This window comes from Sebastes umbrosus, chromosome 4 (genome assembly GCF_015220745.1).
Source record: "Sebastes umbrosus isolate fSebUmb1 chromosome 4, fSebUmb1.pri, whole genome shotgun sequence".
NCBI classification, from domain to species: domain Eukaryota; kingdom Metazoa; phylum Chordata; class Actinopteri; order Perciformes; family Sebastidae; genus Sebastes; species Sebastes umbrosus.
Window position 1 is genome coordinate 12,657,858 of NC_051272.1, and position 58,949 is coordinate 12,716,806.

At 41.3% G+C, this 58,949-nt stretch overlaps 4 protein-coding genes across 8 annotated transcripts in view; 2 read left to right on the forward strand and 2 right to left on the reverse strand.

Annotated features, from left to right (window-relative positions):
• Positions 1–1,846: 1,846 nt before the first annotated feature.
• nup160 (nucleoporin 160) lies at positions 1,847–23,774 on the reverse strand. 2 transcript variants are annotated; one of them, XM_037767404.1, is made up of 34 exons: positions 23,619–23,774; positions 21,146–21,254; positions 20,191–20,401; positions 19,730–19,952; positions 19,449–19,639; positions 18,651–18,887; positions 17,758–17,855; positions 16,575–16,659; positions 15,969–16,037; positions 15,658–15,741; positions 15,145–15,315; positions 14,955–15,054; positions 14,694–14,859; positions 13,498–13,631; positions 13,166–13,326; positions 11,803–11,939; positions 10,859–10,929; positions 10,334–10,484; positions 10,105–10,174; positions 9,452–9,550; positions 9,186–9,305; positions 8,914–9,009; positions 8,089–8,183; positions 7,735–7,831; positions 7,320–7,425; positions 7,036–7,196; positions 6,176–6,236; positions 5,118–5,228; positions 4,354–4,477; positions 3,940–4,041; positions 3,660–3,801; positions 3,368–3,493; positions 2,299–2,394; positions 1,847–2,093 (listed from the first exon to the last, which is right to left on the reverse strand). In XM_037767404.1, the coding sequence occupies exons 1-34, from the start codon at positions 23,713–23,715 to the stop codon at positions 2,010–2,012; spliced, it is 4,185 nt and encodes a 1,394-aa protein (XP_037623332.1). In that variant the 5' UTR covers positions 23,716–23,774; the 3' UTR covers positions 1,847–2,009. The 2 variants fall into 2 exon arrangements, with proteins under 2 accessions (XP_037623332.1, XP_037623333.1); XM_037767405.1 differs by lacking the exons at positions 21,146–21,254; positions 23,619–23,774 and adding an exon at positions 20,989–21,024.
• On the forward strand, positions 23,259–28,223 carry LOC119486899 (gamma-crystallin M2-like). 2 transcript variants are annotated; one of them, XM_037767407.1, is made up of 5 exons: positions 23,259–23,466; positions 23,584–23,795; positions 26,369–26,546; positions 27,099–27,341; positions 27,945–28,223. In XM_037767407.1, exons 3-5 carry the CDS (start codon positions 26,376–26,378, stop codon positions 28,221–28,223), a joined length of 693 nt encoding a protein of 230 aa, XP_037623335.1. In that variant the 5' UTR covers positions 23,259–23,466; positions 23,584–23,795; positions 26,369–26,375. The 2 variants fall into 2 exon arrangements, with proteins under 2 accessions (XP_037623335.1, XP_037623336.1); XM_037767408.1 differs by having other exon boundaries at positions 23,600–23,795.
• A 4,447-nt stretch (positions 28,224–32,670) lies between these two features.
• On the forward strand, positions 32,671–35,114 carry LOC119486157 (gamma-crystallin M3-like). Its single transcript, XM_037766045.1, has 3 exons — positions 32,671–32,929; positions 33,991–34,233; positions 34,836–35,114. Exons 1-3 carry the CDS (start codon positions 32,900–32,902, stop codon positions 35,112–35,114), a joined length of 552 nt encoding a protein of 183 aa, XP_037621973.1. The 5' UTR covers positions 32,671–32,899.
• Positions 35,115–40,794: 5,680 nt separating this feature from the next.
• The window catches only part of LOC119486565 (sodium channel protein type 4 subunit alpha B-like), a 33,297-nt gene continuing 15,142 nt past the window's right edge, over positions 40,795–58,949 (reverse strand). For 2 of the 3 annotated variants that reach the window (XM_037766741.1, XM_037766740.1), the window contains exons 14-31: positions 58,830–58,901; positions 58,637–58,726; positions 58,006–58,362; positions 57,165–57,330; positions 56,883–57,019; positions 55,606–55,681; positions 55,064–55,218; positions 54,614–54,787; positions 52,976–53,089; positions 52,307–52,594; positions 49,600–49,650; positions 49,313–49,444; positions 48,887–48,988; positions 45,399–45,669; positions 44,230–44,809; positions 43,143–43,287; positions 42,972–43,037; positions 40,795–41,607 (exon numbers count right to left, since the gene is read on the reverse strand). In XM_037766741.1, the coding sequence (XP_037622669.1) occupies positions 41,458–41,607; positions 42,972–43,037; positions 43,143–43,287; positions 44,230–44,809; positions 45,399–45,669; positions 48,887–48,988; positions 49,313–49,444; positions 49,600–49,650; positions 52,307–52,594; positions 52,976–53,089; positions 54,614–54,787; positions 55,064–55,218; positions 55,606–55,681; positions 56,883–57,019; positions 57,165–57,330; positions 58,006–58,362; positions 58,637–58,726; positions 58,830–58,901 (3,126 nt within the window). In that variant the 3' untranslated portion in view covers positions 40,795–41,457. Of the gene's footprint in view, positions 41,608–42,225; positions 42,267–42,971; positions 43,038–43,142; positions 43,288–44,229; positions 44,810–45,398; positions 45,670–48,886; positions 48,989–49,312; positions 49,445–49,599; positions 49,651–52,306; positions 52,595–52,975; positions 53,090–54,613; positions 54,788–55,063; positions 55,219–55,605; positions 55,682–56,882; positions 57,020–57,164; positions 57,331–58,005; positions 58,363–58,636; positions 58,727–58,829; positions 58,902–58,949 lie in introns of those variants that run through there. The other variant, XM_037766742.1, reaches the window with a different exon arrangement.

The window sequence follows — 58,949 nt, forward strand, 5'->3', positions numbered from 1 at the left end:
AACTATACTGACTTTTTTCATGAAATTTTTCGATATACTGTGCTATGACTTTTTTTCATTAATCTTTTTGACATACTACACTATGACCTTGATTTCATACATTTTAGACATACTATACTACAACTTTTTTTTCATGAATTTTTTAGACATACTATACTATGACTTTTTTTCATGACATTTTTCGACATACCATGCTATGACTTTTTTTATGAATTTTTTTGACATACTATACGATGACCTTGATTTCATACATTTTCGACATACTACAACTTTTTTTTCATGAAATTTTCGACATAACATACTATGACTTTTTTTCATGAAATTTCTACATACTATACTATGACCTTGATTTCATACATTTTCGACATACTATATAACAAATTTTTTTCATGAAATTTTTCGAAATAATATACTATGACTTTTTTCGGGAAATTTTTCAACATACTATACGATGACTTTTTTCATGAAATTTTCTACATACCATTTTATGACTTTTTTGATGACATTTTTCTACATACTATACTATGAATTGTTTTGGTGAAATTTTTTCTACTTACGATACTATGACTTTTTTTTCATAACATTTTTTGACATACTATACTATGACTTTTTTCATGAAATTTTTTGACATACTATACTATGATTTTTTTCATGAAATTTTTCGACATACTATACTATGACTTTTTTCATGGAATTTTTCGATATACTGTGCTATGACTTTTTTTCATGAATCTTTTTGACATACTACACTATGACCTTGATTTCATACATTTTAGACATACTATACTACAACTTTTTTTTCATGAATTTTTTAGACATACTATACTATGACTTCTTTTCATGAAATGTTTTGCCATGCTATGACTTTTTTTATGAATTTTTTTGACATACTATACGATGACCTTGATTTCATACATTTTCGACATACTATACTACAACTTTTTTTTCATGAAATTTTCGACATAACATACTATGACTTTTTTTCATGAAATTTCTACATACTATATCATGACATTTTTTGGTGAAATCTTTTCGACATACTGTACTATGACTTTTTTTACATGAAATTTTCGACATGCTATACTATGACCTTTATTTCATACATTTTAGACATACTATACTATAACTTTTTTTCCTGAAATTTTTCGACAAGCTATACTATCACCTTTATTTCATAAATTTTCGACATACTATACTGACTTTTTTTCATGAAATTTTTCAACATGCTATAATATAACCTTTTTTACATTAAATTGTCGACATAATATACGATGACCTTTTTTTCATGAAATTTTTCAACATGCTATAATATAACCTTTTTTACATTAAATTGTCGACATAATATACGATGACCTTTTTTTCATGAAATTTTTCGACATTAAGATTTTTTTTGGTGAAATGTTTTGACATAATATACCAAGACTTTTTTTGATGAAATTTTTCGACATAGTATACAAAGACTTTTTTTGATGACATTTTGCGACAAACTATACCATGTCTTTTTTTGGTGAAATTTTTCGTCATATTTACCAGAGTTCAGTCTACTATGGTCCGGTCCACTTGGGTCCGGTCCACCAGGGTCCCGTCCAGTAGGCTCCGATCCACTAAGGTCCGGTCCACCAGGGTACCGTTAGGGACCCCTGGAGGAGAAAACTCAAATCACACCTCTTATTCTTTTTTTTTTTTTTTATTCTTTATTTTTCTCATTTCAATGTTTTTCTCTCTTTATTAAACTAGTTTTCTGACGTCTGACCTGTGACGTATAATCAAGTGTCATTGATTAATTGATTTCATTCAACACTCGTATCCATAATTTAGTAAATATTAATTGACGACAGACTCGATGAAATGCAAGAAAACACTTTAATTTCATCATAATTTACATTCTGATGGAAAAACATAACAAGTACAAAAGAGACGATTATTATAAAAAACTAAAGACATCTTTAATCAGGTTTAATGTGTGAGCCTGTGATTGGTCGCAGTGGTTCAGCTGACATGATGAGTCTCTAACGAGTGACGAGTCTTCGTTTAGTCGTCTGCGCCACCAGTTTGTGATAATCGTCCAGTTTGTCTTGAACTTTATTATAAATCTGAAAACAGACGACGGCAAACAGATCGCTCATTAAACTGATTCACAGTGTAAACAGGAAGTGATGTAATGAGAAGTAAACAGGAAGTGACGCAGTGAGACGTAAACAGGACGTGATGCAATGAGACATAAACACTAAGTGATGCAGTGAAGCGTAAACACGAAGTGATGCAGTGAGACGAAAACAGGAAGTGATGATGACTCACGCTGCTGTTGGTCTGTGTCTCTTTCAGAGTCTGCAACAGCTGATCGATGGACGTGTACGGCAGCCAGACGGAAGACGACGTCGCCGACAGCGGCCTCTGAGACAATAAATACAATAAAAGTAATTCATCATTCTGTTAAAACAAGTCATTAAATATCTTTGTGGTTCATTCTGCTGATCGTTTACTTTTCAAATATCACAATATTAGTATTATTTGAAGTATAACTAGTAGGTAGTTGCACCAATATATCTGCCGATATTCTCCTAGTTGACGGCCATCAGCCTATCGGTAGACAAGACGGCATTCTCTGATGGACGATGTTTAACTGTTGTGTTGCTTATTTGCAGTCAGTCTCTGACAACAGCACTTCAAATTTTAAGTTTAAGTTACAGTGGGAACGTGCAGCAGTCTGTCCCCCATACCGGGATCCAGTCCGTCCCTCATACTGGGATCCAGTCCCAGGTGATCAGAGTGCAGCAGCATGTCGAGCCGCTGCATCGTAGTCCCGCGACCCCGCCGTGGGTCGGCCCAGCTCGGACAGCCGAGACAGCGAGGCTGAACCAGCAGAACGGAGCTCTCCATTGGCTCCCCGACGGCGTTCTGACGCTACTAGTCTTCTAGTTAATCAATCATGGATGGCGTCGTTCTCTCAGACGGATAAAAGAATAAAAATGAACAATGCTAAAATAGGTTGCTACATATACTCAGGCGGCCGTTAATACTCGGGTGTCCCGCCCAAGTGAAGTCTATGTGAGAGAAAAACTGATTATGTTTTAATCACTTTTACATTTAATTTATAAAAGTAATATTTTTGTTGGGCTGTACTGAAACATTCTTCTCATTGAGTCGTTAGTTGTAGATCAGCTGAAAAGGAGTTATTTTTAAAATTTCACGTGACAGAAGTTTATATTAAAGGTTGTTTTATTTGTCTGATTGAATTTGTGCTGATTCAGAGACTTTAAAACAGTTCAGTTATTGTTTTATACTGAAGAGGTTTTTGAATAACAGCAAAAACGAAATAAAAAACATCGGTATCGGCCTATCGGTCCAATTCTTCAAGTATTTTTACCTCTATTCCAAAGTACTGGTGTCCTCTCCCAAGCAGAGCGTCCACGTACTCCAACACCAGCTCAGCTGCAGCGTCCAGGAGGTCAAAGTTTAAGTAGAGACGCAGCAGAGACGCAGCGTCCACGCCCTGTAAGAGAAACAGCTGCATCATGGGAGAATAACCAGCAGAGACAGAGCTGCATCATGGGAGAATAACCAGCAGAGACAGAGCTGCATCATGGGAAAGACTGCGGCTCTCATGATTTATTAATTCAAGATAAACTATCCCTCCTCCCTATTGGCTGAACTCTCACCTTGTAAGACCTGATGAGCCAATCGGGCAGAGGGACGCCATGTGACAGCAACTTGTTGATGACACAGCGCTGGTGTTGTCCGTTAGCAGAGGGATACCTGTCCAGGTAGGAGGCCAGCAGCCGCCACGCCTCGTCTGTAGCACTGACCACAGAAGAAGAGACAGAGTAAACAAGCAGCTGTGATTGGTCAACATAGTGATTGATTTTAAACAGACCTGTGGTTTGCTATGTGAATCTAATACTAATCAATAACAGAGATAATCAATAACAGAGATCACACCTGGACTCTTTGGTGTTGACGACAGACGACAGCTGATTAGCAGCCAACCAGCTCCAGGCTTCATTCTGAGGCTCCTCCCCCCCAAACTGAAGCTTAATGCACCTGAAAAACAAACATGGCGACATTTCTTCTTCATGTGTTTGTGGTTATGTTCCTCACCGTGTCATCAGGTGTGTTTCCATCCACCTGTTATTATACACGTGAAAACCAGTGGATGGAAACGTGAACAAAACTGAGTGGAAACACCGGAAAATAAAAACAAATCTACTTGGCTGAGGTGTGAAAGTTGTCGTTGTGGATAAAAGCTCAATGTGACAAATAGAAACAGATTTAGTGAATACATGTTGACGCTCGCTGCTGCAGCCATCTTGGTTTCAAACAAACAAAGGATGATGTCATGAAGCAGGAACTCACTTGAAGGTCAGACCCTCGAAGACTGAAGTCAGGTTCAGGTTGAAGGTTTGACAGACGGACAGAGCCGAGTCAAACAGTCCTGTTTGGACCAACAGGGACACCATCTCCACTGCTGAGGCACCGCCTACAGACAGACAGACAGACAGACAGAGAGACAGACAGTTAGAGAGAGAGAGAGAGAGAGAGAGAGAGAGAGAGAGGGAGAGAGAGAGAGAGAGAGACAGACAGACAGTTAGAGACAGACAGAGCAATAGAGACAGTTAGAGACAGACAGTGAGGCAGGGAGAGAGAGACAGACAGTTAGAGAGACAGACAGTTAGAGACACAGAGAGAGAGACAGACAGACAGACAGACAGACAGTTAGAGACAGACAGACCGACAGACAGTTAGAGAGAGACAGACAGACAGACAGACAGAAAGTTAGAGACAGACAGACAGACAGTTAGAGACAGACAGACAGACCGACAGACAGTTAGAGAGAGACAGACAGACAGACAGTTAGAGACAGACAGACAGACAGTTAGAGAGAGACAGACAGACAGGGTAAAGAACAGCCACATTTAATATTTAACTTTAAACCCAAGAAAGAAAAAACACTTTGTTTGGTTACTAATGATCTCAGATCTCTGCTCTGATGGAAACATGAGGAAACTTCAGGTAGACAACCTCGGGTAGGCAGATGTTAAAGGTGTAGAAGATGTTAAAGGTGTAGAAGGTTAGAGGGCGTTAAAGGTGTAGAAGGCTTAGAAGGTGTAATGGCGTACCAGCGATGGCGGCAGACGGCGGGTGGTGCTGGGCGAGGGTGAGGCGGCTGCGGGACAGGATGTACTCCTTCTCCAGGTCCTTGAGTTCCAGGATGTCGACCTGACGTTTGACTGTAGGAGGAAACAAGGATCAGATCATTTAGGGTTAGTTTAGCATTTAGTCCGTTTTAATCAAACTGTGGAGGAGAAGAGATTCACAGCAGATCAGTAACCAGTCAGAGTGGAGCTGCAGCTCTGGAGACCAAACAGACCCTCAGCACATCATTTCTATTATTTAGTCTGCTTTAATTGGTGCACTGTGAAAACGAACCAGACTAAATAGAAAAAGTATTGATTTCACTGGTGAAAGCACCATATCTAGTGTCTGTATTACCACGTCCTCGTCCACCAGGGGGCAGCGTCCTCACTATAAACCACACATCCCGAGGACTTCCTGTCTGACAAGATCCAACTCTACAGAAAAGTCCTGTTGACTGTTTAATGTTGGACACTTTATAATGTTTATATTATTATGACTAATGATCAGTAATAACTGGATTTTATTGACATTATTTTACCAAAGTAAGTTACTGTTATCACAAATCCTTTTCTTAAACTTTAACTATGTTTTAAGTAAGCGGGTCATGATGTGATATAAACCCCTTCAGGGCGAACATGAAATACATTATCACGCTTATTACACGGCTAGCAACGGTCTATTATACGTAGCAACGGTCTTTAATACGTAGCAACGGTCTGTTATACGTAGTAACGGTCTGTTATAAAGAAATAACAGACTGTAGAAGGCTGTAATTGACCAATCAGAGTCGAGTATTCAACACAGTCGTGTATTAACCTGTTAGTTTGTTTAACTTTAAATATTCTTTTTGTCATGTAATTGTCGTCCTGTTTACTCTGTTTTACCCTTAAACACTTTGTAACTCTGTGAAGAAACGTACTATATAACTTAGATTAAGCCATTATCATTACTTAAAACACTAGTGATGCTGCAGAGGAATGATTGTGTCTGTCCACAGAGAGGTTGCTAATAAAGTTTTGTTAAAGACGGCTGATGTCACCTGGTTCAGAAGAAAACTCTCCATCAGAGTTCCTCTTTGGAGACGCTCCTGGACGCTCGTACTGCAACACAAACAGCTTTATTTACACCAACAACCACACTGAGAACATCATTCAACATGCAGGTCCTGCTCTGTTAGCATATATTTATACTGTCTATCGATAACATTTAATCGTGATTAATCATGGGCAAGTATGCTGCTTTATGCAAATGTATGTATATATCTGTTTTATTGTAAATCAATGAACACAAAACAATGACAAATATTGTCCAGAAACCCTCACAGGTACTGCATTTGCGTTAACGCGTTAAAGAAATTAGTGACATTAAAAGGAATTTTAACTTAACGCAAAAAAATAAATTAGTGACATTAAAAGGAATTTTAACTTAACGCAAAAAAATAAATTAGTGACATTGAAACGAATTTACGTTAACGCATTAAAGAAATTAGTGAAATTAAAACCAATTTGCGTTAACATATTAAAAAAATTAGTGACCAAAAGAATTTGCGTTAATGTGAAAAAGAAATTAGTGACATTAAGACAAATTTGCGTCATCGCGTTTAAGAAATTAGTGACATTAAAACAAATTTACGTTAACGCGTTAAAAGAAATTAGTGACATTAAAACCAATTTGCGTTAACATATCAAAGAAATTAGTGACAAAACAAATTTGCGTTAATGCGAAAAAGAAATTAGTGACATTAAAACAAATTTGCATTAACCTCATAATAATATGTTAATGACATTTTTTTTTAATATCACAAATTTCTTTAATATGTTAACTTTGACAGCCCTAATATATATGTATGTGTATATACAGTATACTGTATATGTATGTGTGTGTGTGTGTGTGTCGTACCACAGCTCCGGAGGCCGGCTGGACGATCCAGGCGTACTCTGGTCTGATGAGGCGAAGACAGTTCAGAGCAGCCAGGTAACAGTTCACCTGTTTCTGAAGGCCAAGACGCGTCCGAACCTCTCGACCGAGACGCATCCCGAACTCAAACATCACCGTCCCAGCTAAACACATTCATGTGATAAAATACAAAAAGACAGAGTCTGGTTAGTTCATAATAGTTCGTATTAAAATGTCAGATATGTACAGTGAGATTAAACACTGAGGTGTTGTTGCAGTAGTCTTACCTTTCCTGTAGTTGTGTCTGTTGATGTGGAAGGCGTACAGCAGCTCGTAGTAATTATGAGCCAGCAGGTCCAAACCTCTGGCCCGAGACTCGATGATACCGACGACCTGGTGACGACACAACAGTTAACGACACAACAATACTGTTTGGCTTTCAGCTGGATCAGAGTCGTGTTCAGTTACTGCTGACGTAAACCCAACATTTCCACATTTTGCTGGTTCATACTAAAAACCTTTAAATAACTAAATAACGGTGGACTTTTATTGTGAAGAATTTAAAGGAAATTAAATTTGTTTATCACAGAATTAGCGGAGCTTTGTTAGTGGCTATTCTTCAATAAGAAATAATTATTAATTTATTTCTATTCTATATTAATGTATTATTATATATGGTGAGGGGTCAGGGGAAGGTTTTACCTCGTCGTGCAGGTTGACGTAGGAGAACTGGACTAAATCCTGCAGCTGAGAACGTTCACACAAAACCACCACCAGTTGACGGAGACAATCCAGCTGCCTGACACCACAACAGCAACAGAGTTAGTTTATACAGAAAATAAATACATTTTTAATCATCATTAATCATCAAAATCTCCTGTTTTATTCATGTTTAACTGTCATCAGTCACTCTGACAAGCTTTTAATATTTATGTCTTTTGAATGTGTAAAAATATCAATATTGTCCCGTGAACAAGTGTCTTTACACTTTCTCACTTCTTTAATTTTGTATATATATATATATATATAAATAAATGTGTGTGTATATGTACATACATGCTGCAGTCTGGGTTCTGGGTGAGCGCTTCATAAGCTTCACTGTTGTGTCCCAGATCCAGGTGATGTTTGAATATTCGAGTCCACAGAGCCGCCTGAAGGCAAACACAAATTTATATCTATACATCATATTAGAAGAGAAATATGTAGAAACAAACATTAAATAATTTGGGAAATGGATTCAACCAAGAGAAAAAGCTTAAAGGAACTGTGTAGTATTTAGTGACATCTAGTGGTGAGGTTGCAGATTACAACTACTGCCGTGTGCAAAGCGTGCAGCAGAACTACGGCAACGACGTGAAAACATGAACGTTCCCTCCAGAGAGAGTAACATTATCGACTGCGCTCCAACCAGGAAGTTAAGAGTTTTTTTTTTCTGTTCTGGGCAGCTGTAGAAACATGGAGGACTCTGTGGAGAAGACCAGCTCCCTATGGAGATATAAACGGATCATTCTACGCTAACGGAAACACAACCCCTCTTATTATCAGTTGATTATATACTAATGAAAACATACTTAATAATATGATATTACATTTCTGCCAACAGATTCCCCTGAATGTTACACGCTGGTCCTTTAATAATTCTCACCACAGCTCCCATTACAAACAGTCACATCATAGTGACATCACATTAGTGCAAAACAAAAACATTAATATAAACAGACATAAGTATAATTGTCTGTTTACCTGTCTGTTAAATGTTACCTGGCTGTTTACCGGTCTGTTAAATGTTACCTAGCTGTTTACCTGTCTGTTAAATGTTACCTGACTGTTTACCGGTCTGTTAAATGTTACCTGGCTGTTTACCTGTCTGTTAAATGTTACCTGGCTGTTGACGTCGGTGACGGCCTCTGTTATGGCCAAAGAGGCCAACTGGATGACCAGCTCAGGTAGACCCACATCCTCCAACAGCCGCAGCACCTAAACACACACAATCAATATGTGGAAATACTGTATATAATATATATAAATAAAATATTTCAGTTCTGTGTAGTTTCACAGTCACGGTCACAACACTGAATAAAACACAGACCATTGTCTCACTAATGGACTGGTGGTTTCCTCCATCTATATTGTTCTCGGTTCTTCATGTGTACCTTGTTGTAGTATTGTAATCTGGGGGTCGAGGCAGCCTCCTCATCCTCGCTGCCCGTCAGTTTCATCAGGAACTCCTCCTTCTCCACCTCTGTCGCTGCCTCCTGGAAACACTGCAGAGCCTGAGGAGAAAATACCAACAATAGGGGTATGTGAGGAGTCGACAGATACAACAGGGGGATATGAGGAGTCGACAGAAACCAGCACCACCAGTTTCTGCTTCCAGTCTACACACTGTAAAAACACAGGTGTGGTTGTTGTGACCCACCTTCTGGCCCTCCCCGTTGGCCAGGTAACACTGACCCAGCATGAAACGACAGGAGCCGATGTTCACCTGACACCACGGACCAATCAGACGCACGTACTCCTGCACACACACACACAACATACAGGTGAGATACACCTGAGACGCTCTGCCATCAACAACACAATACAGAGATATAACAGACCAGGGCTGACCAATGAATCATATTTTCATTGTCATCGCGATTTGGTAAAGGCTGCTTGAAACGCGATGGATAAGAAAAATCATTTTATTCAGAGATGGTTACTGAAACCCGTTAATAAACGGGCTCCAGGGCTGAAGACTAGTATTTATTATCACACTGCAGCCTCTCCCTGCTCTGTCAGAGCTCTACACATCAACACACACAGAAAAGTCAGAGATCAGCTGATCAGAGAGGAGACAGAGATCAGCTGATCAGGGAGACCTCTAAGACTGTGTATCAGCAAGAATCTGGCGATACGATACGTATCATGATACAGGGGTTATGGTTCAATATGTAAGGGATAATGTACAGCGAGCCGGTCACACCGTGTCGGGGTGCAGCATCGCCCTGTCGGGGATTCTTTCACAACAATGACCTGCTAGCTGTACATTAGAAGAGTCAGTGATGAAGAACATAATAAACTCAAACCCACCTGCAGCTGTGTGTACTGACAGTTGGCCATCAGACACTCTGGGAACTGGAAACCAGGGTTACTGGGCCAACTGGGAGACGCCGGTTAAGATTCAACAACAAACCACTACACCAAGGTGAAGACAGGAAGTCACCAGAATAAATAAAATATAAAAGTATGATTACTGCCTTCCTGAGGGTGTGTAGGAAAAAACACCTGCTCAGTGTGTTGTCAGGTGAATAAAGGATACAGCAGCTGAGCGAGCAGGTTGACCACGTTGGAGATAATGTGACTCCAGTTGAGCAGAGAGTTACTCTGCTGCTGAGAGTAAATCTGAGAGATGATCATCTTCCTGGCTACAGTCTGATAGAAGAGCTCCACCACCGTCTGAGGACTCAACACTGCTGAGACAGAGGGCACTATTATTACCTAGTATGCACACTGAACGTCATGTCAGGTACTATTATTACCTCATAAACACACTAAACATCATGTCAGGTACTATTATTACCTCAAAAACACACTACCTCATAAACACACTAAACATCATGTCAGGCACTATTATTACCTCATACACACACACACTGAACATCATGTCAGGCACTATTATTACCTCATAAAGTGAACTTTGATAACAGTAACTGTATTAAAAGGACTATTAGTACCTCATAAACACAGTGAACTTTAATAATAGTAACTGTATTAAAGGGACTATTGTTATCTCTCTGAGGGAAAACAGACGTGATGAAACTGATCTGAGTTCAGTGTTTCTGACCTGATCTGTTGGTGGAGAGGGCCGGGGTGTCAGACAGCTCCAACACTGTGAGGTGCTGCAGGTTAGCGTCTCTGCAGGAGGTCAGAGGTCAGAGGTCAGTCAATCTATGTGAACACTTTCTACATGTGGGTCAAGTTGTTTTAATCAGAAATCAGAAATAAACATGAATTAAATTAAGTAAAATAAATAGTGAAAGTGTATAAGGGTTTAGAACATTATGATAGAAGTATATGATGATCATCCTCATGCTCTATTATGTCTCATAAGTTGTTGCAGCAATTTTTGGAGATTTGGATCATCAGATTTGGGGCTTAATTGAACCATTTTTTACCACTGGAGAATTGATAAAAATGATCAATAATCCCTCTAAAATACCACATTAAGACACCAAGACTTTGTGGAACACCATAGGCGATTGGATGGCGAGCAATTGTGTTGTGTAAACTGCTCTGAAACCCCCTTATTGTCAATCTACTTTGATCCACAAGAGTCTCAGCTTTACAGTGATACCCAATTTATGTAATTCAAGACTGTTTAGGGACCCCAGTATGCAGAAATATTCAAATCTCGGCATGTCTGTAAAGGGGAAACTTGTGGGTACCCATAGAACCCATTTTCATTCACATATCTGGAGGTCAGATGTCAAGGGACCCCTTTGAAAATGACCATGACAGTTTTTCCTCGTCAAAATTTAGTGTAAGTTTGTAGCGTTATTTAACCTCCTTCACAACAAGCTAGTATGACATGGTTGGTACCAATAGATTCATCAGGTTTTATATTTTCATATGATACCAGTATCTTCACTCTAAAACTGAACCTATAGAACCTCTGAGAGGCAGTAAAGTCGGACAGGATCGCTGGTCTCAGGGGGTTAATAGTTTTTCCTTCCAGAACAAAATAAATGATTAAGAACTGTGTGTGTGTGTGTAGTTGTGTGTACTCACATGATGTCTATGGGGACGGAGGAGGCCAGGCTCTGACTGATGTGTTTGAGGAGGTGATAGGAGGAGAGGAGGTTGGAGCTCCGAGGGATCAGGTCCTGCTGGAGCTGCAGCAGTTGAGCCCCCCCACCTAGAAACACCTGAGAGACAGAGACACACATTATAACACACACACACACACACACACTATAACATACACTATAACGCGCGCGCACACACACACACACACACACACACACACACACACACACACACACACACACACACACACACACACACACACACACACACACACACACACACACACACACACACACACACACACACACACACACACACACACACACACACACACACACACACACACACACACACACACACACACAGACTATAACACACATTATAACACAGACACATTATAACACACATTATAACAAATTATAACACACACACACACACACATTATAACAGACACACACACACACACATTATAACACGCACGCAGGCGGATGGTAGATTATTACATCGTGATGCGTTCAAATGTAATCATGTAACATTGGATTTCTGGTGAGAAACTTGAATAACTCCAGTAGTTTGAAGGAGATGTTTTCACAACAATATGAAATAAATAATAGAGAGAATTATGACCTGTTTAACTTCCTAACACTACTGTAGCTCTAACCAGCTAATAATATATAATTACGACTACTAATTCAAAGATTCTTTTAATCAATAAAAATAAAATAATTTATTTCCTAATCGTTTGAATTGTGTTTTTATGCCAATAACCACGATAGGACAATAACACAGTAAAACATTTAGTGTTTGACTGTTGGAATTTAGCACAACATGGAAGTGAAAACAGCGCTCTGTATATTTAAATGTATATGTGATATTTATATCTAAAATCAATGAATAATCATGATAAATAATCGTGATCAAAATATTGATCAAAATAACCACACAGCCCCGCTGAGAGGATTTCACCACACAGCCTCAAACCAATTTATTGCCTGGCTCTTGGTGTGAACAGAGCTTAACAGTGTTAACCTGTGGGGGGGGACCGGAGGGTGGGTGCTACGCTTCAGAAACGACGCCGTCGGTCAGGACAGCGTTATCAGCTCTAACCGCCTTATGAGAGCAGTGCATAGCGGCGGTCGTGAGCTCGCCAGTGCAGCCAACTGGGGGGCTGACGGTCTACAGCTCTGAGTGACTGGATCTGCCTCGTGTTGTTTTGATTCATCCATTCATTCATCCACCCATTGTGTGTGTGTGTGTGTGTGTGTGTGTGTGTGTGTGTGTGTGTGTGTGTGTGTGTGTGTGTGTGTGTGTGTGTGTGTGTGTGTGTGTGTGTGTGTGTGCGTACGTTGTCTCCGAAGCGTAGGTATAGTTTCTGCAGGATCAGCAGGTCTCTACAGAACAGCGCTCTGGTCATGGTCATGTGACACACGGCCTGACAGACGAGCGACACCGCCGAGCTGCTGCCGTACAGCTGAGACAGGCTGATCCTCAGGTTCAGGCTCTGACCTGCAAGACATAGAGCAGGGACAACTAAACACACCACACATCAGAGACCAGGAGTCCACATGGGTCTATAGACCTGAACCAGGAGTCCACAGGGGTCTATAGATCTGAAACAGGAGTCCACAGGGGTCTATAGATCTGAACCAGGAGTAAAGTGGATCAGCTGTTACCCACCAGGTGCGAGGGGTCCTTCTTCTCCGACCTCTGAGTCCGTCTCCAGGTCCATCTCCCTGAGCAGGACCATCATGGCCGCCATCGGATTACGAATGTCCTGCAGTTTGTTCTGGATGTCCTCGATCACGTTGTCACTGCAGGAAACACGACATCACGTTTAAATAAAACTACTACAGCTGAGGATTTTACATACCTTAATAAACATATTCTAATATTATTCATTGTAAAGTTCATTCAACATAATCTAATATTAATTGTAAAGTTTAGAAAACATAATCTAATATTATTCATGATATGGTTTATTAAACATAATCTGATATTCATTATAATGTCTATCAAACCCCTCCAATGAATTGCCATCTTAACATGGTGGAGAGGTTTGTGAGCCCCAGTGACCCTGGGAGCTGTGTTGTCGGGGGCATTAGCTCCTGGTAGGGTCTCCCAAGGCAAAGTGGTCCCAGGGGAGGGGCCAGAACAATAGCAAATCACAGACCCTTATGAATCGGAGCCAACAGATTTGTGGAATCTGGTGGTTAATATTATTGATAATAGAGTGTATTAATTAATATGATTGATTTTAGAGTGTATTAATTATTATTATTGATTATAGAGTGTCCATCCATCCATCTGCAACCGCTTATCCCGTTAGGGGTCGCGGGGGGGCTGGAGCCGATCCCAGCCGACATTGGGCGAAGGCAGGGTACACCCTGGACAGGTCGCCAGTCCATCGCAGGGCTAACACATATAGACAGACAACCATTCACGCTCACATTCACACCTACGGGCAATTTAGAGTCCACAATTAACCTAACCTACATGTCTTTGGACTGTGGGAGGAAACCGGAGTACCCGGAGAAAACCCACGCTAACACGGGGAGAACATGCAAACTCCACACAGAAGGGTCCCAAGCTGGATTCGAACCTGCAACCCTCTAGCTGTGAGGCGCCAGTGCTAACCACTGCACCACCGTGCAGCCCTGATTATAGAGTGTATTAATTAATATTATTGATAATAGAGTGTATTAATTAATATTATTGTGAATAGAGTGTATTAATTAATATGATTTATTTTAGAGTATTAATTATTATTGATTATAGAGTGTATTAATTAATATTATTGATAATAGAGTGTATTAATATTATTGATAATAGAGTGTATTAATTAATATTATTGATTATAAAGTGAGGTGACTGACTTGTCGTTGGACAGCAGGTTCTCCAGGACGAGTTCTGCAGCCCTCTCAGGTGACTGAAGGTGTTCCAGAGCTTTCTCCATCTCATACGCCATCTCTCCAGAAACAGCATCACTGACCAGCCGCAGACACTGAACCAGCTGCAGCACGTCACGGCCCACATCTGGATCTGACAGGTCACATGACAATAACACACATCAGGATCTGACAAGTCACATGACAGCGTGGTCACATGACAGCGTGGTCACATGACAGCGTGATCACCTTCAGCGATGGGCGTCTCGTCCTCTGAGAACAGGTACTCATCATAAGACAGGTAGAGATGATCCACAGCGAAACACGGCAGGAGGAACGACACGAAACCCTGAAACACACAAGCATTAAAAAGATTTAAAGACTTTAGTGGTCCGTCTCCACAGGTGTGTCCATAGGTGTCAGAGAGAGGGACACTGACCGTCTTCAGCAGACAGACCATGCCGGTGCTCTGGCTCACAGTCAGACCCAGAGGCAGGGACAGAGCCTCCTGGTACTGGAGACAGCAGGCGTAGAACCTGGACCAGAACTCCACCTGCAGCTGACGGTACTCCTCCTGAGAAAACTCAAACTCTGTCACACTGCTCTGCAGCTGGAGGAGGAGAGACAGACAGGAAGAGGAGAGACAGACAGGAGGAGAGACAGGAGAGACAGAAGGAGAGAAAGGAGAACAGATTACTGTCTGCACTGTCACAGGAAGGAAACCAGAACAACACTTCCCGTCTTCTTCTAAAGTGTAACATCGCTGTGCTGGACACGACCGTAACAACGCTCCGCTAGAAACGACCGTAACACATCGCTATCGCCAGATGAGTGACATCTTTGTTCAGCTCATTTTCTGGAACCAGTGTAGCATTAAAACATGGAGAAATTAGCAGGCTGGCTAGCTAACTAGCGGTGCAGGTGTTTCTTAAAGGGTTAAGCAGTAACTCACCTCACTCTCCACAGCCACCGTCACCTCCTTCTTCAGACTCTCCCAGGAAAGATCAGTGATCCTCTCTGAGCCTCGGCGGTAGATCTGAGACACAGAAAACACACGTCATCATCAGCAAAGCCAGGTAGCTTCACACCTGTAGAGCTTTAACTATACCAGGTAGTTTCTCACCAGTAGAGCTTTAACTATACCAGGTACTTTCTCACCTGCAGAGCTTTAACTATACCAGGTAGTTTCTCACCAGTAGAGCTTTAACTATACCAGGTACTTTCTCACCTGCAGAGCTTTAACTATACCAGGTAGTTTCTCACCTGTAGAGCTTTAACTATGGCTGAAGCTGTGAAGCGTAGAGGAGAGAAGAGAACCTCCAGGTACGTCTCCTGTTAACACACAACACATACAGTATTTAATCAGACATGATGAATGAACAGTCAGCTCAGTTATCATGACAACACACCTCATCACCTGGATACAATTTGTGTTGCTTCATTTCAATCATTACTGTGAAGGCTGTACATTATACACATATTACTTTATCATGTTATATACTATTCTGGTGTACTCTGTAGTAGATCTTCTTTACTTTGCTGCTACTAATAATCACCAGTATGTCACTGACACAGTACTGCTGTATTAGTTTAAGTACAACACTGATGGTGAGTACTGTGTCTATGTTTAATGCTTGGCTTGTAATTTTGACTTGAAATTATTTTGTGTAGTTTCTATTTTTATTTCTATTCTTATTCTTTTTCATATACTTCTAATTATTTATATTTCACCTTTCTGTCTTTGTGCTGAGTTTTTCCTGAGGAACAAACATGATTAACTGATTTATTGTTTCAGTTCTAAATTCAGCTGTATCAGATAATTTTATCGATCAATGAGGAGGTCAGAGGTCACAGTGTGACTGGTCTTACTCTGGGGTCCTGGTCCACTCCGATATGGACTTCTTCTTCAGGTGGAGGCTGAACAAACACCTGGTTCCACTGACCTGCTGTATTACTGGACAACACACAACCACACAAACACACACAGGATCAATATCACAGGAGGAGGGGCCACTAGAGATGATGTATTTTAACATTAAGTAAGAGATAATGTACAGCGAGCCGGTCATTGTTGTGAAATAAACCCAATCAGGGCGATGTCCATCGAGTATTCAACAACACTGTGTAATAAAGGTAAATTAAGCTGTGATCGAGGCGGAGCAGCAGAGATACAATCAGCTGGAGCACCATGTTAACCAACCAGCTCTCAGCTCACTGTGATCTGACCAATCAGCTTTGATGTGTATTGTGACCTCATGTCTTTAGTGTCCAACTCTGTTATTCAGGGTCCTATCTGTCTGACATCGCCGCACATCACAGCGGAACTATCATTGCTAGTTTCAGACCGACGCTGTTGTCATTTTCACACCCAGCGCCCACGTTGTGTACGTAGCAGATGTACTTGCGCCCATCTGATCGCCCATGGGCGTGTTGGTCTTAAAATGAGGTGTGGTCAGGCGCTTTGTTGGAGCATTGACCAACAGAAGCCTGATCTAAAGTCTGGTGAAGTATTTTCCTGCTATTTAAAGGGCTCATTATTCAGATAGTAAGATGAGTCTACAGGCAGGTTCACAACACACGTTCACTCTGCTGGTTACACACAGGGACGCAGCAGAGCTCCTCCTCAGTTAAACACAGCGTCAGCTCTACACCAATGTTTTTATTTATGTTCAGGAAAACATTAAATTCAGAATATAATGGAATATACGGTGATGAAGTAAGGATCTCAGGCATTCTGGACTGATCAACCTGCAGCACTCTCAGCGCTCCTCGCCGTGACCAGAGAGATCACTGGTGTGATTTTAACCTTCCTGTCTGTTGAGCTAGCTGGTTGAATCTAAGCTAACTCTGAAGCTAACTTTGCACCAAAGATCATCTTTTTAATTTGATGAGATGTTGTCAGGTCACATGACCTCCTCACAAATATGGACAAGTGGACCAAACAGGACGGAGACTTTTTACTTGTATTTACTGTAGCCAGCAACAGGAAGTTAGGAGACCAATGACAGATGTTAAAAGCCAACAGCAGCTCAGATTAGATCATGTGACTTACTGTTCATAGTTGATGTATTTGACCACGGTGGCGTTGGAGTCGTCCACCCAGACAGCCCAGATGTCTGTGGAGGTCAGAGCGAAATCCACCAGAGTCTCCTGTTGACACACAGACAGACAACATCTTCATACATGTATTCATTACATCTATTACTGTATATGTGTTTCTGTTACTACTACATGTCCTGATCACAGTTCTCATCGGTGGACTTCCAGTAGCACAGCCCACTCTAGATACCGCTCCTTCTACCCTTGGCCCAAATCCACCCACATCCTCCAGATATATATCTAAAATATCGGAGTTGACACCACAATGAGTAGCCATAACAAAAAGATGAAAGATAAGTTGATAAATTGAGATCCCCGACACAAGACGCAAAAAATAGCGGGATGAAATCATGCCATTTCATTTATTTGAGGATTATCAGTCAGGATTTAGATTATCATAGCACAGAGACAGCTTTAGTGAAAATTACAAATGACCTTCTTGCATCCGACAAAGGATCTGTCTTCTTAGATCTTAGTGCTGCTTTCGACATCATTGACCATCACATCCTATTACAGAGACTGGAATATTTAACCATTAAATATTCCAACTAGCTTACTGCTACTTCCGCTACCTAACCGGAAGTTACGAACATAATCATTTCTACAGTAACACCCCTGAGAATAAGGTGGATAAAATAATACAGTAGATAAACCTGAGGAGAATTAACATCTGAGGAAAGTTTTCTGCTGCTTGAAAAGCTATTTACAACTGCCCCAATAACAGAATCCAAGTGCTGAGCAAGCGCATCAAAAAATGTCAACCCCGCTGCTACAACTCCCTCCGAGAGGAAACACTGTGTGTATGTGGACAGGCACGCTGGAGCAGGAAGTGACATCACAGCTCACCTGCGTGGTGAAGAGAGAGGAGATGTGGTCGAGACTGTAGCGGTTGTTGTCGGTGGCGACCAGCTGCAGGACGGTGAACTGTCCTCTCTGAGGGACGGCCAGGTAGACGCACAAACAGAGGCCGGTGGCGGCGGAGAAGGCCAGTCTCAGACGGTGACCCTGACCGGCCAGACGCTTCACACCTCGACAGGCCGGCATGTACTCCAACATGTCCGCCTCCAGCAGACACGCCTGCTCCTGTGGGGGGACGCAACAAGTATTTCTTTAATCATGCAGTACTTGTTATTAACAAACTCTATATACAGGAAATACTGAGTCATCAGTGGTGTCAATATGGCAGACTAGAAAATGCATCTCTTGCTGAAAATGCGTGGGAATGCTGACAGCTGAAATTAATTGCAAAGCATTGCTGTAAATATGGAACTGAATTGTAAAACTGGCAGAGTTGAAAGCTGAACTGCTTGATCCAAAAAAAGAGCTGAAATACATTGGTAGAAAAGCAGGGAGCTAAACTGTCATACTGTCAAAGGTGGAAGTTTTGACTCGTTAGACAAAAAGTAGTTTTTGGGTGTAATGAACCTTGAAAACTATACAGTAAGTGCTTGTACAGAAAGTAGTATTTGGGTGAAAAACAAACCTTTAACCAAACCTGCCTTTATGGTTTCATTTATGTTTTTTTCTTTGTTTCTTTTGGAGAATTAATTAATGTTGATTTGAATTGAATATCTATCTAACTAATTACATCTCCCAGAACAGCAGCTGTATGTGTGAAGCTCATCGGTTGGAGAGGAGTCTTACCCTGAAGGACCACATGCGCAGCTTGTGATCCTGACAGAGGGCGAAGATGAAGGAGTCTTCCTCCAGCTCTCTGACAGCCAGACTGAGGACCAGGTCAGCCGGACTCTGTTCCCCCCGGATGGAGGAGGGCATCCAGCCTGACAGCCTCTGCATCATGGAGCTCCTCTTCAGCTCCACCACCGACACGCTGCCTGCAACACAAACACACACATAGACAGCCTTCAGAAGCAGTCCTTCTACAGCTGACCAGCACCATATGAGAGCAGAGAGCCGCTGTTTACCCTGTGTGTCGTGGGGGGGCAGAGACACCACCATGATGCCTCCAGCAGCTGAAGCCAGGGCGTAGTGGGCCTCTCCGGACGGACTGATCCAGGCCGTGGAGGTGCTGGGACTCCCCGTCTGTCCCACAGAGCTGGGGATCAGGACGCTGTGAGACGGGTCCTGTAGACTCAGCTTCCCCACATCAGTGAAGATGGACTGCATGTGGAGCTCCGTCACCAGTTCCTGGACAGGTATAGAAACAGGTATAAGACAGGTATAGAGACAGGACACAAAGGTATAGAGACAGGACAGACAGGTAGAGAGACAGGTAGAGACAGGTAGAGAGACCGGTAGAGAGACAGGTAAAGAGACAGTACACACATGTATAGAGACCGGTAGAAAGACAGGTAGAGAGACAAATATAGAGACAAATATAGAGACAGGTATAGATGTGTGTGAAGTGAGGTGTGTATTTACTCACACTGTGGTACATGCGTGAGGGGTGAGGCAGCACCAGCCTGTGGACGCTCTGATTGGTGGAGATGAGGATGATGACATTGTTGAGGGTCTCCTGGATGTGGACGCCGCCCGGCAGCACGCTGCAGTGAGACAGACGCAGTCTGACGGCATTGTTCAGCAGGTTGGCATCCAGAGACTGTTCCACCAGCTGCACGCTGTCACCTGACGTACACCTGCACACATACACACACTTTAAGTAAAGAAGGACCTTCAGAGAGGAAGTAGTACATGAATTCTTCCTGTTACTGGATACTAGTTACTGGATAATAGTTACTAGTTACCGGTAACCGGATACTATTTACCTGATACTATTTACTGGATACTAGTTACATGGTACTTGTTATGGGATACTAGTTATGGGATACTAGTTACAGATTACTAGTCACCGGTTACTGGTTACTCACCAGTGAATGAACCTGTTTTGTTTTTTTTCAATATTATATATATTTTTTTTGTTGTTCATTTTGAAACAACAGAACAAACATTCACAAACGTCCCCAATAATAACATTCTCGGTACAAAGAAACTTAACAAACCTAATATTAATATAAAATAAGCCAGTATAGATCCAGGAAAAACATATATATACAAAAAGTAGATAAATAAGTAAAAAGAATATACACAGGTAAAAAAAATAAAATTATTAAAAACAATAAAATAAAATAAAATCTAAACCTGTTGCTGGTTACTGGTTACTCACCAGTGAATAAACCTATTACTAGTTACTCACCAGTGAATATACCTGTTACTGGTTACTCACCAGTGAATGAACCTGTTACTGGTTACTCACCAGTGAATAAACCTGTTACTGGTTACTCACCAGTGAATGAACCTGTTACTGGTTACTCACCAGTGAATGAACCGGTAACTGGTTACTCACCAGTGAATGAACCTGTTACCGTTTACTGGTTACTCACCAGTGAATGAACCTGTTACTGACGACAGACAGCAGCTTCCCGCTCTCGTCATAGTGAAACGCTCCAGCACTGTCAGGAAACTTCACACCTCCAGGAAGAGCAGTCACACCTGCACACAGGTAAGAGTTCATATTAATGTTTCAGTGCCCAGACCGAGAGCAGAGAAACAGAGAAGCTGCTATCACTCTTTCATCACTTTAACTCACAGTGGTGGAATAATAACAGAGAGAATCATGGGAACATTTCCACCTGAACCCGGTAATAAGGTAATACTAATAACATATAATAATAACATCAAGTAGGTAAACATGGGTGTTGAAAGTGTGTGTGTGGGGGGGACTAGCGAACCGATTTTTTACCTGAACCGCTCCAACCCTAATATATATATATATATACACACATACATATATACACCGATCAGGATTCGATCAGGATTTCACATGGATTGTGGTTGCATTTGCTGCCGCGTCTGCTGCCTGCTTGACACCAACTGCTACCATCATTAATTCATTCCGTCTGTACCAGGGACTACCTAGGCTAAGCGAGAAAGTGGCAGCCTGGAGAATGAGGCTTCTTGGCCACTGCCAAAGACATCAAGAACTCCCTGCAAGCATGCTGATGCTGTGGGAACCAACGCACGGGCATTGATCACGGGGACGTCCCACACCAACATACATGGACATACTGAGGAGAGATGCAGGAGTGGAGAGTGCTGGCGAGCTAGCCAGATGTATGGAGGACTGAGATAGCTGGAAGCTCCGCTGGAAAGCCTGTCTGAGGACGACCCAATGATATCAATTCCGATAGTTGTATTACCACTCTTTTACAACCACTGCTATTGATTTTTATTATTAGTCCTACTTGTATTAGTTATTACAGCTGCTGTGCTATTATTGTCTCTCTCCACAGCGCGTTGCAATGCTCTTGGTGGGATTTCTTGTTGGGTCTCTAAACTATAAAGTACGGTCGAGATAACTTCTGTTATGATTTGACGCTGTATAAAAATAAATTGAATTGACTGAGCCATAACATTAAGACAGCATGGGCACCCTGACCAGTCTGCAGCTACGCAGCCCCATACACAACAAACTGCGATGCACTGTGTGTTCTGACACCTTTCTATCGGAACCAGCATTAACTTTTTCAGCAATTTGAGCTACAGTAGCTCTTCTATTGAATTGGACAACACGGGCCAGTCTTTGCTCCCCACGTGCATCAATGAGCCTTGGGTCTGACCCTGTCGCCGGTTCACCGGTTTTCCTTCCTTGGACCACTTTGGTAGGTCCTGATCACTGCAGACCGGGAACATCCCACAAGAGCTGCAGGTTTTGGAGATGCTCTGACCCAGTCCTCTAGCCATCACAATTTGGCCCTTGTCAAAGTCACTCACATCCTTACACTTGCCCATTTTCTTCTGCTTCCAACACAAAGTTCAAAATATTCACTTGCTGTCTAATATATCCCACCGACTGCCAGGTGCCATTGTAACTAGATAATCAATGTTATTCACTTCACCTGTCAATGGTCTTAATGTTATGGCTGATCGGTATATATATATATATATATATATATATATGTATATATATATATATATATATACATATATATACACATATCTATATCTATATAGATATAGATACATACACATATCTATATATACACATATCTATATATATATATAGATATATGTATCTATATATATATATATCACACCAGCAGACTGAGGAACAGTTTTTTCCCCGAGGCGTTCAGACTTTTAAATAGATAATTCATACGACACCTTCTCACACAAAAAGTACCTCAATCATATATCTTATACTGTATATACTGTATATGTTCTTAATATGCCTGTATATGTTCTTAATATGCCTTGTACAAAGTATTTCCTTTTATAATTGTAATATAATTTATTACTTTTAATGGAGCTTCCCAGCAAAAAGCATTTCACACGATTGTACCTGTATAACCGGCGTGACAATAAACATATTGAACATACACACATATATATATATATATATATATGCATACATACATACGCAGAGATTGCTAATTCCAGACCCTGTATGTATATGTATGTGTATGTATGTATATACACACATACATGGTCTGTCAGTCTGTCAGCCTCCACAGAATAAATCTCCATGGTAACTAGTTTGCCCCTGCCTTCATGAAACCTGGTCCAGGCTAACCTGATCCATGGAGGATAACTGTGAAACCCGGCTACATTCACACGGACAGGTGCCGTGGTGGCGAGCTAACGGAAGTGACTGTAACGTTAACAGGTTGATTTGTTTACCGATGTTCCTCTCCGTCAGGCCCCGGTACGTTACGGTGCGTTAGCATACACCTAGCAGCGTGTTAGCGGTGCTAGCTGCTGTTAGCATGTCCTCAAATAACATCTATATATATATATATATATATATGTGTGTGTCGGTGAGAGGACACCGGGAGCAGAGCTGTACGGTCATGTTACCGGGCAGGTTGACGGTCACGTCTCGGAACCGGTGCAGAGTTTCCCTCTCAAAGCCACAGATCTCGATGAAGCTGCGCTCCAACACCGCCGTCGCCATCTTCTCCTCTTCCTCATGCAGCTGTGACGTCAGCGGGACGGAGAGGCCGCGCGCTCACCCTTCAAATATTTAAAGAGACAGTAATAATCTTCTTCTTCTTCTTCTTGGGTGTTTATTGGAGGTTGGCAAACCAGCTTAGAGGTGCATTACCGTCACCTACTGGACTGGAGTGTGGAGCAGTAGATTGGCAGGAAAAAAATAAAATAAAAATAAATAATAATAAAAATTATAATAAAAAAGAACAATAAAAAAACAGAAAATACAAATTAATAATTATTAATAACAATAATAATAATAAAATTATCTCCATTATTCCTGTTGCCCTTAAGTAATTCATTAGAAGATTGGGTAATTTCCTCCTAAATTTACTGTAGTTTCTTGTAATTAAGGACATTTTTAGAGAAAGATTGCTGGGAATTATACAATGTACGATACGATAATAAGATAATACTTTATTGTCAGACAGATCTGAAATTTGTTTTGCATAAAAGCAGCTCCATTTGCAACATCACAAAAAGGACAAAGTCAAGAAACAAGAATACGTACATTTAAACATTACAACCACAGAAGACGATATTCAGGGCCCTTCAACGTACATTTGATCTGGGATTAGGCTCCATATTTAGTTTTAGGATTGACTGGTGTAAAAAAGAGTGCTTCAGTCTAACCTTATTAAATCGTGGAACCCTGTATCTCCGATTTGATGGTAACAATTGATATTCACTGTTCAAAACATGGTTGGGGTCAGAGACGATGGTGTTAGCCAGCCTTAAGATGTTATTATGATAGGCTGAGTCATAGAATTTCTCAAGGGGTTGACCTACAATCTTTGAGCAGATTTTCATTTGGTGAAGCAGTTTTGACTTTAAAGTAGTGGACAAATTCTTGTACCATGTAGATTCCCCCTACATTTCTTCTTCTTTTTCTTCTTCTTCTTCTTTTGTGTTTATTGGTGGTTGGCAAACCAGCTTATAGGTGCATTACCGCCACCTACTGGACTGGAGTGTTGAACAGTAGATTGGCAGGAAAAAGTAAATAAATAAAATAAATAATAATTAAAAAAAAGTAATAATAAAATAATAATAATAATTATTATTAATAATAATAATAACAATAGTAATAATAATAATACTAATAATTTAATTCTCTCAATTATTCCAAAGTGCTTTACATACATTGAAATAGTGCAAACATCAAGATAAAAACAATACAGAATAAAAACATAAAAACATAGGCCAAAATAAAATGTTGAACATAAGACTTTTGTCCAAAAAGTCAACAGTAATGAAATTTAAAACAAGGGATTGCTATAAAAAGGCCTTCCTGTAAAGGTAGGTTTTGAGGCGTGATTTAAAGGGACTATTTGTAACTTTCAGAAATGCTTGTTAACAGCGACACCTGTGGCCGTTAAGTCAACGAAAGTCAGCGTCGGGCTCGCGCTTTTGCTCGCTCTACATAGACATGAACGAGCATCGCTCAAAACAGTGAGGCGACACACGTCAGCTAAAACCACAATATCACTCTATATTTCAGCTGCTTAGCAGTAATGTTAGCTGACCAGACGAAGGTCTCTCCATGAATCACTGCTGATCCTAGTGTTGGCTTTTCCTGCTTCAGCCCCGCTGCCTCAGCCTCCGGGGCCGAAGCAGGAAAAGCGGGTTGGTGCCGGGGCTGAAGCAGGAAGAGAAACGTTATCGTCTCCCGACTGCCCCCATAGGGAGACGATAACGTTTCTCGCTGCGGAGCCCCGTCACTTCACAAGACACGGGAAACCTCTGTTGGTCTGGAGGAGCTGCAGCAGTTATTTCTACACAAACGTCCACTGTACATTCACTAGATATTCTCAGAGCTACTAAGTCTTCTGCAGTGTGTGGTGTGCGTGTATGCACGTCTTGAGGTGGAGCGAGACAGCGAGACAGCGAGACAGCGAGAATGCGCGCGGTGTGAGTGTAGGCAAGCAGGCAGAGGAGCAAAGACACCGGCCACACGCAAGCGTGCATGGGATCCCAACCCGGTAGATTTATACGTGTAAGAAGTTATAAACAGTCCCTTTAAAAGAAGAAACAGAGTTTACTAGCCTGAGTTCCTCCGGAAGGGAGTTCCACAGCTGTGGGGCTCTAACAGAGAACGGTACAACAGTACAACATTTTATTGGAGTAATTTTGTTAGTGATATTGACTGGAAGAAAGTTTGGTCCTTACCGCAAAAGTTGCTTCTAACAAATAAGATAAAAGAGGTGTCATTTAAGTTGATCCACAGATTCTATCCAGTGAAACATTTCTTACAAAAGTTAAAGAGTGACATACATGTAAATTGTTCCTTCTGCGAATCACATCCTGAAACTTGCTCTCATTTATTCTGGTCCTGTAAATTTACATGTGAATTGTGGAAAGATGTCAATAATTTTATACTTGTTAACATTTTCTCAGAAGGGTTAACGTTTTGAGTGAAGGTTTAACGTGTTGTGTGAAGGATTAATGTGTTGTGTGAAGGGTTAACGTTTTGAGTGAAGAGTTAATGTGTTGTGTGAACGGTTAACGTGTGGTGTGAAAGGTTAACATGTGGTGCTGGTGCTGAGGCCTCACCAGTCTTTGTTAACCCTTTGTTAACTCTTTGTTAACCCTTTGTTAACCCTTTGTTAACCCTTTCATAGAGGCATTATGTGTCAGCGTGCTGACTCAACACGCTGCCACATAAAGCAGCGAGCGGCGCTCAGGTGTATAAAAGCCCTGCACTCACACATGTGGGAAAGCAGTCCACCGCAGTCAACCAGAGCAGCACTACAACGAAACGCCAATATGTCCGCTACCGACATGAACATGATGAGCAAGGTAAGTCCTAGCATGCATCACTTCCTCTATCTAACCTCCAGCGATCAATAACACATCTTCACAATAATAATTTATTTCTTCAGTAAATAATAATTTACATTATCCCTTACATACAGTATAAATACAGTACTGATGTACAGTATATATTTACTGTATATATATACAGTAAATATATACAGTATATACTAGGGCTGTCAATCCATTAAAATAGTTCATCACATATTTATTGCACATTTTCTATCTGTTCTACTTACTTACTTAGTCCTTGTTGCGCCTTGTGGCACATAGGGCAGGGACTAAGGATCTCCACTCATCTCTGTTGTTTGCTTTCTTCTCAATGCTTCTCATTTTGTGTTGTTAATTTACTTACAATAATAAATATATCCATACATTTACACAAAGCAGCATATTTGTCCACTCCCATGTTGATAAATACTTGACAAATCAACTGATAGCCCTGCTAATAACCAAAATGCTCTGATTGTTTCTCCAGAGTTTTATTTCTTTTATTCTAATAGAGTGTTCATGGTGGTCTCTCTGTGTGTGGGTCAGGTGGTGTTCTACGAGGACAGGAACTTCCAGGGTCGTTCCCACGAGTGCAGCAGCGACTGTGCCGACATGTCTTCCTACCTGAGCAGGTGTCACTCCTGCAGGGTGGAGAGAGGCTGCTTCATGGTCTACGACCGCACCAACTTCATGGGCAACCAGTACTTCCTGAGGAGGGGCGAGTACTCCGACTACCAGAGCATGATGGGAATGAACGACTGCATCAGGTCCTGCCGTATGATCCCCATGGTAACCACACAACCAATCACAGCCCAGTGCTGCCATCTCCTTCATCACTTACACAACCAATCACAGCCCAGTGCTGACATCTCCTTCATCACTACACAACCAATCACAGCCCAGTGCTGATATCTCCTTCATCACTTACACAACCAATCACAGCCCAGTGCTGACATCTCCTTCATCACTACACAACTAATCACAGCCCAGTGCTGACATCTCCTTCATCACTACACAACCAATCACAGCCCAGTGCTGACATCTCCTTTATCACTTACACAACCAATCACAGCCCAGTGCTGACATCTCCTTCATCACTTACACAACCAATCACAGCCCAGTGCTGACATCTCCTTCATCACTTACACAACCAATCACAGCCCAGTGCTGACATTTATATATCAGTATATTTGACCAATCAGAGTCCAGTCTCATATAATGCACTCGTCTTTATAATATTACTGAAAATGTGTAAAGTACAAAGCTGCTGGTAACCATAGCAACAGTCCGGCTAATTCATAGACAGTAAGGGACTCCAAGGCGTCCACAGAGAGACAGTAATAGTTGGCAGTAACTGCTGATTATTGATTATTGGTTGTGGATGTGTTTCAGTACCGTGGCTCGTACAGGATGAAGATCTACGAGAGGGAGAACTTTGGAGGCATGATGCACGAGCTGATGGACGACTGCGACAACACCATGGATCGTTACCGCATGTCCAACTGCATGTCCTGTAACGTGATGGACGGACACTGGCTGATGTACGAGCAGGCCAACTACAGAGGCAGGATGATGTACATGAGGCCTGGAGAGTACAGGAACTTCACGAACATGGGCATGAGCAACATGAGGTTCATGAGCATGAGGCGCATCAATGACTCATACTATTAGAGTCGCCATGGCAACACTGAGACCATAGCAATAAAGTTTAAATCAAGTTAACTGTCTGTTTCATTTACCTAAACATTATTCAGTTAAAGGTGGATATTAGTTATCTGAACTTAAATGTGTCACTATTAAATAATTACTGATCAACTATAAAACACACCAACCAATCAGAATATGACTACACACCAACAATCACAAAACCACTACACAACAACAATACGACTACACACCAACAATCAGAATACGACTACACACCAACTAATCAGAATACGATTACACACCAACTAATCAGAATACGACTACACACCAATCAATGAGAATACGACTACACACCAACAATCAGAATACGACTACACACCAACAATCACAATACGACTACACACCAACCAATCACAATACGACTACACACCAACCAATCAGAATACGACTACAAACCAACCAATCAGAATATGACTACACACCAACAATCACAATACGACTACACACCAACCAATCACAATACGACTACACACCAACAATCAGAATACAACTACACACCAACTAATCAGAATACACCTACCAACAATCAATCAGAATACAACTAAACACAATCCAAAGATAATACATCTACACACCAACAATCACAGTACGAATACACACCAACCAATCACAATACGACTACACACCAACAATCACAATACAACTACAGACCAATAATCAGAATACGACTACACACCAACAATCAGAATACAACTACACACAAACCAATCAGAATACGACTACACACCAACTAATCAGAATACGACTACACACTAACCAATCAGAATACGACTACACACCAAATAATAAAAATACAACTACACACCAACTAATCAGAATACGACTATAAACACCAACCAATCACAATACGACTACACACCAACAATCACAATATGACTACACACCAACAATCACAATACGAATACACACCAACAATCAGAATACGACTACACACCAACAATCACAATACAACTACACACCAACTAATCAGAATACGACTACACACCAACCAATCACAATACGACTACACACCAACCAATCACAATACGATTAAACACCAACCAATCACAATACGACTACGTCTAACTAATCACAATACGACTACACACATACCAATCACAATACAACTACACACCAACCAATCAGAATACGATTACACACCAACAATCACAATACGACTACAATCCCACTAATCAAAATACGACCACACAACAATCAATCAGAATACGACTACACACCAGCCATCACAATACGACTATACACCAACCAATCAGAATACAACTACACACCAACCAATCACAATACGACTACACACCAACCAATCACAATACGACTACACACCAACCAATCAGAATACAACTACAAACCAACCAATCAGAATACGACTATATACACTAATAAATCAGAATACGACTACACACCAACCAAAGAGAATACGCCTACACACCAACCAATCAGAATATGACTACAAACCAACCAATCAGAATACGACTACATACCAACCAATGAGAATACGACTACAAACCAACCAACCAGAATACGACTACACACCAACTAATCAGAATACAACTATACACACCAATCAATCACAATACGACTATACACCAACTAATCAGAATACCACTACACACCAACCAATCACAATACGACTACAAACCAACTAATCACAATACGACTACACAACAACCAATCAGAATACGACTACACACCAACCAATCAGAATACGACTATAAACACCAATCAATCAGAATACGACTACACACCAACCAGTCAGAATACGATTACAAACCAACTAATCAGAATACGATTACAAACCAACCAATCAGAATACGACTACACACCAACCAATCAGAATATGACTACACACCAATCAATCAGAATACGACTACACACCAACAATCAGAATACGAGTACACACCAACCAATCGGAATACGACTACACACCAATCAATCAGAATACAAGTACACAACAACCAATCAGAATACGACTACACACCAATCAATCAGAATACGACTACACACCAATCAATCGGAATACGACTACACACCAACTAATCAGAATACGACTATACACACCAATCAATCACAATACGACTATACACCAACTAATCAGAATACCACTACACACCAACCAATCACAATACGACTACAAACCAACTAATCACAATACGACTACACACCAACCAATCAGAATACGACTACACACCAACCAATCAGAATACGACTATAAACACCAATCAATCAGAATACGACTACACACCAACCAATCAGAATACGATTACAAACCAACTAATCAGAATACGATTACAAACCAACCAATCAGAATACGACTACACACCAACCAATCAGAATATGACTACACACCAATCAATCAGAATACGACTACACACCAACAATCAAAATACGAGTACACACCAACCAATCAGAATAAGACTACACACCAATCAATCAGAATACAAGTACACAACAACCAATCAGAGTACGACTACACACCAATCAATCAGAATACGACTACACACCAATCAATCGGAATACGACTACACACCAATCAATCGGAATACGACTACACACCAACTAATCAGAATACGACTATACACACCAATCAATCACAATACGACTATACACCAACTAATCAGAATACCACTACACACCAACCAATCACAATACGACTACAAACCAACTAATCACAATACGACTACACACCAACCAATCAGAATACGACTACACACCAACCAATCAGAATACGACTATAAACACCAATCAATCAGAATACGACTACACACCAACCAATCAGAATACGATTACAAACCAACTAATCAGAATACGATTACAAACCAACCAATCAGAATACGACTACACACCAACTAATCAGAATACGATTACAAACCAACCAATCAGAATACGACTACACACCAACCAATCAGAATATGACTACACACCAATCAATCAGAATACGACTACACACCAACAATCAAAATACGAGTACACACCAACCAATCAGAATAAGACTACACACCAATCAATCAGAATACAAGTACACAACAACCAATCAGAGTACGACTACACACCAATCAATCAGAATACGACTACACACCAATCAATCGGAATACGACTACACACCAATCAATCGGAATACGACTACACACCAACTAATCAGAATACGACTATACACACCAATCAATCACAATACGACTATACACCAACTAATCAGAATACCACTACACACCAACCAATCAGAATACGATTACAAACCAACTAATCAGAATACGACTACACACCAACCAATCAGAATACGACTACAAACCAACTAATCACAATACGACTACACACCAACCAATCAGAATACGACTACACACCAACCAATCAGAATACGACTATAAACACCAATCAATCAGAATACGACTACACACCAACCAATCAGAATACGATTACAAACCAACTAATCAGAATACGATTACAAACCAACCAATCAGAATACGACTACACACCAACCAATCAGAATATGACTACACACCAATCAATCAGAATACGATTACACACCAACAATCAGAATACGAGGACACACCAACCAATCAGAATACGACTACACACCAATCAATCAGAATATGACTACACACCAATCAATCAGAATACGACTACACACCAACCAATCAGAATACGACTACACCAATCAGAATGTATGTATATGTATGTATGTATGTATGTATGTATGTATGTATGTATATGAATATTAATGTATGTATGTATATGAATGTATGTATGTGTATGTATGTATGTTTATATGTATATATATGTGTATATGTATGTATGTATGTGTGTGTGTATATGTATGTATGTATGTTTGATCTTGATTTTTTTTTTAGGATCTCTTTTAACTGAGCTATTCTTCCAAGAGTCCTGAAATATAAAAAAATCACCTTAATTGATACAAACATTATTAATATAAGTAAGACACAATTATCCCCATACACTGTACAGCACACAAAAATAACATTAAAATATTAAAACAACTACTGAAGCCCTGTATACAGCAGGGAACCCATACAATGAACTATATCATCATTAACTACATATTTCTATCGTCTCAAGATATTTTTAGAAACTATTCCTAGACATTACCCTCACTGTGTTGGGTAGTTTATTCCACTTTTGACAAGTCTGATAAGAGAATGTTCTTCTACCGAGCTCTAAAGTCGGCTTTGTCAAGACATAATTTCTGCCCGTGGTTGTTCTCGTATTGACAGAATACTACTACTAATATATATACATATATATATATATATATATATATATATATATGTATATATATATATATATATATATACATACTGTATATAAATTATACTGGCGCATATACCTGTATACAGACATGTGACATCATAGTGTGAGAGTTTCCAGAAAGCGTGGTGGACAGCAGAGTGAACAGAGGCCTGAAGGAGACACACACTTGCTGTCTGTAGCTCTTTGTCTGTAGTTTCTAAGAGAAATGCCGAACAGCGAGCGTCTCTTTATGACGCCCTGCTGGCTCAGGCTGTTTTGACAAAAGGCTTCAGCTGCTCAGGTGCTATAAAGAGCAGCAGCTGCTCCACAGGTAACACACAACCACCACCGATCACAGAGGCAACATCAGCAGCAACCAGCTGAGCAACCACAGAGGCAACATGACTTCTAGCAGCATGAACATGGGCAGGGTGAGAACCACCAACACGACAACTTTAACTTCTCTTCTCTTTATGAGCGCTTTAAAAGGATTCACTAATGTCTTTAGTGCTATTAATGCTATTTCCTTTATTGACTTAAATGCCATAACACCAATATATAACATAGTTTTACATTAGTTTAGTTTACATTTACAGCAGCATATAAGAACCATTTTGATGAGGCAGTCTGGGTCTCAGCAGAAAATAAATATATTTATTTAGTCACAGTAATAGCTGTCTCGGTCCTGCAGTTAAATCTTTCCAAAGTTAACGTGATAATAACACGTTAACGAAAATTCGTTTTAACACCCCTAATTTCTTTAACACATTTACACAACTTGTGATTTTTAGGTTGTAGTGGCTCAGTTTTAAAGCTAGAGTGAAGATAATGGTATCATATGACACTAGAAAAACCTAATGAATCCATTGGTACCAACCATGTCATACTAGCTTGTAGTGAAGGAGGTTAAATAACGCTCAAAACTTGTGCTAAATTTTGGCGAGGAAAAACTGTCATGGCCATTTTCAAAGGGGTCCCTTGACCTGTGACCTCCAAAATGGATTCTATGGGTACCCATGAGTCTCCCCTTTACAGACATGCCCACTATATAATAATCACATGCAGTTTAGGGCAAGTCATAGTCAAGTTAGCACACTGACACACTGACAGCTGTTGTTGCCTGTTGGGCTGCAGTTTGCCATGTTAGGATTTGAGCATATTTTTTATGCTAAATGCAGTACCTGTGAGGGTTTCAGGACAATATTTGTCATTGTTTTGTGTTGCTAATTGATTTACAATAATAAATATATACATACATTTACATAAAGCAGCATATTTGTCCACTCCCATGTTGATAAGAGTGTTAAATACTTGACAAATCTACCTTTAAGGTACATTTTCAACAGATGAAAAATGTGTGATTAATCTTGATTAAATATTTGAATCGACCGACAGCCCTACTGATAATTAAAATGCTCCAGTTGTTTCTCCAGAGTTTTATTTCTTTTATTCTAATAGAGTGTTCATGGTGGTCTCTCTGTGTGTGGGTCAGGTGGTGTTCTACGAGGACAGGAACTTCCAGGGTCGTTCCCACGAGTGCAGCAGCGACTGTGCCGACATGTCTTCCTACCTGAGCAGGTGTCACTCCTGCAGGGTGGAGAGAGGCTGCTTCATGGTCTACGACCGCACCAACTTCATGGGCAACCAGTACTTCCTGAGGAAGGGCGAGTACTCCGACTACCAGAGCATGATGGGAATGAACGACTGCATCAGGTCCTGCCGTATGATCCCCATGGTAACCACACAACCAATCACAGCCCAGTGCTGCCATCTCCTTCATCACTTACACAACCAATCACAGCCCAGTGCTGACATCTCCTTCATCACTTACACAACCAATCACAGCCCAGTGCTGACATCTCCTTCATCACTACACAACCAATCACAGCCCGGTGCTGATATCTCCTTCATCACTTACACAACCAATCACAGCCCAGTGCTGACATCTCCTTCATCACTACACAACTAATCACAGCCCAGTGCTGACATCTCCTTCATCACTACACAACCAATCACAGCCCAGTGCTGACATCTCCTTCATCACTACACAACTAATCACAGCCCAGTGCTGACATCTCCTTCATCACTTACACAACCAATCACAGCCCAGTGCTGACATTTATATATCAGTATATTTGACCAATCAGAGTCCAGTCTCATATAATGCACTCGTCTTTATAATATTACTGAAAATGTGTAAAGTACAAAGCTGCTGGTAACCATAGCAACAGTCCGGCTAATTCATAGACAGTAAGGGACTCCAAGGCGTCCACAGAGAGACAGTAATAGTTGGCAGTAACTGCTGATTATTGATTATTGGTTGTGGATGTGTTTCAGTACCGTGGCTCGTACAGGATGAAGATCTACGAGAGGGAGAACTTTGGAGGCATGATGCACGAGCTGATGGACGACTGCGACAACACCATGGATCGTTACCGCATGTCCAACTGCATGTCCTGTAACGTGATGGACGGACACTGGCTGATGTACGAGCAGGCCAACTACAGAGGCAGGATGATGTACATGAGGCCTGGAGAGTACAGGAACTTCACGAACATGGGCATGAGCAACATGAGGTTCATGAGCATGAGGCGCATCAATGACTCATACTATTAGAGTCGCCATGGCAACACTGAGACCATAGCAATAAAGTTTAAATCAAGTTAACTGTCTGTTTCATTTACCTAAACATTATTCAGTTAAAGGTGGATATTAGTTATCTGAACTTAAATGTGTCACTATTAAATAATTACTGATCAACTATAAAACACACCAACCAATCAGAATATGACTACACACCAACAATCACAAAACCACTACACAACAACAATACGACTACACACCAACAATCAGAATACGACTACACACCAACTAATCAGAATACGATTACACACCAACTAATCAGAATACGACTACACACCAATCAATGAGAATACTACTACACACCAACAATCAGAATACGACTACACACCAACTAATCAGAATACGACTACACACCAACCAATCAGAATACGACTACAAACCAACCAATCAGAATATGACTATACACCAACAATCACAATACGACTACACACCAACCAATCACAATACGACTACACACCAACCAATCACAATACGACTACACACCAACCAATCAGAATACGACTACACACCAACAATCACAATACGACCACACACCAACCAATCACAATACGACTACACACCAACAATCAGAATACAACTACACACCAACTAATCAGAATACGACTACCAACAATCAATCAGAATACAACTAAACACAATCCAAAAATAATATGACTACACACCAACAATCACAGTACGAATACACACCAACCAATCACAATACGACTACACACCAACAATCACAATACAACTACAGACCAATAATCAGAATACGACTACACACCAACAATCACAATACAACTACACACAAACCAATCAGAATACGACTACACACCAACTAATCAGAATACGACTACACACTAACCAATCAGAATACGACTACACACCAAATAATAAAAATACGACTACACACCAACTAATCAGAATACGACTACACACCAACAATCACAATACGACTACACACCAACAATCACAATACGACTACACACCAACAATCACAATACAACTACACACCAACCAATCACAATACGACTACACACCAACCAATCACAATACGACTACACACCAACCAATCGGAATACGACTACACACCAACCAATCAGAATACGACTACACATCAACCAATCAGAATACGACTACACACCAACAATCACAATATGACTACAAACCCAACGGGTTCATCTCACAAAATGTCACTCTTCACAACGGGACCAGGCCAGGATGTCCTCTCTCTCCACCCCTCTTTGCTATATTCTTTGAACCCTTAGCATCTGCAGTATGGCAAAATAGTAATAATTATCGCTAAAAAAGACTATCCTCTCAAACTGGAAATCAAAAAATAACCTAAACATTATACAGTAGAAGAATCTTCTAATAGATCATATATCCCTAGAAAAAATGTCTGCCTCCCTCAACCACAAAACAACTGCTTTCAATAAAACCTGGTCTGCATTCATCAATAAATTAACCTCTGATATTGTCTGATCTCCCTGAGAGCCATGGCAACACTGAGACCATAGCAATAAAGTTTAAATCAAGTTAACTGTCTGTTTCATTTACCTAAACATTATTCAGTTAAAGGTGGATATTAGTTATCTGAACTTAAATGTGTCACTATTAAATAATTACTGATCAACTATAAAACACACCAACCAATCAGAATATGACTACACACCAACAATCACAATACCACTACACAACAACAATACGACTACACACCAACAATCACAATACGACTACACACCAACTAATCAGAATACGACTACACACCAACTAATCAGAATACGACTACACACCAACCAATCAGAATACGACTACAAACCAACCAATCAGAATATGACTACACACCAACAATCACAATACGACTACACACCAACCAATCACAATACGACTACACACCAACCAATCAGAATATGACTACACACCAACCAATCAGAATACGACTACAAACCAACCAATCAGAATATGACTACACACCAACAATCACAATACGACTACACACCAACCAATCACAATACGACTACACACCAACAATCAGAATACAACTACACACCAACTAATCAGAATACGACTACCAACAATCAATCAGAATACAACTAAACACAATAAACCCACACTAACCTGCATGTCTTTGGACTGTGGGAGGAAACCGGAGAACCGGAGTAGACCCACGCTAACCTGCATGTCTTTGGACTTTGGGAGGAAGCCGGAGAACCCGGAAAAAAAACACACTAACCTGCATGTCTTTGGACTGTGGGAGGAAGCCGGAGAACCCGGAGTAAACCCACACTAACCTGCATGTCTTTAGACTGTGGGAGGAAACCTGAGAACCCGAAGTAAACCCACACTAACCTGCATGTCTTTGGACTGTGGGAGAAAACCGGAGAACCAGATTAAACCCACACTAACCTGCATGTCTTTGGACTGTGGGAGGAAACCGGAGAACCGGAGTAGACCCACGCTAACCTGCGTGTCTTTGGACTTTGGGAGGAAGCCGGAGAACCCGGAAAAAAACACACTAACCTGCATGTCTTTGGACTGTGGGAGGAAGCCGGAGAACCTGGAGTAAACCCACGCTAACCTGCATGTCTTTGGACTGTGGGAGGATGCCGGAGAACCCGGAGTAAACCCACACTAACCTGCATGTCTTTAGACTGTGGGAGGAAACCGGAGAACCCCGAGTAAACCCACACTAACCTGCATGTCTTTGGACTGTGGGAGGAAACCGGAGAACCCGGAGTAAACCCACACTAACCTGCATGTCTTTGGACTGTGGGAGGAAACCTGAGAGCCCGGAGTAAACCCACACTAACCTGCATGTCTTTGGACTGTGGGAGGAAACCGGAGAACCCCGAGTAAGCAGATCCAGACTGCGGCTGTGGACCAGTCCACTGGTTTCCAGTCTGTCTGTCAGCCCCTGTTTATCTGCACAACGACTCCCACCAACCCGACGGGCACTGAACAGAAACCAGAGAGTCATCAGTGAGAGAAAACAGTGAGTTTCATCAGATCACAGCTGCAGCTCCTCCTCTACCTGAGCAGGTGTTTCTATCTGAGCCTGAGCTTCCACAGTCCAGGAGAGCAGAACTCTTTAGTCCTCCACGTCTCCATACAGCGCCCCCTGGAGGACTGGAGGAGCCCCACAGACCACCCCTGGATCCTGCTGGTCAGAGACAGCTTCAAACTGAGGGCCACCACTGGTTAGACTGGTTAGACTGGTTAGACTTCACCTCCAGTCTGGCTGCTACAAGCTAGCAAGCCACCATCTGCCCAAACTGCCAATCAGAGGCCACTGAGGGGGGGTTATCATTTGTTAGTGACACCCACCAGATAAAATAAATATCAAACAACATAAAATGTTTTGAGCTGCATTTAATTAGTTTGTTTAATTTGTTAAGTTTACAAATATAAAAGAGAAACAGCATCAACAAAATAGAAAATACAATGCAGGATATAATAAAGGGAATAAACTGTAACATGTATAATAAAGTAACATGCATAATAACGTAGAAATGTATAATAAAGTAAAAATGTATTATAAAGTAACGTGTATAATGAAGTAAAAATGTATAATAAAGTCAAATATATAATGAAGTAACATGTATAATGAAGTAAAAATGTATAATAAAGTCAAATATATAATGAAGTAACATGTATAATGAAGTAAAAATGTATAATAAAGTAAAAATGTATAATAAGTAACATTTATAATAAAGTAACATGTATAATGAAGTAAAAATGTATAAAAGTAAAAATGTATAATAAAGTACGATGTACAATAAAGTCAAATGTATAATGAAGTAAAAATGTATAGTAAAAAATGTATAATGAAGTAAACATGTAAAATAAAGTAACATGTATAATAAAGTAAAATGTATAATGAAGTAAAAATGTATAATAAAGTACAATTGTTTGGGGCACCAGGTTACTACAAATATGATTCTCTGGTAGTAGAAGGATGTCTTGGTTAAATTATATGTATTGAAGGAGCATGTGGTTAATAACCTATAATCAATCAATCATTTTTTGTTTGCTGTATGTTGAATGGAGCAGCGCCCCCTGGTGGCCTCAGTGGGAGCTACCTTAACATGAAAGCAGCCACACAGGAGTTTAGTCCAGTTAGTGATGCAGGTGGAAGACGGCGCCGAGAGTAAAACTCATAAACAATAACATTGAGATGAATTATAGATGTTGTTTTGTTACCTTGAAACATTTTCAGTCAGAAAGTCATAATTTCTTTAGTTTTGAATTGAACATTGAATCCCAGATGGCATCATCATCATCATCATCATCGTCATCATTGGCAGCAGCAACAGTTAGTGAAATGTGTTTATGTTTCTTAATTACTTTAACATTATATTTTTATGCTAATGTTAAAAATAAAGTCGAAGTATTGATGTGTGTGGGTGAGGGAACATTGCTGGTCTGGTGTTTTATTAAACAGCACCTCCTCCTGGACTGGAGCAGAACCACCTGATTACAGTTTTTCTCAATTGTTTACACACAAATACTGGTACTTGACACACAATGACCACAACATGTAACTCATGCACCAACCCCCTGAACCAATTCTGCTAAACTACAAGCACAATTCCTGCTTTACACTCAAATTGCAGTTCTAAAACACACTTTTTTCAAAACAATACACACAATGCTCTGCATTTGGCACAATTTTCATGAAGAAAATCTCGTTTTCACAAGGAACACACTGTCATTCAAAATTCTAAAGTCAATTGCCCTACTATGCACACTGACTCATCACATGGGCAAACACCTGTCACACAGTGTTACAATTAGCAATCAGTTGATGCTTTTCATGGCTGGATTCGACATGCTAAGCGATATTTCCCCCGCTGCTTGGCCAGGGAAAACATTGCTTGTGATGTGGATGAGGTGCTGTGGCCAGACCGAAACAGAAGAGAGGATGCAGCATAGTTTTTTTTCCCGTTTTTTTTTTTACAGTAACTGTATACAGTAAATTCCTCTGTTGTTTTGTATGTAGACCACTGTATGTGCAACTCTGTGTTGGTTGGGATGTACACTGTGTACATTGTTTTTGTGGGGAAAATAAAATATATTTGTTACCGTGTATTTGTGTGTTCTGAGTATAAAAACAATATTCTAAAATATTTTACAACACACTTATGTATGTACTGTCTGTAGTAAGTGTAACACTGTACAAAAAAAAGGCCTAAGTCATCATGATGAATGGAGAAGAAGTGTTTTCCATTCATCATAGTGTTTTACATTGAGCACATCAGTGTTCAACTGGTTCTTATAAATGTCTATTCATATGATGGTTTGTGTGTGTCATTTGAAAACAAAATACCATTTTGAGAAGAAATAACATTGTTTTGAATGTAAAGTTTCATTTTGCAGGAGAATTGAGGGGTTTTGCCCATTGTGTGTGTGTTTTTTGATTTGTGTGTAGAGTTCTGAGAGTATGAGGCATGCTTTCAGAAAATGTGTGTAAACAATCGAGAAAAACTGTAAGTCTGGAATCAGATCAGTGAACAACAGAGACACACATCTGAGTGTAAATGATCTGATCTGGATTTGATCTGATACCGGACTGTAGAAATGATGAGTGGAAATGGAGCCTTGTATGGGACTAAAAGCCTACGATCATAATAAGTGTTAGATAAGTGTTATTCATGTTAGGTTTGTAATAACATGGGTTCGTATTAAGTTTATTTATGAAGTTGAATATGAACAAAGACTGAGCTCTGTTAGGAAGTGAAGACGCAGAAATAACATGTTGAGTTGTCAGTGTTCCGCCCACTTTAACTGGAGTTGTGTCGTCTCTTATCTGAGAGGTCGGTCCTCAGGTGATGATAGAGTCTCTCAGGTGATTATAGAGTCACTCAGGTGATGATAGAGTCACTCAGGTGACGATAGAGTCCCTCAGGTGATGATAGAGTCCCTCAGGTGATTATAGAGTCCCTCAGGTGATGATAGAGTCCCTCAGGTGATGATAAAGTCCCTCAGGTGACGATAAAGTCTCTCAGGTGACGATAGAGTCCCTCAGGTGATGATAGAGTCCCTCAGGTGATTATAGAGTCCCTCAGGTGATGATAAAGTCCCTCAGGTGACGATAAAGTCTCTCAGGTGATGGTAGAGTCCCTCAGGTGATGATAAAGTCCCTCAGGTGACGATAAAGTCTCTCAGGTGATGATAGAGTCCCTCAGGTGATTATAGAGTCCCTCAGGTGATGATAGAGTCCCTCAGGTGATTATAGAGTCCCTCAGGTGATTATAGAGTCCCTCAGGTGATTATAGAGTCCCTCAGGTGATGATAGAGTCCCTCAAGTTCTCATCTGAGCAGCATGAAGAGAAACTCACTGACCGTCACCGTCTACAGACTGGACCGCCGTCTCTTCGCCGTCTCCGTGCTTCAGGACATATCTCCTGTACGCTCTCTGGATCACCGTCACTGCCACTTCTTCCGGCTTCCTCTGCAGGCTGCTGCTGATTGGTTCACAAGATACCTGTACGTAACAATAATCAATAATCATCTAGCTCTGATAATAATAATAATAATAAAAATAATAATGAATAATATTAGACATAATGCTAATATACAGTAGATAATAATACAACATGCAGGTTAGCTTGTGTTTACTCCGGGTTCTCCGGTTTCCTCCCACAGTCTAAAGACATTCAGGTTAGTGTGGGTTTACTCCGGTTCCCTGCCACAGTCCAAAGACATGCAGGTTAGCGTGGGTTTACTCCGGTTCTCAGGTTTCCTCCCACAGTCCACAGACATGCAGGTTAGTGTGGGTTTACTCCGGGTTCTCCAGTTTCCTCCCACAGTCCAAAGACATGCAAGTTAGCGTGTGTTTACTCCAGGTTCTCTGGTTTCCTCCCACAGTCCAAAGACATGCAGGTTAGTGTGGGTTTACTCCAGGTTCTCCAGTTTCCTCCCACAGTCCAAAGACATGCAAGTTAGCGTGTGTTTACCACCGGGTTCTCCAGTTTCCTCCCACAGTCCAAAGACATGCAGGTTAGTGTGGGTTTACTCCTGTTCTCCGGCTTCCTCCAAGAAAGACATGCAGGTTAGCGTGGGTTTACTATGAGTTCTCAGGTTTCCTCCCACAGTCCAAAGACATGCAGGTTAGTGTGGGTTTACTCCGGGTTCTCCGGTTTCCTATAACAGTCCAAAGACATGCAGGTTAGCGTGGGTTTACTCCTGTTCTCCGGCTTCCTCCAAGAAAGACATGCAGGTTAGCGTGGGTTTACTATGAGTTCTCAGGTTTCCTCCCACAGTCCAAAGACATGCAGGTTAGTGTGGGTTTACTGCGGTTCTCAGGTTTCCTCCCACAGTCCACAGACATGCAGGTTAGTGTGGGTTTACTGCGGTTCTCCGGTTTTCTCCCACAGTCCAAAGACATGCAGGTTAGCGTGGGTTTACTCCGGTTCTCCGGTTTCCTCCCACAGTCATGCAGGTTAATTGTCGACTCTAAATGTCCTGTAGGTGTGAATGTGAGTGTGAATAGTTGTTTGTCTCTATGTGACAGCCCTGTGATAACTTCTGTTATGATTTGACGCTATATAAAAATAAATTGAATTGAATTGAATTGAATTGATAGTCTGGTGACCTAACCAGGGTGTACCCCGCCTTCACCCAATGTCAGCTGGGATCGGCTCCAGCCCCCCTGAACAGGATAAGTGATTATGGATAATGGATGGATGGATGAATAATAATAATAATGATAAATGTATATATTTAAATGTTATAATATATGTAATATATTATATATATTATAACATTTAAATATATACATTTAAATATAATTCAAAAATAATTAAAATACTATAGAATAGAATAGAATAGAATAGAATAGAATAGAACCTTGGTTGTGAACATTTCCTCCATTCTGGCTTTGAGAGAGTTCATTTTTCCTGAGTCACCCAACACCTGCACACACATGGAATATAATAATAACAATAATAATAATAACAATAATAATAATAATAACAATAATAATAATAATAATAATAACAATAATAATAATAATGTTACCTGTGTGGAGAGTGCAAGAAGGACGTCCGTGTAGTGGACTTTGTCTCCAGGAAGTAGAGGCGGGTCCATGTTGATCAGTTTGATGGTGTTTGGTTTAGGAATCCTCAGAGGGTCCTTCAGAGCTAAGCAGAAATCTGATAGCTCACTGTGGAACACAGGAGAGTCCGTTAGAGTCCACTACAGACCACTACAGACTACTAGAGACCACATAAGAATCCACTGCAGACCACTAGAGACCATACTAGAGTCCACTACAGACCACTATAGACCATACTGTATTAGAGTCCACTTCAGATCACTAGAGACCACATTAAAGTCCACTGCAGACCACTAGAGACCATATAAGAGCCCACTACAGACCACTTGAGACCATATTAGAGTCCACTAGAGATCATATTAGAGTCCACTACAGACCACTAGAGACCATATTAGAGTCCACTAGAGACCATATTAGAGCCCACTACAGACCACTAAAAACCACATTAGAGTCCTCTACAGACCACTAGAGACCAAATTAAAGTTCACTGCAGACCACTAGAGACCATACTAGAGTCCACTACAGACCACTATAGACCATACTGTATTAGAGTCCACTTCAGATCACTAGAGACCACATTAAAGTCCACTGCAGACCACTAGAGACCATATAAGAGCCCACTACAGACCACTTGAGACCATATTAGAGTCCACTAGAGATCATATTAGAGTCCACTACAGACCACTAGAGACCATATTAGAGTCCACTAGAGACCATATTAGAGCCCACTACAGACCACTAGAGACCATATTAGAGCCCACTACAGACCACTAGAGACTATATTAGAGTCCACTACAGTCCACTTCAGACCACTATAGACCACATTAAAGTCCACGGTGGACCACTAGAGACCATATTAGAGTCCACAACAGACCACTAGAGACCATATTAGAGACCATTAGAGCTTTTTAAAGTCACACCTGTACTCTATGGAGTTTGGACTCACCTGTACTGTAGGGAGTTTGGACTCACCTGTACTCTGTGGAGTTTGGACTCACCTGTACTCTATGGAGTTTGGACTCACCTGTACTGTAGGGAGTTTGGACTCACCTGTACTGTATGAACTGCGAGGCCTTGGGGTCAAACTTCCTCCAGGTTTCATAAAACATCTGGAGGTCGTCGTCACTCAGCGGCTCGGCGTCCTCTGATCTAAGGGTCTCCAGGAAAACGGCGATGAACAGGTGGAGCACCAACAGGAAGGACAGGATGATGTACGTGACGAAGAAGGCGATGGCGGCTGCCGGGTTGCCACAATTCTCGAAGTCGGGGTCGCAGTCTGGCGGCGTGTCCATCATGGGATACTGCAGGCCACCCCAGCCAGTGGAGGCAGTGGCCATAAACATACAGATCATGCTGTTCCCAAACGTCTCAAAGTTGAATATGTCGTCAATCAGGGGTTCTCTCTTCACGTGGGCAAAGTGAAACATGCCGAAGATGGAGTAGATGAACATGATGATGAAGAGGAGGAGGCTGATGTTGAAGAGGGCAGGAAGTGACATTATGAAGGCCAAAAGCAGCTTCCGGATCCCCCTGAACCAGAAGAAGATACAACCGATACGAAGCCCTCGTAACATAAGGAAGAGAGAGGGCGAGACCAGGTATTTCTCCATGAGGTCAGCGAAGAACATGCCTAAAGAGAGAATCAGAGACAACACACAAGATTAAGACTTTCTGATCCTCCAAGAGACCTGGTGGATCTGACCACGGCCTCCCAAAGTACAAAGAAATCTTTGTGTCAATTAAAAGAGGTAGAGATTCAGGAGGCATTATCATTTGGTACAATTCAAATGCGTTAACATTCTGCAAAAGTAGCATGCAGCTGTGAGATGGCCAACATACAGTTGTATACTGTAACTGTATATGTAATCAACCGTCACCTGTGATTGAGCGTGGTTTTTGCGTCTTCACTGGACACACCCCCAGCGTTTCAGAGCAGGATACTGCTGATTTTTTCACGATTTTGAAACCTGATTTTATATACTTGCCGGTATTTTTAATCATTCAAATTTAGCTAGGTGGTTAATAAGACATTTCTGTCGCGTGAAAAGGTCTAAAAGTAAAACAGGAAGTGGTCGTTGTTGTGGGAAAAAATAATGAATTAAATGTAAATGTTGCCTCAACAAAACAAAAGATATTCTTTAAATGAAAGGAGATTTAAGGAAAGTTGAATGTGTTCCACAGTTAGGAGACAATGACGATGATATCACCAGAGGACTCACCTAAGATGGCCACTATGATCACCACGAAGTCGAGGATGTTCCAGCCGTTGGTGAAGTAGTGCTGTCTGAGAGCGATGATCTTCACGATGAACTCGATGAAGAAGAGGATGATGAAGACGAAATGGAACCAGGCCAGAATAAATTCCATCTCCATTCTCTGATCGTCCGTCTCCATCATTCGGGTCACCATGTACAGGCAGATCAACACCAAGATGAAGACCAGGAACGACCGTTTAGTCACCATGTCAAAGAGCCGAGCCTGGAACCGATTCTGAAACATGAAGACCAGAGGATGTCAGAGCCACACGACACGTTGAAACCAGCAAGTGTTCATTTATCCAGAGATAAAACATAAGACTTATTATAAATTTATTCAGACTTTATTCTGAATTTATTCAGTTTATTCTGACTTTATTACTAATTTATTCAGAATTTATTCAGAGTTTATTCTGAATTTATTCAGAGTTTATTCTGACGTTATTATTAATTTATTCAGAATTTATTCTGACTTTATTATGAATTTATTCAGAGATCATTCTGAGTTTATTCAGAATTTATTCAGAGTTTGCTGTAAATTTATTATAAATTTATTCTGAGTTTATTCTTAATATATTCTGAATTTATTTTGAATTTATTCTGAGTTTATTCAGTTTTTATTATGAATTTATTTAGTATTTATTCAGAATGTATTCAGAGTTTATTCAGAATTTATTCAGCGTTTATTATGAATTTATTATAAATTTATTCTGAGTTCATTATGAATTTATTTAGAGTTTATTTTGAAGTTATTCTGAGTTTATCATGAATTTATTCTGAGTTTATTGTGAATTTATTGCGAATATATTCTGAGTTTATCATGAATTTATTCTGAGTTTATTGTGAATTTATTGCGAATTTATTCTGAGTTTATTATGAATTTATTCTGAGTTTATTCAGAATTTAATCAGCGTTTATTCAGTCTATTCTGAATTTTTTTTCAGAATTTATTTAGAAGTAGTATTATTATATTATTATATATTATTATTATTATTATTCGGTGCTTACTCACAGTTTATTATGAATTTATACAGAATCTGCAGTGGGAGGCTACCTGAATGTCATGGAGAGAAGAACTCACCGTCCAGTCTGTTTTTGTTTCGCTCCGCTAATCGACGCATTCAGTTGATGCCGACGTAAACTAAATGTTTGAAGCGTATCCAGATTTTAGTTGAACAATGTCGCCATACAGTTTGACACAAATCGTTGTCAGCGAACTGGGCTAAACCACCTAGCATACAGCGCCAAAGAGTCTAGAAGCCAAGAGAAGACACTCCGGTCCTTTTTTGACAACAGCGCTGCCGCCATTTTGGACTGAAAACGCCAATGAGTCTGTGTCCATGTCCATGGAAGAGACGTCTGTAAATCAGAGGATATAAATCAACTTCCCAGTATGAACACTTAAATAGCCCTCATTTAAAACATTATGTCCTAAAAGTAGTAAAATGAACTAATAGCTGAATCCAGAGTTATTTTCCTCGCCATAATGAACGGTCATCAGACCCACGGGACTGCACCGCCCTGCACGCTCATATAATATATCTGGTTCTGCCAGCTTGCTGCGGCTGTAATAATGGATATATTGGCTGTAGTTCATCACTTTTATTATCTTCTAATACACCCATGGGCTGTATGCTGTAAGCCTGTACCGTGGTGGATGTATTAACGTCTCTGTTCCCAAACAACCGTCTATCAGCCAGTAGCTAGTAGTGCTAGTAGCATGACATCAACAGAATTTAATGGAGTTGTAGGCTATTTATTAACACGCAGGGCAAAAGCACAGGACACAACCTCTTCTACATCCATGGTCTGTGGTCTATTGGACTCCATTTTGGATCCTTGACAAAGTTTGAGATTGATCTCAAATTCTCTTTGCTGTATTTTTATAACTTCCATTTATGTCCATCGCTTACTTTATGCTTCTCTGGGAAGCAGCCGGGTTAAAAGTTTAATAAATAAATAAGTAAATAGTTATAATAGTATGAATATTTATAATATTTTATTGTTCAATACAGGACATTTCAGTAGAGACATTAAATATGACAATAGAATAGAAATAATTAGACATATCGGTAGATTAGACATGAACAGCTGTTTGGGTCACAGGGCAAACCGAAAGGATGTCGCGGACCAAACCGAACGTCCTGTACCGAACGGTTCAATACAATTACACGTATTACTTGACTGCAATTACATCATTTCCCATCATGCTTCTTGGTTTGCTGACTAAATACTACTTAATTTGAGTTAATGACACACCTGCAAAAACCTGGATCAGGTGTTTACAGCCTGTACAGTAACCTGGTTTCTATTAGAGTGCTCCAGCTAACATTATCCCAGAACTCTAACCAGAACTCTATTCTGAACTCTATTCTGATCTCTAACCTGAACTCTATTCTGATCTCTAACCTGAACTCTAGCCTGAACTCTATTGTGAACTCTAACCTGAACTCTATTCTGATCTCTAACCTGAACTCTAGCCTGAACTCTATTTTGAACTCTAACCTGAACTCTATTCTGATCTCTAACCTGAACTCTAGCCTGAACTCTATTTTGAACTCTAACCTGAACTGTAGCCTGAACTTGAACCTGAACTCTATTCTGAACTCTAACCTGAACTCTAGCCTGAACTCTATTTTGAACTCTTACCTGAACTCTATTCTGATCTCTAACCTGATCTCTAGCCTGAACTCTATTTTGAACTCTAACCTGAACTGTAGCCTGAACTTGAACCTGAACTCTATTCTGAACTCGAACCTGAACTCTGTTCTGATCTCTAACCTGAACTCTAGCCTGAACTCTATTTTGAACTCTAACCTGAACTCTATTCTGATCTCTAACCTGAACTATAGCCTGAACTCTATTTTTAACTCTAACCTGAACTGTAGCCTGAACTCGAACCTGAACTCTATTCTGAACTCTATTCTGAACTCGAACCTGAACTCTATTCTGATCTCTAACCTGAACTCTAGCCTGAACTCTATTTTGAACTCTAACCTGAACTCTATTCTGATCTCTAACCTGAACTATAGCCTGAACTCTATTTTTAACTCTAACCTGAACTGTAGCCTGAACTCGAACCTGAACTCTATTCTGAACTCTATTCTGAACTCGAACCTGAACTCTAGCCTGAACTCTATTTTTAACTCTAACCTGAACTCTATTCTGATCATCTAACCTGAACTCTAGCCTGAACTCTATTTTGAACTCTAACCTGAACTGTAGCCTGGACTTGAACCTGAACTCTATTCTGAACTCTATTCTGAACTCTAGCCTGAACTCTATTTTGAACTCTAACCTGAACTCTATTCAGAACTCTAACCTGAACTCTAGCCTGAACTTGAACCTGAACTCTATTCTGAACTCTAGCCTGCACTCTAGCCTGAACTCTATTCTGAACTCTACTCTGTATTTACTGTGTGTTTGGAACACAGTGTGACAGAAGAACCCACCTGAGGTCGTGGAACAGGTTTCTGAGGTTTCATCACACGTTCCTTCAGAGCCTTGCAATATTTCTGCTGCTCCTCTGTCATTAAAATAGGTTTCCCTGCAAAGTAAAGACAAAAATAAAGACAAAAGTAAACACCAAAGTAAAGACAAAACTAAAGACAAGTAGGTTACACACCAAAGTAAAGACAAAAGTAAAGACACAAGTAGGCTACACACCAAAGTAAAGACACAAGTGGGCTACACACCAAAGTAAAGACCAAAGTACAGACACAAGTAGGCTACACACCAAAGTAAAGACAAAAGTACAGACATAAGTAGGCTACACACCAAAGTAAAGACAAAAGTAAAGACCAAAATAAAGACTCTGTTTGTCTGTCTGTCTGTCTGTCTGTCTGTCTGTCTGTCTGTCTGTCAGTATAAAGACGTATCTTGTCTCCCTGCAGGTTGTCGATGATGACTCTGATGAAGAGGTTGAAGGTGAAGAAGGAGCTGATGATGAGGAAACTGATGAAGTACAAGTACATGGAGATGTTGGAGTCATAGACTGGCTGAGACTCCACCTACACACATGCACACACGCGCACACGCACACGCACACACACACACACACACACACACACACACACACACACACACACACACACACACACACACACAGTGTCAGGACCAGTAGAAGTGCTTTAATACCAGTAAAGCTACCAGTTGGTGTACTGACCCGTGTGGAGTCCACAGCGGCGTACATGATGTCCATCCAGTTTGATGTCGCCTGACAGAGAAACCACACAGAACTTCATAAAGAATTTAAGTTTGTTCTCTAATGTTAACTCAGCTTAAATTATCAGGCTAAAAACACTGTGGAAGGTTTAATGCCAAACGTGAGAAACAACACAGAACTTCATAAAGAAAACAGTGAACTTGGATATACTGTATTTTTGTACTTGTGGGATATATTTATGTTTTTATTAAAAAAAATTTCAGGGGCTGTAGCTCCTGGTAGGGTCTCCCAAGGCAAAATGGTCCCAGGGGAGGGGCCAGACTGAGAGCGAATCACAGACCCTGATGATACGGACTGAACAGACTTGTGTAACCTCGCTTGGAATAGGGAAACCAGGGCCCCCTCCTGGAGCCAGACCTGGGAGGGGAGATCGCCGGAAAGCGTCTGGGGGACTCTCGCCTTTTCCAGAGTTGCCCAGGGTGAGAGGCGCCAGGCGGGTGTAAGGATACTCACGAGCCCCCGGCTGAGCATGTTGGAGCTCTCCCAGGAGAACGAGAGGGTCGCCTCTCTGTGACTGCGAGTCGCTAAAAGGAAATCTCTGACTGTTGTTTGTGCTTATGCACCAAACAGTGGGAGAGTGGGTGAGTGGGAGGAACGGCCTGCCTGATCTGAATCCGAGTGATGCTTTGTTGTTGGACTGCTGTGCTAGTCATGGATTGTCCATAACAAACACCATGTTCGAGCATAGGGTGGTTCATAAGTGTACTTGGTACCAGTACACCCTAGGCCAACGATCATTGATCGATTTTGTGGTCGTATCCTCAGATCTGCGGCTGTATGTCTTGGACACTCGGCTGAAGAGAGGAGCAGAGCTGTCAACTGATCACCACCACATGGTGAGTTGGATCAGATGGCAGGGGAGGCTGCCGGACAGACCTGGTAAACCCAAACATGTAGTGAGGGTGAACTTGGAACGTCTGGCTATGACCCTGAGGTCCGCAAGGTCTTCAACTCCCACCTCCAGAAGATTTTTTTGTGCATCCTGGGGGAGGCTGGGGACATGGAATATGAGTGGGCCATGTTAAAAGCCCCCATTGTGGAAGCGGCTGCTATGAGTTGTGGTCGGAAGGTCGTCGGTGACTGTCGTGGCGGCAACCTAAGAACCCGCTGGTGAAAACCGCTGATAGGTACCGGTTGGCCAGAAGGACAGCAGCTGTGGCGGTCGCCAAAGTAAAAACCCGGATGTCAAGGAGTTCGGGGAGACCATGGAGAAGGACTTTCGGTTGGCCTCAAGGAAGTTCTGGAAAACCGATAGACGACTCAGAAAGGGAAGGCAGGGCTTGTGTGTTCAGCAGGAGGAAGACTCAGGGGAAGGCTTGTCCATATTGTTGTTAGAGGTCGCTGAGGTAGCTCCTCAGAAGCAAGACGCCGGGGGTGGATGAGATTCACCCTGAGATGCTGAAGGCTCTGGACATTGTTGGGCTGTCTTGGCTGACACGCCTCTTAAGTGTTGCGTGGAGGTTGGGGACAGTGCCTGTGGAATGGCAGACCAGGGTGGTGGTTCTCATTTCTAAAAAGGGGGACCTGAGGGTGTGCTCACAATTATCACATTGCTAAGCCTCTCTGGGAAAATGTATTCTAGGGTGCTGGAAAGGAGTTTCAGACCGATTGAACATCAGATCCAGGAGGAACAATGCAGATTCTGTCCTGGCCGTGGAACAGTAGACTGGCTCTTTACCCTCGTAGGGCTGTTGGAGGGTCATGGGAGTTTGCCTATCCAGTCTACATGATGTTTTGTGGACTTGGAGAAGGTTTACGATTGTGTCCCCCCGGGGAGTCCTGTGGCGGGTACTGTGGGAATATGGGGTACCGGGGTCGCTGTTACGAGCCATCCGGTCCTTGTATAACCAAAAAGAGAGCTGTGGCCGTATACTCGTTTCCGGTGGGTGTTGGCCTCCACCAGGGTTTTCTGGGCACGTCCAACAGGTAAGAGGCCCCGGGGTAGACCCAGAACACGCTGGAGAGCTTATATATCTGGTCTGGGAACGCCTCGGGGACCCGCAGGAAGAGACGGAAAATGTTGCTGGAGAGGGATGTCTGGGATTCCCTGCTAAGCCTGCTGCCCCTGAGACCCAGATAAGAGGAAGAGAATGGATATATTTTTTTGTACTTGTAAGATATATTTTTTTGTACTTGTAGGATATATTTTTTTGTACTTGTAAGATATATTTTTTTGTACTTGTAGGATATATTTTTTTGTACTTGTAAGTCATAGTTGTTTCTGAAGCATTAGAAATATGATGTGTATTGTTTGATTAGTTTGTTTGTGTTTGCAAAACAAAAATGCATTAGTTTGTTAATGCTATTTTGAACTTGTAGGATATATTCTTTTGTACGTGTAAAATATATATTTTTTTGTACTTGTAAGACATTGTGAAGCATTAGAAATATGATGTGTATTTATTTGATATGTAGGCTATGTTTTGTATTTGCAAACCACGCTGTGTCTGTTAGTGAACCGTAAGAAATAAAACAACTGTTGTTAGTTTGTTGCGTTGTGGCAGGAAATGAGCTCCATATGTGAACTACACAGTCTTCAACTCCTGGTTTTATAGGAATGATCATAGTGTTATCAGTGAGTTTATAGCCTGGATTCATTGTTTTCTAGCTCACACTGAATGTTCACAATGAGAGTGTTCACACTGACCACGTGCAGCAACGACAGGTAACCACTCAGCACGTCGTCGTAGTTTGAGATTGAGTTCTTCCAGTGGACCTCGCTGGCGTTTTCCAAGTACATCAGAGAGTGACACATACTCTTGTTTTCCACGTCCTCAGATGAGAAGAGTACCTCTGACGTGTCATTAAAACAGTAATAAAACTTCCCAGCAAACAGATTCACTCCCATGACGCTGAAGACTAACCAGACGAACAGGAACACTAGCAGCACGTTAACCATGGACGAGACGGACCGGACTAGAACCTGGACCACCACCTGTACACAGACAGGTAGAGAGGGAGACAGATAAACACCTGCACACAGCTGTGCGTCTCTTCTGTCTCTCTCTCCTAACCGTACACAAGCTGAGGCTCTATTGGTGAGTTAAGGCTTCAAAAAACATCTCATTATACACAATGATCAGGCAAAACCCTGAATGGTATAGTATTAGTATAGTAGTATATTAACAGTAGTATAGTATTAGTATAGTAGTAATTAACAGTGGTATAGTAATAGTATATGAGTATATTAACAGTAGTATTGTAGTAATTAACAGTAGTATAGTAAGAGTATAGTAGTAATTAACAGTATTATAGTAATAGCATATTAGTATATTAACAGTAGTATAGTAGTATAGTAGTATAGTGCCTGTCTCACCCTCAGGCCAGGGAAGCGAGACAGGGCCCTCAGGGGCCCCAGAGCTCTCAGAGTCCGGACGACTCCCAGTTCAGAGAATCCAAACCAGTCCGCTGCCAGAGACACCAGAGACACCTGGAAGAGACAACACAGGGTTAACATCCATACTGGGACCAGTTTACCCAGTACCAACTGGTAGAAACAATACTGGGAACAGTTTACCCAGTACCAACTGGTAGAAACAATACTGGGAACAGTTTACCCAGTACAAACTGGTAGAAACAATACTGGGACCAGTTTACCCAGTACCAACTGGTAGAAACAATACTGGGACTAGTTTACCCAGTACTAACTGGTAGAAACAATACTGGGACCAGTTTACCCAGTACCAACTGGTAGAAACAATACTGGGAACAGTTTACCCAGCACCAACTAGTAGAACCAATACTGGGACCAGTTTACCCAGTACCAACTGGTAGAAACAATACTGGGACCAGATTACCCAGTACCAACTGGTAGAAACAATACTGCGACCAGTTTACCCAGTACCAACTGGTAGAAACAATACTGGGACCAGTTTACCCAGTACCAACTGGTAGAAACAATACTGCGACCAGTTTACCCAGTACCAACTGGTAGAAACAATACTGGGACCAGTTTACCCAGTACCAACTGGTAGAAACAATACTGGGACCAGTTTACCCAGTACCAACTGGTAGAAAGAATACTGGGACCAGTTTACCCAGCACCAACTGGTAGAAAGAATACTGGGACCAGTTTACCCAGTACCATCTGGTAGAAACAATACTGGGACCAGTTTACCCAGTACCAACTGGTAGAAACAATACTGGGACCTGTTTACCCAGTACCAACTGGTAGAAACAATACTGGGACCAGTTTACCCAGTACCAACTGGTAGAAAGAATACTGGGACCAGTTTACCCAGTACCAACTGGTAGAAAGAATACTGGGACCAGTTTACCCAATACCAACTGGTAGAAAGAATACTAGAACCAGTTTACCCAGTACCAACTGGTAGAAACAATACTGGGACCTGTTTACCCAGTACCAACTGGTAGAAAGAATACTGGGACCAGTTTACCCAGTACCAACTGGTAGAAAACAATACTGGGACCTGTTTACCCAGTACCAACTGGTAGAAACAATACTGGGACCTGTTTACCCAGTACCAACTGGTAGAAACAATACTGGGACCAGTTTACCCAGTACCAACTGGTAGAAAACAATACTGGGACCTGTTTACCCAGTACCAACTGGTAGAAACAATACTGGGACCTGTTTACCCAGTACCAACTGGTAGAAACAATACTGGGAACAGTTTACCCAGTACCAACTGGTAGAAACAATACAGGGACCAGTTTACCCAGTACCAACTGGTAGAAACAATACAGGGACCAGTTTACCCAGTACCAACTGGTAGAAACAATACAGGGACCAGTTTACCCAGTACCAACTGGTAAAAACAATACAGGGACCAGTTTACCCAGTACCAACTGGTACTGGGACCATTCCAGTTTGTGTAGTCTCTACCTGCAGGTCAGTTTCCGATGAGGTTAATCCTGAACTGACAGTCAGCTTTAACAGACAGCTGACGATCAATATATCACCAATAATCACAGTTATTGATCTCAATCTTACGTGTAAGATGAGAAAGTCGAGCCAGCACCAGGCGCTGCTGAAGTATTTCTTGAGTCCGAAGGCGATCCACTTGAGAAGCATCTCCATGAGGAAGACGAAGGTGAACACCTGATCTGCTCTCTCCAGAACCATCTTTAAGACCTGACGCTGCTGCAGGTGGACATCCTCAAACACCTGTTGACAGACACACTGATGTTAACACCTGGCCAGGTGTGTCAGGACCAGTCTCATGTCACTCCACATGCAGACAGACAGCATATCTGTCCACTCCCATGTTGATAAGAGTATTAAATACTTGAACATTTTTGAAAAAAAGTGTGATTAATCGCAAATTAATCACAATTAATCGTGATTAATTTGTGATTAATCACACACAATCATGTGATTAACTTCTTTTAATGAATTGACCACACTAGTAATAATAAATATATTAATGTTTAATGTCTTCACCAGAGCTACGCTGCTCAGCAGGATGATGACGATGATGAAGGTCTCAAAGCATTTGTGTTGTACGATGGAGAAACAGGCTCTTCTGAAGTTAAACCAGACCCTCCCTCCACCCTGGGACGTGTCTATGTCCAGGAACGGACAGCAACGGTAACACTCTGAAACACAGACATATCAGGGCTGTTATTGATCACTGATTGGGCTGTTATTGAGCACTGATTGAGCTGTTATTGATCACTAATTGGGCTTGTATTGATCACTAGTTGGGCTCTTATTGATCACTAATTGGGCTTGTATTGATCACTAGTTGGGCTCTTATTGATCACTGATTGGGCTGTTATTGATCATTGGTTGAGCTGTTATTGATCATTGATTGGGCTGTTATTGATCACTGATTGGACTGTTATTGATCACTGGTTGGGCTGTTATTTATCACTTTATGGTGCTCATTGATCACTGATTGGGCTGTTATTGATCACTGGTTGGGCTGTTATTGATTATTTATTGGCTCCTGTTCTCCATCACTGTTACAGAAAGACTCGTACTGTCGCTGCAGCAGTCGTCAGGTGTGTCTCCTCTCTGGTGTTTGTCTTCTTGGTGCTGCTGGACGTCAGGATGTTTCTGAAAAAACAGTGAACAGATTTTAGTTTATTAGAACTCACCAACGGTCTGAACCCTTACATGTTTCTATACAATTAGTTTTGATCAATTCAATTGATTTTGTTATGAAACAAATGGATCTGTCCCGTACTTGCAATCATGAGCTCTTCACTTCACTCAAATTCACTTGATTTTGATTTAGATTTTTCTCCACGATGTGTAAAATGTCTCCGTGGTGAAAATAAATTTATTACAATAAAAACTGTTCATGTCAGTTATGCAGCTGACAGTCCAGTAAACTGTGACGTGATTGGTTGAAGTACTCAGATCTTTTAATGGAGTAAAAGTACTAATACCACAGTTTAGAAATATTCTGTTACAAGTACATCTATCAGCCTTGCGATCTTAACATGCTAAAAGTGACAATGCTAACACGCTGATGTATCAGGTTTACCATGTTCGCCATCTTAGTGTAGTGTGTTAGCATGCTAACATTAGTTTAGCATGCTTACATGCTAAACTAATGTTTAGTGTGTTTAGTTTAGTGTGTTAGCATGCTAACATTAGTTTAACATGTTAGTATGCTAACATTAATTTAGCGTGTTTGCATGATAGCATTAGCTGATTATCAGTAACCACAGAGCCCAGCTGAGGCTGATGAATGTCTTTAGTTCTGCAGATATCTGGTCATAAACCAAAGTATTGGACACAGTAACATGTTGACCTGAAGGCGGCGCTAGAGGAAACGTTGTGGGCCGCCCAAAAACTGTCTGTTACGTTTCTAATCGCTTTTACATTTACATTTAATTTATTAAATGTGTTGGGCTGTACTGAAACATTCTCCTCATTGAGTCGGTAGTTGTTTAGCAGCTGAAAAGACTTCTTGTTATTAAAAAAATTATAAAAAACTTAATTAAAGGTTTTTTCATAAATGATTGAATTTGTGCTCATTCAGAGACAGAGTGATGAAATGCTAAATTAGTTAAGTTATTGTTTTATACTTAAGAGGTCTTTGTTTCCCTGGAACAAAAGAGGAATAAATAACAGCAAAAACGAAATAAACAAAAACATCAGTATCGGCCAAATTGTTATTTTAAACATCGGTATCGGCCAAATTGTTAATTTAAACATCTACGTCTCTTGGTGCGTTGACTTAATTAGTTCTACATTTCACAAAGGCCAGTTTACATTTCAGGTATCAATAGAATGAAAAACAATTTACTTTTTTCTCTTTCTCTTCTTTATTTTCAGGCGTCTTCGCGGCATCGGCGGGGGCCTTGACCTCTGACATCGGTTGGTTTGTGGTTACCAAGGTCAAGGCCAGGTACTGCTTTCTGTTGACCTCCTGACCGTCGACCTCTAACCATCAAATACAAAATACATTCAGTCATAAAATCTGAGATTTACAGTGAACTCAGTAACTCCACACTCGTTATTAACGGTTTCACCTCAACTAAATGAGTCAGTTGATAAAGTCTTGCTCTGGTTCTGGTTCTGGTCCTACCTGGGGGGTCTGGGTTCATATGGGTCTTCTTTCCCAGCAGAGCACACACAGCCCGGTTGATCCGGCTCATGGCGATCTGAAAGTTGTTTGTTTCTTTTTCTTCTGGAGCCACCAGACTTACACTGCTGTCCGAGCTCAGCAACAAGGCCAGGAACAGATTCAGGACCTGAAACCAGACCAGGAACACACTCAGGGTCTGAAATCAGACCAGGAACACACTCAGGGCCTCAAACCAGACCAGGAACACAATCAGGGCCTGAAACCAGACCATCAACAAATTTAGGACCTGAAACCAGACCAGGAACACACTCAGGGCCTGAAACCAGACCAGGAACACATGCCCTCAGGACCTGAAACCAGACCAGGAACACATGCACTCAGGACCTGAAACCAGACTAGGAACACACTCAGGGCCGGAAACAAGACCAGGAACACACTCAGGACCTGAAACCAGACCAGGAACACACTCAGGACCTGAAACCAGACCAGGAACACATGGACTCAGGGCCTGAAACCAGACCAGGAACACACTCAGGACCTGAAACCAGACCAGGAACACTCTCAAGACTTGAAACCAGACCAGGAACACACTCAGGAACAGATACAAGACCTGCAATAAGGTCAGGAACAGATTCAGATTCAGATCCAGAGTCCAGAACAGACTCAGGACCTGTACCTTTATTGGTATAAATATTGTTCAGCCAGATTCAAAACAAAAACCCTGAACCTTTGACCCCAGACCTGAATCTGTTTGTAGCTACAGCTGACCTTCTGGACTGGAGGATTAGTGACGTACAGGGACCAGGCTCAGGTCAAAAAGTGTCTACCTGTGAAGACTCACCAGCAGGTTTCCAATGACCAGGACCATCATGAAGAAGATCAGACATGTTGTCTGACCTGAGACCTCCATGCAGTCCCACATGGTCTCGATCCACTCTCCACACAGGACCCTGATGATGATGAGGAAGACGTGGAAGAAGTCGCACATGTGCCAGCGAGGAAGCTGGCAGTTCATGGAGATCCGACAGACATGGTCTTTGTAGTCCTGCTGGAACAGCTGCATGCCGACCACGGTGAAGATGAAGACCATGATGAGCAAGACGAGAGTCAGGTTCCTCAGAGCCCTCACCGAGGTCCAGATGACCTTTAGCAACACATGGAGGGCCGGCCACCACCTGGCCAGCCTCAACATCCGCATCTGCACAGGAGACAGGTAGGCAGACAGGTAGATAGATAGGTAGACAGGTAAGGAGACAGGTAAACAGGTAGACAGGTAAACAGACATGTAGGTAGACAGGTGGACATACAGGTAGACAGACAGGTAGGTAGACAGTTAGACAGTTAGACAGACAGGTAGGTAGGTAGGTAGGTAGACAGTTAGACAGACAGGTAGGTAGGTAGGTAGACAGTTAGACAAACAGGTAGGTAGGTAGACAGGTAGACAGTTATATTGAAGATGTCGTTCCACTGACCAGTATAAGAAACCTGAGACCTGAGACGTCGAGAAACAGACACAGCAGACTTAATACGACAAGGACACTGTCAAAGATGTTCCATCCCACCTGTAACCATGGAAACAGACACGTTACCATGGGAACAGACATGTTACCATGGGAACAGCTGTCAGTCATCAACACTAAGCTGGTAACAAACAGGAAGTCCCACCTGGAAGTATCCGTACGGGTCCATGGCCACGAGTTTGACGACCATCTCAGCCGCGAAGATTGCTGTAAAGGCCTGAGAGAGGTCAGAGGTCAGAGGTCAGGGGTCGGAGGTCAGAGGTTG

Excerpts from the sequence above, each read along its gene's own strand:
- LOC119486157 (XM_037766045.1), top strand. The coding sequence starts at position 32,900 with ATGACTTCTAGCAGCATGAACATGGGCAGG. Across the intron at positions 32,930-33,990 it reads GCAGCATGAACATGGGCAGG|GTGGTGTTCTACGAGGACAG; the intron begins GTGAGAACCACC and ends TGTGTGGGTCAG. Across the intron at positions 34,234-34,835 it reads CCTGCCGTATGATCCCCATG|TACCGTGGCTCGTACAGGAT; the intron begins GTAACCACACAA and ends GATGTGTTTCAG.
- LOC119486899 (XM_037767407.1), top strand. The coding sequence starts at position 26,376 with ATGTGTCAGCGTGCTGACTCAACACGCTGCCACATAAAGCAGCGAGCG. Across the intron at positions 26,547-27,098 it reads ACATGAACATGATGAGCAAG|GTGGTGTTCTACGAGGACAG; the intron begins GTAAGTCCTAGC and ends TGTGTGGGTCAG. Across the intron at positions 27,342-27,944 it reads CCTGCCGTATGATCCCCATG|TACCGTGGCTCGTACAGGAT; the intron begins GTAACCACACAA and ends GATGTGTTTCAG.
- nup160 (XM_037767404.1), bottom strand. The coding sequence starts at position 23,715 with ATGGCGACGGCGGTGTTGGAGCGCAGCTTCATCGAGATCTGTGGCTTT. Across the intron at positions 17,856-18,650 it reads CCTCTCTCTTCACCACGCAG|GAGACTCTGGTGGATTTCGC; the intron begins GTGAGCTGTGAT and ends GTGTGTCAACAG. Across the intron at positions 11,940-13,165 it reads ACCTACGCTTCGGAGACAAC|GTGTTTCTAGGTGGGGGGGC; the intron begins GTACGCACACAC and ends TCTGTCTCTCAG.